We start from the raw sequence: 72089 nt of genomic DNA on the forward strand, positions 1-72089 counted from the left end.
GGAGTTAGCAAAAATTTTGAGTCCCTTTGTAGAGTCAGTAGTGCTAAGAAAGTTTAAGAGGTTCAATAACCTAAGGAATGATTGTTAGCTTAAGAATAAGGCCCTAGCAACATTTGAGGACGAATGTTTTTAAAGAGGGAAGATTGTAACACTCCTCAAATTTACAAAAGTTTCGAGACACGCTAATTAAAGAATTAAATTATTATTATTATTATTATTATTATTATTATTTTATTTTTTTATCTTGCCTATAATGAAAATGTATATATATATATATATATATATATATACACACACACACACACTTACATAATTGGATATACAATTAGGGGAATATTAATAATTTTAATATTATTTATTATTAAAAGTGGGTATCACTAATTATTAGTTAAGTTAAAAAAAAGGGGGAAAGGCCCTAAAGCCCATAAAAAGGGCTATTGGAAAACAAAGGTTTCAACCCTTATATGTTTGTTCTGACATTCACGAAAAGGCAGAAGCCTTAGACGAGAAACAGAACATTGCTCTGTTACGCACAAATCAAAATAAAATTCTAGGGTTCTTTATCAATCACTAATTCTTGAATTCAGGTATGTAAATTTTTCTATTGTCAATTATCCTACAATGGTAATAGGTAAGAATTGAATAGTTAATTCCTTTCTTCCTCTGTATCAACAGTAAATTACATGTTTAGGTGTGAAACTTTAAAATTAATTAAAATGCACTGGTTGTTGTAGACTCAATTGTTTGACGGGTATGAATTGGACTGGGGTCTACGTATTGGCTCGAGAAGTTTTGAGGTGAGTTGATATGACCCTTTATTAAAGTGGTTTAACTCACAAAAGCACGCACATAAGGTATTTGATGAATTGCATAAAAGAGTTAATATATACTTAATTGGAGTAGTAAGTACCTATTAGCTTAGAATTATTTTCTAGCTAAAGTTTAGATGATTATTTTGATATATGTGCATAAATTTCAGATTTTTATGTTATTCTTATATGTCATTTTCATGTTGAAAATTCATGAAGGATCAAGAATATAAATACTTTTGAATGTTTATTTCATTCTTATGACATGCCTTACATTTAAGGATACCAATATGAGTATGTATAAAAGATTTAGACTTGAAAAGTCACAAGAAGAAGTTTTAGAAAGAAAAGATTTTTGGGAGTATCCTTTATTCTGAGAAGGGGTCATCGTCCAGGCCTAGGATCTTGACCAAGGCGTTGACTTCCTGAAACTACTTGTGCCAAAGTAGGGAGCACACGAGCCGAGGGTCTCATTGTTGAGAATTTACTTAGCCATGCTAAGGTATGAGACATGAGCGCTGAGAATCATGAAGCGAGTGGCACCTCGTGGATTGGGCCTATTCGATCAGGCTGGGATCGAACTCGTGCCGATCACACGGTGATTGAGACAGAATTAAGTCAGGATAATTGGAACTCCCAAAGTATAAAGTGAAGTATTTTTTTTATAAGAAAGAAAAAGAAAAGAATTTCTTTTAGAATATTCATAAACTGTTATTATGCAATTATATAGAATTATTCTTATAAGCTTTATGTTTTACATGCATTTAGAACCTTTGCTCGTAATGTATATGTTATTAAAGTGTCGCCCCCTGTGTTGAGACTCAGTGAGTACAATGGATGGTACTGACGTTCTCTTTTGGGAACCTACGTTGGTCTGCAATACAACGTAGGAACCGGATTTGAGGCGAGCAGGCTACGAGTTAGGACTTCCTTCTCTTCTAGTGCTATTGGTGAGCTCCACTTTTGTTTGTGGAGTATTCTTTAGAGTCGTATTTATTTAGTTATTTCTTTGTTACTTAGAGAACTGTCCAGGAAATCTCATGTCCTAAGCAGTGCGTCAGTTTATCAGTAGAAGCTTCATAGACATAGTCGTTGGGTTAAGATTCAGATATTTTTGATAATAACTTAGCAGTGTTTCATTGGTTACTATGAATAAAGTTTTGGAGTTAATTTATTTAAATGTTTAAATTAATCAAAAGTATTTGGTTAGAGTATTGCCTTGTTGCATATAAAGTTTGGAGTTATAATAGATTTGATAAGCAGAGATGGTTCACTCGGTCATGTTTAGTGATCGAGTGCCGGTCCCGACTTGTTCAGAAAATGGGTCGTGACAGTTTCAAACATTAATTCTTTTCTTCATTTCTTAGATAATTCAGCAAAACAATTTCTTTCAAAAATTGGTTTCTAAAGGTTGGGACCTCGGAATTCATTTTCGGGCATACGCCCAAGTCCCATATTTTACTACGGATCTCCCGGGATCGTCGGAACATGGATCCGAGTCAGTTTGCTCAAAATGTTGACCAAAGTCAACCAAAATTACATTTTTAACTCTAGAAATTTCTATTTCTCATCTTTTCACATAGAAGGCTTTCCGGATATAGGTCCGGACCACACACACAAATCAAGGTGAGGTAAAAAGGAGGTCTTTAGGACTCAGAACACTAAATTTGTTTCTAAAACAAGTGATGACCTTTTGGGTCATCAAAATAATCTAGGGTTAAGATGTCTTCATCATCTTCAACAAAGTATGAAGTAGAGAAATTTGGGGGGGGGGGGGTTCTAGTTTCAGTTTATGGAATATATGATGAAATCGTCCCTGGTATTATAAGGGTTATGAAAGGCAATTGATGAGGATTTTCCTGAAGAGATGACAGAGACAAAGAAGGCACACCTGAAGGAGAGGGCTTTGAGTGCGATCTTCATGAGCGTTACAGATAGCGTTCTTCGGGAAATTGCTGAAGAAACTTCTACAGCAATGGCATGGAAAAAGCTGGAAGATCTATATTCTAAGAAATCGCTAAAAAATCGCCTCTACCTAAAAAAGAGGTTATACAATATCTGTATGAACGAAGGTACACCTGTTAAAACTCACCCTATTAAGTTTAATTCAATTATAATGGACCTGAAGAATGCGAATATTAAAATTTAGAGTGAGGATCAGGCCGTGATTGTGTTATGTTCTTTACCATCGTCTTATGATACTTTTGCCGATACACTACTACAGGGGAAAGACATCATTTCACTAGAAGATGTTAGTAATGTACTAAAATCTATAGAGTTGAAAAAGAGCTTTCCTGACAGTAGAATTGAGGGCGAGGTCTTATGATTAGAGGAAGAACACAACAAAAGGACTTTAACATGAAAACGTCAACTGCCAAAACAAAGTCTAGAGCAAGGAAGCAATACTGTTATGAGTGCGGGGAGCAAGGTCACTACAAAGAGAGATTGTCCTGAGCTGAAAGAGAAAAGAGGGAAGCAGAAAATAGATAATTCGGCAAATATTGTTGACACTGGCAATAATTCTGATGATAGTGACTATGTAGGGGAAGTATGTGCTATGAGTTCTAGTCATGGGCAGAATTCTTGGGTTCTTGATTTTGGTGCTACTTTCCACATGTGTCCACACAAGAATTAGTTTGCAACTTACAAGCAAATGAGTGAGACTATCTACATGGGAGATGATAATCCATTACCAGTAGAGGGGATTGGTAACATCAAATTGAGAATGTTTGATGGAATTATTAGAAACATTGAGTGTTGGCATGCTCCTCGAATAAGAGAAATTTGATTTCTCTTTCGACTTTGGATGATCAAGGGTATAAATTTCACTCCAAGAATGGAATACTTAATATGTGTAAAGGATCCATGGTACTCATGAAGGGTAAACTGCATTCTAAATTGTATCATCTTCAGGCCAGTGTAGTTGAAAGGGAAACTGCTATTACTTCTGTGAAAAGTGATCTGAATCAATCTCAGTTGTGGCACTTGCGACTTGGCCATAAGAGTGATAATGGATTATCTTTATTGAGTAAGCAGAATTTGCTGAATGGGTACAAAAAGTTAAGTTTTGAATTTTTGTGAGCATTGTGTGTTTGGTAAACAGACAAGGATAAAGTTCAGCAAGAAGTTCGAGCACAAGACCAGAGACAAGTTAGATTATTTACATTCAGATTTGTGGGGTCCAAATAGAGTTCCCTCTAAGAGTGGTGCCAGGTATTTTATGACTTTGATTGATGATTACTCAAGGATGGTGTGGGTATATTTTCTGAAAATAAAATATGAGGCATTTCCGACATTTGTTAAATGAAAGACGATGGTTGAGAGGCAGACGGAAAGAAAAGTTAAGCATCTTCGAACTGACAATGGGTTGGAATTTTGCAATTTTGAATTCGATAATTTCTGTAGCAGAGAGGGCATAGTGAGACACTGTACTTGTGTCGGAACACCACAATAAAATGGTATTGCAAAACGTATAAACAGAACGCTTTGTGATAGGGCACGAAACATACTTACACATTCATGTGTTAGCAAGGATTTTTGGGTTGAAGCAATCAATACAGCTTGTTATTTGGTCAACAGATCTCCATCCACAACTATAGAGTTCAAAACTCCTTTTGAGGTATGGTCTGGTTCGCCTGCTGATTATTTAAATTTAAGGATATTTGGTTGTCCTGCTTATGCTCATGTGAAGGATGGAAAACTTGAGCCGAGGGCAAAGAAGTGCATCTTTCCAGGGTATACAATTGGAGTGAAAGATTATAAGTTGTGGTTTACAAATCAAAAGACTCCAGAACTAATTATCAGTAAGGATGTAACATTTAATCAATCCACCTCACTGGACAGTCAGAAGGAGAAGGCAATAACAGAAATAGATCGTGGTGTCAGTGACCGCATAGAGCTAGATATTGAATCTCCAATAGCTCAGCCCAGTAGTTATAAAGTAGAGGAGGTGGAGGAGGTGTATAATATTAATTAAGATGATAATGTTGATACACGTGCGCAACAACAACCATATAGCATTGCAACAGGCAGAGAGAAAAGACTGATCAACCAACCGCAAAGGTTTGCAAACGTAGTTGATGGGAATCTTCTTGGATATACAAATCCTGTGGGATTTGCTTTGGTAGTTGCAGAGACTGTTGATGCATTTGAGTGTTATAGCTATCCAGAAGCTATTCTGGGTACAAAACCAAATCGACGGATTAGTGTTATGGCTGAAGAGATTGAGTCTTTTATAAAGTTTAGGCGTTGCCTAGACTTGGTTGATGTGTGCGACAATGAGTAGAGCCTCGCGAGGGCTGAGGGCAAGATAGAGAGACGTTGTTCCTGTTGATGAAGAGAATTCAACCCAAGGGGAAGATTTGTTATTTGCGGCTTGAATTATTTTCTTGTATTATTAGGAAACCCATAATCCCTATAGGTTTGGGAAAACTCATTGTTCTAATAGATTTGGAAAATGAAAACTTATAGTCCTTGTCAAATTCGAAAACCTTTCTCTTATAAGTTTGAGAATATTTGGGACCTATATATAGGGGTTATAGTTGGGGATTCTATAGATTGTACTGTGTTTTTCTTCTCATTCATAGTGGAAAACTCTCTCTGCTTCTACTTCGAGAATGAGGCTTAGCCGAACCTCGTTAAGTCCTTGTGTTGTTTTTTCTTCTCTATTTTCTTTTTGTGTGATTGTGTGCTAGTTAACCCACGATCTTCCGCAACAAAACTAAATATGGGTGCTCATGGATTGGTCTAATTCAATTTTTATTAAAAGGAAACGAAAATGATTAATATTTTGTTATTCGAATAATATTTTCTTGTTTCTTATTTGCACATAAAATATCAATTTAGTCGGTTCCATATATTAGAGTTATGGATAAATTTTTCCTTAAAGCAATAAATGTTTAAATAGCAATTGCATAAAAGAACGAATTTATAATCTATAGAGATATCTTTATGGTAGAATATTTTTCGTGTACATGATGGTTATTCCATTTTATTAATCTAATAAAAAACTATATTCCTTCAGATTTAACCAAATTCAGTAACTTGAATAGAAACAACCTCTTAATAATTCCAGTTGCAAATCATGCGCTCTCTCCTTTTTTTCTTTTTTCTTTTTCTTTTTCTTTTTTTCCTTTTCCCTCCAAATCATGTGGTCTAATAATTGAGCGTTGGCGTTACCTTGGGCGTGGTTACATCTCATTTGAAATTGTAAAGAGACCTCTGATAAGTGGGCCAACAATATAATTCAATTGGGCCACTGCAATTTAAACCAAACACTGTTTTATCTTGATAATGGGCCACGCTTCCATGAATAGGTCCAAATAGCAATATTTAAACGGAGTTAACACAAAACGTTGTCGTATAAACTCCGCCGTCAAGTCGCCAAATTGCAATACAGCGACGCCAAAGCAGATTCTGTTACCACACACCATTCCAACCGAAGATACTAGTGGGTCCCATTCTTTACTCACCTGCACGTTCTCTTCACCCACTAGCTTACCAACAAACAGCTCCTTCATCAAAGCCATTTGGTACCCAATTACATTGCGCCACGTCATGTTCACTATGACTGCTCTGCCACAGCCTTACACCTAGGTATGCAAAGAGAAATTTACGACTACAACAACAACCCAATATAATCCTACTTAATGGAGTTTGGGGAGGGTAGTGTGTACGCAGACCTTACCCCTATCCTAGAGTAAAGAGGCTATTTCCAAATAGATTCCGGCATCTTTCCCTCCAAGAACTTCCCACCTTACTCTTGGAGAGACTCGAACTCAATTTATTTCACCAAAATATAAATGGAAGATATATTTTATTTACATAAACTTTTATGACTACTATGTCATGATTAAATATAATTTGATTCGTTTAAACTTGAATTTTTTATTTGGCGTTTTTACCAATTTGAGGAGAGAGCTACTTCTTTCTGGTCGGTCAAATTTATTCTCTTTTTTTGGTTGATCAAATTTATTCCCCAATCCTAGCCAACTGATAATTTCCTTTTATAAATTATTTTAAAATATATCATTCAAAACATTAATAACTAACGCATGAATTCTAGATAAGTTGGGATCATCTATATTAGTCTTTCCTGTTCATATTTACCTTTTTGAATTTATTTTAGGCTAATATTATAAAAATAAAAATAAAAATAAAAATAAAATCGAGCATTTTTTATGTGGCATTAATTATCACAGTTTAGAGCGTTAAAGAGATTTTTTTAACCAATATCCTTTTCCAAGTGCTTTAGAACATTTAAAAATATTAATTTTTACGACTTTTAGTACTTTTATCTTAGTTTCATTTCTATTTTTTATAAAAAATATGTTCAAATCACAGGAATTAAATAATTTGACATTAATACCTTAAAATATGCCACTTATATTAACGTGAAGAAAAGATAATAAAAAACAAAATTTTAGAAATTCGTACATAAAGGAAGATACCATTTAGTCTTTTTTATCTCTTCTTTTTGTGTCAGTTGCTGCTTATCTTTTGTGCTAGTAGTCACTATTTTCTGTAACAGCGCAGTCATCTTAACAAAATCCGAATATTAAAATCTCTTTCCTCTTCACCCACTCTGCGTATCTTAGCTCAACATCCACCATTTCCTCTACCCTGCGCATTTCACGTTACCCACATCGTTGTCGACCGAGCCAACTCGCCGGCGTTGCATTTCCTCAACGCCTATCTATCCTTTCAACATTCTCCAGAACATTCTCGAAACTCGCATTTCCTAAATAATAACACACACACACACACAGAAAACACGTATACATTCTAGAAGCTTCGTTTTGGGTCAAAACGATGGGACTTGATTACTATAACGTACTGAAAGTATCTCGGAATGCAAGTGAAGAAGATTTAAAGAGATCGTATAAGCGATTAGCGATGAAATGGCATCCAGATAAGAACAGTCAGAACAAAAAGGAAGCTGAAGCGAAATTCAAGCAGATTTCTGAAGCGTATGATGTGCTTAGTGATCCTCAGAAGCGTCAGATCTATGACGTGTACGGTGATGATGCATTGAAATCCGGTCAATTTGCTTCGGCGTCGCCGACTAGTGCTGGTAGTAACGGCAGAGGATTTAGGTTCAACACGCGTGACGCGGAGGCTATTTTCGCTGAGTTTTTCGGTGGATCGGATAGTAATTCCGCTGCCGGAGTAGGTCGGAAGGCGGCACCGGTGGAGAATAAACTGCCGTGTAGCTTGGAGGAGCTTTACAAAGGATCTAGAAGGAAAATGAAGATCTCACGGATTCTTCTTGATGACTCTGGGTAGGTATACCTTAAATTAAACGTATAATTACAAGTATTTTGCGTTTTACGTCATCGTCAATTACGTAATTTGCACGGTTTTGTTTTTATCATATTCATTACTCCCTCCATTTTACTATGCGATATTGTTTGAATGAGCATTGAATTTAAAAAGAAAGTTTTTTTTGACATTTGTGATTTAAAACCAGCTATAGACATTTGTGCAGATCTATCTCATCAGCTTTTTTTACAAGTATATTGTGTTTTTAGGATATATATACTAAAAAAAATCACATAAAATTAGGATAAAGGAAGCAAAATACTATTTTTAAATTTCTTGATGATCTGGGAAAAAGAGAACAATTTTTTAATAGAGCACTGCTTTGTTTATTTTAGTCAATTTCCTTTTCTTGAAGCAAAAAGTTACTTCCTTTTTTCTGACGTGCTGACCTAGATTGTTGAAGTTAGCATTTGCGCTTTGATGTGATTTTTGAGTCAATATTGTACTGTAGCTGGGACAAATCTTCATTGGTTTAGCATTAAATTGCTGAGATTGGATACAAAAACTTGGTAGCATTGAGATCAGGAGTTTTGATATTTTTTGTCTGGAGGATAGAAAATGATTACCTTCAAGCTCTCAATTTGGTAACAGCTGAATTGCTTTCAGCGGAACAGAAGTCTTAAATGCCTCTAAGCTCAGATATCATAGCTGTTAATGGTCAAGATCCGTGCTGCTTAGTATCCAAACTTTATAATTGTATAATACATTTGCTGGTATAGTTTTAACTCTGCTACCTGGATCAACAGTTAAAGTTCTCACTGACTCTGTTTTCCAACCACCTCCTTGGTGGAGTAGGGTAAAAGTTGATAGCTCTTTGACATCGCAATGTGTATTAGCCAGTATCTTGCTTGACATAGCTATTAAGAGTATGCTTTGTACTGACAGCAAGGTTAGAACGCCTTGGTGTTGCACTAAACCTATTAGATAGAAGTTAAGGATGAAGTAGGAACATAATCCTATTTTAGTGTTAAGTTTTTGTTTTGAAAGATGAAACTGACTTAGGTAATTAACTTCATATTTTTGGATTTTAGTGGTTGAGAGACTATTTTCACTAATAGTTGAGGCTGGCTACGTGATCAATACCCATTTCATTCGATTGCACCTGTGTCATTCCATTACTCAGTAATTGGGTTTGCTGATACTAGAGGTTCTCTGCAGTTTCTACTAAAGTACAAATGTATAAACAAGTTCATTATAAATTAATTTGTTTTATATTGGCCGTCAACCTACTACAAAATTGTTTCTATGTCCATCACTCCATCACTTAAACATATCTGTAATAATGCCTTTAATGCATTTTGACCAAATGTGTTTTTAGCTAATTGAGTGTACTGGATATTTATTGACCCTTGTTCTTTCACACATCCTCCCTTGGTAAAATAACAGAATCACATTTGTTTGTTACTGAATAGGTCTAAAAGGTTGAAAAAGACGTGATTGTTCACGGCTATTCTTTCTATTAGGGATCAGAAGCTCCTAAACCCTGCCCAATTTGCAGATCTATGTCAAAGTTACTGCTGCTTGATGCTTATTATGGTCACCTGGGAGGTAGACTGATCTCCTGAATGTTGCAATTCCCTTGTGCAAAACTTAGTTGTCCCATATTAGTTGAGGGAATGGGTTGTTGTCTCCTAATATAGTCTTGGGCAAATTTCAGCTCTTAAGCTAACTTTTGGGGTTAAGTTAGGTCCAAGTTCCATTTTCTTACATGGTGTCAAAGTCAAACCTATCATTATTTTTGCATTGTTGGGTCACAATGTTGTATTGCCTATGATCCAAATGTCTAGTTCTTAATGCACAGGGGTATTGATTGCCCCACATGGTTGAGAGTAATCGGTTGTTGTCTTCTTGTAAGGTCTTCGACAATTTTCATCTTACGAATTAACATTTAGGTTTAAGCTCCGTGTCCATTTTCTTTACAGAAAGCTTATGTATTGATCACACTCATTGTTTCGATTCCCTGGCGCAATGATAAAACTTCTTATAGAAACTACAGTTAATGGATGGCAAAAAATTTAGCTATTGAAAGCAATAGTTCTTTTTCTGGAGGGGCAGGGTGAAGGTGTGGGTAGCAAAGCAATGACAAATATGATAACAGAGTTCTGTGAATATGTGGATTACAAGCCATGAATTTATCAAATTAAGAAGTTTCACTCAATTATTTCGCACTCAGTTGCTCTAACCCTGAGTCCTATTGTAATATATTTGTTCCATGTGCTAATTTCTTTTGCAGTAAGCCTACAACTGTTGAAGAGGTCCTAGCGATACACATCAAACCAGGTTGGAAGAAAGGCACAAAAATCACTTTCCCAGAGAAAGGGAACTATGAACCTGGAGCTACTCCTGGTGATCTTATTTTTGTGATAGATGAAAAGCCACATGCTGTCTTCAAGAGGGATGGAAATGATCTAGTGATCAATCAGAAAATATCTTTACTAGATGCTCTTACTGGGAAAACTATAAGCTTGATCACTTTGGATGGACGGGAACTCACAATACCAATCACAGATGTTGTTAAACCAGGACATGAGCATATAATCCCAAATGAAGGAATGCCAATATCAAAGGAACGTGGCAAGAAAGGAAATTTGAAGATCAAGTTTGACATTAAATTCCCATCTAGGCTAAGTGCAGATCAGAAATCTGATATCAGGAGGGTACTGTGCAGGAACTCTGACTAATCATGGGTTTAAGTTAAGGTGTCACTAACACTATCATGCATGTGCAGTGAAATGTAAATAATTAACAAGTTTTCTGCAGAAAGGAAATTGTGCATAGTAGGATATAGTTTAAGGATGCCTCAATATTTACAAACATGTGAGCACTAAAACCGGAGCTAATGTAGCTGCTACTTAGCTGCCTGCATTTTTAAAAGAAAATGTTGGATGTAAAAGGGGAGTGAGTAGTAAGTAGTTTAATAGCTGTTTGATTTGGAGTTGGATGCTACATATCAAGTATTGTGGTTGAGATTAGTGGCACTGTGTTCTAGTTGTGTATTCATCTGTGGCAGACCTTTGATGAATTTAATGTGTTGGTATTTTTGCCTTTGTTATGGACGAATTCTCTCCTTCCCATCTTTGGTTTGAGTGTATTTGCTTTGGATCCAGATCTACATTTTCCTTTTGCTCCTCATCAGCAAGCTCCATCAGGATGACAAGATTTCTCCCAATTCGGTTGTTCTTGTTAATCAGAATCTGGTAAATTTGTTATGGAAGTTATAGTTTCATGTGATGCATTATGAGACAAAGATGCCCGAATCTTGAACCAGAGGTGAAGTTAGGATTTGAAGTTTATGGGTTCTGAATTTAATTTGTCTTAGTTACTGCATCCGCAATTAAATATTTATACATATTTTATGAGTATTCTAATACAAATAGAAGGTTAAAGCAAAAGCTACTGGCATACCCCCTCTCCCTCCCTATTGAATCATCGTCCCCTCTCTCTTATGTGTGTGTATAGTTTTCCACGTGTTTAGTTTAAAGGAAAAATTCCTCAAGTTGCAGTGTGATTCCATTACGTATTGATGACTTAATAACCTTAAAATAAGCGTAATAGTCAAACCGCAAAGGTGCACTGACTACATGCATTTTATTTACATTCTTTTATCTTACTATCATTATATAGATTCGCGTCGAAAACGACACTGCACGGCAATATTAAAGCTACTTTTGTATTTTATAGGAGTATTTTATAAATTCTTAAAGGGGCGTGGGGATACTCATACTTTGTTGAATATGGAAAAGACATTCCATGAACAAAAATAAAAACCAGAAACACATTTATTTATTCAAACCAATATACCAACATGCTTATATTTGCCTCTTTAGTTTGAAGTTTACAATCAGAAGTGACCAAAAATTTGAGGATACATAGCTACTTTTTTCAATTAAAAGTTGATAAAGATCTGAATTTTATTCTACTTACACAGAGGCTATGATTCCAGTAAACTCTGCTCAAAATATGTGTCTTTTGTTTGCTTAGATAAACATAGCTCTGTGTTTCTCAATTTTCTTCTTTAGTCCATCCTTATCTGCTCCCACAACTTTGTCAACAACCTTTCCCTTTTTAATCAGCACAAATGTTGGCATTGCTTGAACCCCATATTCCTCAGCTACTTTCTGTTTTCAATTCATCCAACATTTTAGATGTTAGTATTTCATTTAGATATTTAAAGAGTTGGGAAAAAAGAAAAGGATTGTAAAGGTAAGAACATATATAAGATCTTACATCCAATTCATCAACATCAATCTTGACAAATTCAACATCTGTATACTTCGCAGCAAAGTCATTCATAATTGGTTCCATATATTTGCAAGGACCGCACCATGTTGCTGTGAAGTCAATAACAACCTAATAGAGCAAAAGGTCCCAATGATTAGTATCACCAAATACATAATGATCATGAGTTTAACTTTTATACACAAGTAGTGCAAAGTTTAATTTTTATACCATCGGATCACTTAAAAAATAATTAGAGGTTAAAGTCAACAAAAGATGAGACAAGAAATCTAGAAAATAAGACAGATTACCTACTACAACAGGTTAAAATACAGAGTATGTATATTTAAGTTAAATCCACACTTATGCAATATTTCTAAAATGGTTACCAGTTTGTTTGTATCTTTCAAAGAATCAAAATGGAGCTTCCATTTTGATGACGAGTGGAAAGCAATGACTTGGGACCTCTTGACTTGTGGTATTGTGGTTGACATATAGTTAGCTTCATGCAAAGTAGATGAGTAGTTACCGCCCATTTTCTTCTAGTTTTCTTGATTTAAGAATTTTTCTCTTCAAATTTTGGTCTCTAAAATTTTCTTTGGTTTAACGTTGGAGCTTAGAGATTTGCAAGGACCCTTTTTATATTGGTTGCTGATGTACAAACTTTTCTCGTTTAAAATGAAAAAACAACTTAAAATAGTACAGAATATGTTCTTCATTATGTCGACTATTCAATTATACTAAGAAAAGATTTGATGCTAGATATCTTTTGTTTCTGTCTGTTCTTTTTTCAATATTTCTGAAGAAGGATCATGTCCACTTTATTCTCATACTCTGAATTTTCACCTTGCAACAAAGTCGTTTAATTTATTACTTTATTATTCTTTGGAAGCTTTTAAAAAGTCAATATTTGAAGTTTCTTAGATACAAGTAACTCCATTAACAACAGTAACAACTCCATTTATTACTGTATATTTATGATGCAATGTTGTACTAGCAGAAAGTAATTCCAGTGATCATAGTTTGATACCAAATTCTCATGTTGAGAGGAACATCTGGCTCGTTAACTACCTCAAATAATTAGCTCAAATGGTATAACGTGATGTCTCTACAATAAGTAAAAACCTCCCACTACATGATTCAATGCTTAAATCACCACCTGGAATGGCTAAAAGATCTGGAAAATGAGATGGGCCTAGTTCATATTGGTGGTTCCCCATCTTTTCACTAAAATTCATGAAATTATTGTAAATCTATAATATATCTATATCTATATCCATCTATATTATTATAAAAGCACGAACAATTTTTGCTAAATGTTGAACGACTTAATTATCCTCGAAATATTGATCGACTTTTATGCCCTTAAATATTTATATAATTTAAGTATCTAATTGTAAATTACCTAATGATAAAATTCTTTTTCGATTTAAACTATACATACACCGGCCTTACAAAATTAATCCTACTTGGATTAAAGGACGTCCATAATTCCATTCCTTTTTTGTACGCAATATGCTTATGCATATTTTCTGATTTGTTTTATTTAAGGGAATGAGATTCAGTTACAAAGAGAATATAAAGGGAAAAAAAGTTTGTGTGCATGCTTGAGAGGAGATGTGAATTAAAAAAAAAAAAAAGACAGAGGTGAAGTGAACAAAGGGTAAAATAACTCTTTTACTTCAAGTTATAACCTTTATCTCAAACTCCATAATTCGTATTTTGTGATTTGTTTTATTTTCTTGTATGGTTTTACTGGTATCCGACAAAAATTGAGTCATTATGTGCTGAAATACAAAAGGAAAAACCTAAATAAAAAGCTTAAAGTTTTGACTAAACCAAAACCATAATTAAACGATTCATCTTCAAAGCCTAAAAACTTACATATGACAATTATTCAGAATTCAAAGGTTCTTAAATGCAGTAAAGTTTTGTTATACCTTCGTCATTGATGAAGTTTTATACCTTCAAAAAGTTATTCCCTCGAGTATTTCATGTATAAGAGACTTTTTATATGTACAAGTCTTTCCGAAATTCATAGTAAAAATAACTAAAGAGACATACTCCTATCTTTATATATATTTCTAAAACCAGTCATATTTGACTAAGAACAAAGATAGAGAGGATACAAGCATGGCGAACTATACCAAGCAAGGGAGCAAGCACATGCCTCCTGATATTAATTTGATGAATGAAAGCAAATTAAAGTTTATGCAGTTAGATTTCTACTCCTTTAATTTCTATTTTATAGTTCAACTAAATGTGTTCTGATATTAATGCGGTTAAAAATATTACTATTTTTTACACAAAGTTTCTACTAAATGAAAATAATTCTATAGACGACGTGGCAACGCACGTCTATAGAGACTAGTGACCAGAACATGAATATTATAAAAGCACGAATATTTTATGCTAAATATTGAACGACTAAAATATTCATGAAACTTTGATCGACTTTTATGCCCTTAAATATTTGTATAATTTAAGGATGTAATTATAATTATCTAATGTTAGAATTCTTTTCGGATTTAAGTAGCATACGCATACCCTACAAAGTTTATAGTGGCTATTTCCATTAGGATTCATATTAATTAGATAGAATTTATATTATTCAGTCAAAGTTAAACTTTTATTAGGACTCTTATAATTTATACACGTAGGATTCTTGTCAAGGGAAATCCGAGTGTTTAAAAAGGGTGGGCTGAATTCTAGGATGAAATTGAACGCTCCAAGGGCGCTCTTTGTTTCACCTTCAGCAATACTGCTTTCTTTTTCTGAACGAAGACTGCGTTTGATTGGGTTGGTTTCTCATGGGAAGAAAATACATATGAAGAATGGTACTATAAGAAGTGATTTTAATTCACTTTTTTGTTTGTTTTTAGCTGCTTTCTTTTCTTTCTCACTTTTCAATGCCTATTCTTTCTTCTCCCGTGAAGATGATCTGTCTGGTTAAACTATATATAAAACATGACTCTTGACCAATAATACTTTTTAATAGTAATTATTACTACTATTTTAATTTTATTTTCACATATTTACATCTTCTTCTTTTCTTTTTTCCAAAATTGGAATATGATGAAGATCTTCGTCCACAAAATTGTGAGACATAAAAGAATGAGAAGTTTTTATTTCTGAAGGAGGACGAATTGCCAAGATTTGTTGTTTTCCTCTCTTCTATTAGTTTAAAACATGACACACACACATACTATGATGCTCCTGCAATTTTTATTTTTAGCTTAATTTTTCCTCTAAAATTAAATGCACTATTTAATTAGCTTAATTATGTTCTCATACACAATATTATAATGAATATTGCACTTAATTTATGCCCAACTATTTGATGTGTAGGAAATTAGTCATGCCATGAATGTTCTTTGTTGTTTATTACACATTACGATTCCCTTTAACATAGTGCCAAAAACATGCAACTCCGTGTAGGTAACAAATGATAGGAGCAAACCTATTGTTGTATGTGAAAGTAGACAAAACAAAAGAAAGAAAAATAAAAAAGAGATGAAAATATGATGTAAGCGCTTACATCGACATTCTTGCGATGTAAGCGCTTACATCGACATTCTTATGATGTAAGCGCTTACCTCGGTAGGGCAGTCAAATGCCTATAAATAGGGGTCTACATTTTCATTTGTAGATCATACCAAAATTTCTTCTTTCTCTCGTCAATTAATAAAGAGTTATTCTTTGTGTGACTGTGGAGTAGACAAAAATTGCCGAACCACATAAATCTTGTCTTGTCTTGTGCAATTTATTGCTTCTCTCTCTTAAATATTCTTTTCCTTCTATTAGCTTGACACGCTTCCTAACAATTGGTATCAGAGCATAGACAGTGTATTTCTGATAGAAATGTACAGTATTGGTGCAGGTACTATTCACAAGAATAGTGCAACACTATTGATCATCGTTACTATTCACAAGCACTATTCACATAAATTGTTTTTGTGAAAAATGGCATCGGGAGAAGGAAAGGTTAAGATTGACAAGTTCAATGGCAAAGATTTTGGATTCTGAAAAATGCAAATAGAGGATTATTTGTACCAGAAAAAATTACACTTACCTCTGACCGAGGTGAAACTAGAGACTATGGCCAAAGCGGATTGGGATATATTAGATCGCCAAGCTCTTGGTGTGATTCGGTTGACGCTAACACGAAATGTGGCGTTTAACATCATTAACGAGAAGACCACTGCAAGCCTGATGAAGGCGTTATCAAATATGTACGAGAAGCCATCTACTTCAAATAAAGTCTATTTGATGCGTCGATTGTTCAACTTAAAGATGACAGAAGGTGGATCAGTTACGGAACATATCAATGAGTTTAATATAATATTAACTCAATTGAGTTCTGTTAATATAACAATTGATGACAAAATCAGGGCGTTGATTCTACTATCATCTCTACTGGAGAGTTGGTCCGCAACAGTAACTGCAGTTAGCAGTTCATCAGGAAGTACCAAACTCAAATTGAATAATATTAGAGACTTGATTCTAAGAAAAGATATTCGCCGAAGAGAATCAAGTGATTCCCCAGAGTCTGCTTTTAATACCGAAAGCAGGGGGAGAAGCAACCAAAGAGGACTAAGTTATGGTCGTGGCAGATCAAAGTCAAGGAGAAGAGGACAATCCAAAAATCGCAAGGACATTACTTGTTGGAATTGCGATAAAAAGGGTCACTACAGTAGTCAATGTAGAGAACCAAAGAAGAAGAAGGAAGAAAATTCAGCAAATGTAATTGCTGAACAAGTTGGTGATGCACTAATTTGTTGTGCAGACAGTCCTATCGAATCTTGGATTCTGGAACCAGGTGCATCCTTTCACTCTACATTATGTAAAGAAGTATTCTATACTTATTGCTGGAAAATTTGGGAAAGTTTATCTAGCAGACGGCGAACCTCTCGACATTGCCGGGAAAGGTGAAGTTCGTATAAAGACTTCACAAGGAACGCTATGGAAATTGCAAAATATACGACATGTTCCTGGCCTCAAGAAAAATCTGATATCTATGGATCAAATTGACAGTGAAGGATATATAACAACATTCGACAACGGATTGTGGAAGATATCTAAAGGAAATTTGGTTGTGGCACGAGGCTTCAAAAGGGGAACATTGTATGCAACTGCAATATAGAGAGATACTATAGCAATAGTTGATCATGATCGTGATACAACATTGTGGCAGCGGAGGTTCGGGCATATGAGTAAGAAGGGAATGAAGCTGTTGGCATCCAAAGAAAATTTGCCAAACCTAAAACATGTTGAATTAGGTTTGTGCGAAGATTGCATTTACGAGAAACAAAAGAGAGTTAGTTTCTCAAAGGTGGGAAGGACACCAAAGAAAGAGAAGCTGAAACTAGTGCATACAGATGTGTGGGGACCAACTCCTGTAACTTCTCTAGGAGGCTCACGCTATTATGTCACCTTTATTGATGATTCCACAAGAAAGGTATGGATTTATTTTTTGAAAAATAAATCTGATGTGTTTGTTACATTTAAAAGATGGACAGCTGAAGTTGAAAATCAAACAAGTCTAAAGCTAAAATGTCTGAAGTCTGACAATGGAGGAGAGTATGATAGCCAAGAGTTCAAAGCATTTTGCTCGGAGAATGGGATCAGAATGATCAAGACAGTTCCTGGAACACCGAAACAAAATGGCGTTGCTGAGAGGATGAACAGAACCATGAATGAACGAGCCAGAAGTATGAGAATACATTCTGGATTGCCAAAGTATTTTTGGGCCAAGTCTGTTAACACGGCAGCTTATCTCATAAATAGGGGACCTTCTGTACCGCCGAATTTTGAAATTCCTAAGGAGGTATGGACAAGAAAGGAGGTAACTCTCTCACATCTGAAAATATTTGGTTGTGTTGCTTATGTGCATGTAAACTCTAATGATAGAGATAAGCTTGATCCTAAAGCCAAGAAATGTTTCTTTATTGGCTATGGTGATGATAATTTTGGTTATCGGTTTTGGGATGATCAGAATAGAAAGATCCTAAGACACAGGAATGTCACATTTAATGAAAATGTGATGTACAAGGACAAGCTTGAAGTAGAACCAACCAACACCAGCAAACAGACATCCTAAACAATTGAGTTAGAAAAAATCTCAGAAAATGAAGTGGCTAGAGGGATTACAACTGATTATGAAATTGAAGATGAAGAACCAGAAGCCAAATTTGAAGAAGAACTAGAAGCCGAACCTAGATCAGAACCAGAGATAGAATCAAATGCAGAACCAAATCTGGAATCAGAACCTGAATCAAATTCGGGTTCAGTTACTCATGAACCTACATTGAGGAGATCTAAATGAGTCACGAATGCTCCAGATAGGATAACTCTCTCTCTTCACTATTTACTTCTAAATGATGCTGGAGAACCAGAGGATTTTGTTGAAGCAATGCAAGTAATAGACTCTGATAAGTGGAAGCTAGCCATAAAAGAAGAGATGAATTCTCTTCAAAAGAATAAAACATGGATACTTACGGAGTTACCAAAAGGAAAGAAGGCATTGCAGAACAAATGGGTGTATAGAGTCAAGGAAGAGCAAGATGGTAAGAAGAGATACAAATCACGATTAGTAGTAAAAGGCTTTCAGTAGAAGGAAGGAATTGACTACACCGAGATCTTCTCTCATGTAGTCAAATTAACTACTATTAGGTTGGTGCTAAGTATCGTAGCTGCAGAAAATTTGCATTTGGAGCAGCTAGATGTTAAAACTGGTTTCTTGCATGGTGACCTTGAAGAAGACATCTACATGAAGCAACCTGAAGGTTTTCAAGTTTCTAGTAAAGAAAACCTTGTGTGTAAGTTGAAGAAGAGTTCGTATTGTTTGAAACAAACTCCCCGACAATGGTACAAGAAATTTGATGGATTCATGCATAAAAATGGTTTCACGCGATGTGAGATGGACCATTACTGTTATATCAAAAATCTTGATGAATCTTATATCACTTTACTGTTGTACGTTGATGATATGCTAATTGCAGGATCTAGCATAAATGAGATCAATTTGGTTAAGCAACAACTAGCGGAGGAGTTTGAAATGAAAGACTTAGGACCAGCTAAGCAAATGCTTGGGATGAGGATTAGCAGAAACAGGTCGGAAGGAACCTTAAAGTTGTCTCAAGAAAAGTACATACAGAAGGTACTAAGCAGGTTCAGTCTTCATGATGCAAAAACCATAAGCACTCCACTCGGAAGCCATCTAAATTTGTCAAAGGACCAATTACCTAAGACACATGAAGAAAGGAAGTACATGTCCAAAGTTCCGTATGCTTCACCAATAGGAAGTTTGATGTATGCTATGGTTTGCACTAGACCTGACATAGCCCATGCAGTTGGTGTCAGTAGATACATGTCAGATCCAGGAAAGGAGCATTGGGAAGGTGTAAAATGGATATTGCAATATCTCAAAGGCACCTCAGGTATGACACTTTGTTTTAAAAAGAGCAATATTATCTTACAAGGTTTTGCTGATGCAAATTTAGGTGGCGATCTGGATAGTCAAAAAAGTACCACGAGTTACGTGTTCACCTTGTTTGGTACTGCTGTTAGTTGGATGTCCATACTTCAGAAAAGTGTTGTTTTATCTACCACTGAAGCAGAGTACATGGCAATCGCAGAAGCTGGAAAAAAGATGATTTGGCTTAAGAATTTTCTTAAAGAGCAGGACAATTGTGAGCTTTTCAGCGATAGCCAGAGTGCAATTCATCTTGCCAAGAATCCAGTGTTTCATGCAAGATCGAAGCATATCCAGTTGAGGTATCATCATATCCGAGAGTTGATAAATGAAGGAACTCTTTCGCTACAGAAGATACCAGGATCAAAGAACCCGTCAGACATGTTGACCAAAGTTTTCGGTGTTGACAAACTGAGGTTGTGCGCTGCCTCAGTTAGCCTTCAAGACTGATAGCGTGAAGGCACCACCAGAGAATAGCAAATTATTTTTCTTTCTTGAAGTAACATAGGTTTGAGGGGGAGATTGATAGGAGCAAACCTATTGTTATATGTGAAAATAGACAAAACAAAAGAAAGAAAAATCAAAGTAGAGATAAAAATATGATGTAAGCGCTTACATCGGCATTCTTGCGATGTAAGCGCTTACCTCGGCATTCTTATAATGTAAGTGCTTACATCGGCATTCTTATGATGTAAGCGCTTACCTCGGCAGGGCATTCAAAGGCCTATAAATAGGGGTCTATATTTTCATTTGTAGATCATCCCAAAACTTCTTCTTTCTCTCTTTAATTAATAAAGAATTATTCTTTGTGTGGCCGTGGAGCAGACAAAAATTGCCGAACCATGTAAATCTTATCTTGTCTTGTCTTGTACAATTTATTGTTTTTCTCTCTTAAATATTCTTTTCCTTCTATTAGCTTGATACGCTTCGTAACAACAAATTCACCAGAGTTTGACAAGTTCTATAATTTCTCTTTTCATTATTCCTTTATTTGTGCATGTAATATTCTCGCATTGTGGTTTGGAATTTTGGGGGAGAGGTGGTAGGGGTTAGCCGGAAGTTCAGTCTTTTCGGGTGTGTGTTTTTATTTTATATTAGGTTTTGATTTATTTCATTTATAATTTTCTAACAGAACAGAAAATGAGCAAATAATAACTGAAATGATAGCATAATCAAAAAAGGATCCAATATCATCAGAAATTACGGTGAAATTATAATTTTTTCTGACTCACAAGTTTTACTTATTTTGGAAAACAATCAAACAAAATTAAAACCTATTTAATAGATATTTGTCGCTCTAACAGGCCTGGCATGTCTCGCTAGATCTATTATGGCTCAAACTTTTGAGAAGGTAAATATAAGTAGTTTATAGTTTAATATCATCAATTTCTATCTTTTTTTACTGTGAGGATTTTGATGATTATTAATTTTTGTTTCTGTATGTTTATTTTGAAACATCAATAGGGATTGCTATGAAGACAAATAGAGCGAGGGAGTTGCACCATATTGGATGCAGTTTAAGCTTGAATTTAATTCAGTCCCTTTCTCTAAATATATGACGAAGTAACTTCTCCTACGAAATAATGCTTGTCGGTTTAATATATTTTTAATTAATAGCAGCAGTTGGAACTCCAACAATACATGTAAGTTAGTTCTGTTGCTAAACAAAGAAGTGAATTTTTCAATAATTAAGGAAGTGTTATAAATAGAATTATATTTATGGTGAATGTCTATATTTAGAGAGATTTTAGGGTTCATTACTTGGTGGCTAAGTCGCCCTCTCCCTATAAATAGAGAGTTTTATTCCATTGTAATTCATCCCAAAGTCAATAAGAATTCTCTCTCCCTACTTTTCTCTGCAATACTCTTCTTCTTCTTTTATTGTTTCATAACACGTTATCAGCAGGAGACTCTAACCAATTGAGTAGAAGTTTTGGGATTGAGCATAATGATTGTCAATTGTTCTATGAACTTCCTTCATGATTAAATTCTGAATTTAAGGCAAGTATTTTACTTTTCTCTTTCAAATTCTTGACATTTTATAATTTGATTTTAAATACAAACAAAGACGATAAATTTTGATTGCAACTCTAATGGAGTTTGAAAGAAATTATAACCACCCAAAGTGGTAAAATTTCTATGCCTGGCCATGATCAAATTCATGTATGATTGTGGGCAAAGAATTGAAAACTCGTCCCATTGAATTTGCTCCATTCTCATTCCCTTAAGAGAATGTGATAGCAATATGTGATAAGTCTGAAAGAAGACAAAATTACTACTATGAATGTATCAATGGATGTGGACGTGGCAATAGACGAATAAATTATAATCGTCATCATTGAGTAATGAGAATAATAAGGATTCTCAAAATAATCCTTCACTCTGTGAAAGTAATGTTTGTCATCGATTTGACATGAGATTTTATAAAGCACATATAGATGATTATGGTACATTCATGATATGAATGTGACAACATCTTATTTATGAATACATATTCATTCTTGGAAGAATATGAACGTGCTGGTGGTAGTGAATATACCATACTCCCCTCTAGAAGGAGGTTTGAGATGATATAAGAAAATAATGTCATTATTATGGCATGAATGGTCATTGGTCACGTACCTACTGTACGCCAAAATATTTTGGCAATGTGATTATTTAAAGACAACGGTAATGCAAGAAACAGATCTTGCATATAATTTTGACCATAACCATAATGGTATAACTTTCTCTTTAAAAGAGATATTCACCATATGAATGTTGATGAATATGTGGTAGCACCAAATTAATTGAGAGCTTTGGAAGAGCCAATTATTATTATTTTGAAGGAATACAATTGATTGTCATGTTAATTTATTGTGTTGTAGTAAGTCTCAAAGAAACTTATTCAGTTTCTAAAGTATACGCGAAAGCGATCGATTATATTGAGATTATAAATAAAGGAAAGATTTAATATCTTCTATTACTACAACTTGTAGCGAGGTAATATATATGTGAGGAGCTACCCGTTTTATTCTCCAATTTGTACTACATAAATAAAAGAATGCAACAATAAAGTAGAAGTTTATTGATATAAAAACCTATATCATAATAAACTTGAAGTTTATTGATAATTGCACGTGTCATGGTGTAAACCTGAAGTTTATCAATTTTGATAATTTATCTAGTTGGCATAACTGATTTAGCCATGATGTGCAAAAATAAAAGAGAATTCACATGGGGAAATATTAAAGAACTAGAAAGTTCTTTACGAATTCTCTTATATTGCATGTTCTCATTAATTAAATTGACCAACTAAAATTGGGATTGAATCCCATGAATGCTGGAAATATCAAAGGTGAATATGGGCCCATTCACCTGCCATGTATACCACATAAGATGTATCTATGAGATGGTTACATGTGCGATTATTATTAACCTGTAACTTAGTGTTTGCGAGGTAATTTGCTCAATAATTTAATTTAGAGCATAATTTCCAGATTTTCTATCCAAGATAGTTTATCTTGATAAGTTGGGTTACATCACAGTTGGTTTAGCAAAATGATTTATTGAGTGCCTCCACTTAATAGCTAAACTATTGCTTATGAGAACAAAGTTATCTATATCAGTTTGATATAGGTTATATACGAAAGTATATTACATTCTCCCATCACAAGTGCTTCAGGGTCAGAAACCAAATAATTCCATCATATTATTATTAATTTGCAATGTGTATTTTGATTAGCACCATAACGCACAAAGATAAACTTTCAAAGTTGAGGAAAACAAGTTAGCTTTTCCAACATGAGGGGGGGAGAGACGATAAACAGTTGAGAAAAAGTTATGCGGAATGAATTATCATTTGTATATCTAGATCCTCAAATACGATAATATGAACTTGAAGTTCATAAAAAGATAATTCATCTGCAATATATTGCAAAGTATGCTAGACGCATTTGCTGACCCAAAGAAAGTAACTATATTCTCATTGCAACTGCTCCTATTAAGTCCTAGAAGGACAAAGTTTATGGTACGCTTAAACCATATAGACAAATCGGTTTCAAATAAACTTCTTGATTAAGAAGATGAACAAATGATCATAATAAAGGAGGCAAGTGATCTTCTAGATCACATGACATAACACTTCATAAAGTCTCATGAGAGATTCAGGTACCTGAATATATGAATGAAGAGATCTCTATGTTATGTCTTTATGAAAAAATATTGGAACCGATTTAAAATGTTTGTCGACGACATCTATCATAGCGCTAAGTATAGATGAGGATCTTAAGTCTATCGAATATAGACACAAGAGTATTGACCAAATGGAAGAGACATAATTCAAGTAGAATTGATTCCATATGAAAGACATATAATTTTGTCTATGTTGTTCAAATACTTGAAAGTATAAAGTCAATGGTATGTGCAATCAGTTTTCGATATCTTATATGTCTAGCATGACACAAAACTTGATATGCATCTAAAGTCTATTATATGGCTTATATGACTTAACTTATATGACAATCCTTGAAGGATTTAAATCGCTTGAAGCATATACAATTCTTGGTCCCGAAGTACCGTATGATAAGTGTAATTTGTGCACATATGTATTTTGCTATAACTATAAGCATGATAATGTGATAGCGAGAATACCTCTATGGAGATATTAAAAAGGCCATTCTACGGAAGTTTATGAAGACATTACATCTCTATCAAGAATGATGATTTCAAGATGCAATATATTCATTCAAGTTAATATGGCTGATTTGTTTATCAAGTCTCTACCAAAGATCGTTTGAAGATGGTGTACAAGATTGGAATGCAAATGCTTAAAGATGTGAATTAATGCTCTCATCAGGGGGAGTTAATACGCGTTGTACTCTTTTTCCCTTACAAAGTTTTGTCCCACTGGATTTTCCTTGCAAGGTTTTTAACGAGACAACTAAAAGGCGTATTGTTAGATATATGTACTCTTTTTCCGTCTTTAGAATTTTTTTCCCATTGGGTTTTATTTTAGTTAAGGTGTTAACGAGGTACATTATCTGTTGAATAGACATTCAAGGGGGAGTGTTATAACTAGAATTATATTTATGGTGAATGTCTATATTTAGAGAGATTCCAGGGTTCATTACTTGGTGGCTAAGTCACCCACTCCCTATAAATAAAGAATTTTATTCCATTGTAATTCATCCCAAAGTGAATAAGAATTTTCTCTCCCTACTTTTCTCTACAATACTCTTCTTTTTCTTTTATTGTTTCATAACAGAAAGACTATTGTCATCATATGATCCGTAAACTAATATGAGTAGATAGAGATGGAAATGAAATTAAACGAAGAACTTGGAGCAATTAGGAGAGACCAAGATAAATCTCACTAAAATAGTAGTAATTTGAAAATATGTCTAATCAATACAAACAATTATCAAAAGCTGGAACTTGCACATTTTGTATGATTTGGTTTTTTACATGTATAAATTAGATAAATGTTTTAAATTATTTTTTGTGCTAAAGTTTATTATCTTTAGATGTAATTTTAAAAATAGTTAAAGGGATTACACGTGCGAGGCACGTGACATAGAGACTAGAAACCAAAAAAATACTAACTTACAATTCCAACTCATTACAATTAAATCAACACATTACTATATTTGGAAAGATAGGTTATATACTAAAAACCGTAAAAGTTGAACTCATATATAGAAGCGTAAAGGCTGAACTCATATATAGAATTAAAATTCTGGATCCGCCTTTTATAATATGACTATGATTATTGGGGAGATAAGTATCATATCAATGTACGAACAAGAGAAATTAAAATGAAAGAAGTTTAGGTGAGAAAAAAAAATACGTATTTAATTAAGTTGTGAGAAGGCATAAATTTTTAGTTTGCACCTAATTTTTCAATTTAATTGTTGAGTCTACGAATGATCAGTTACACCGCATGACAAAACTACTATGTTTTTGTTTCAAATATGAAATTCCAATTGATGAATTTCCTTTTGAAGTCAGTATCGCGTATGTTCTTTCTATTTTCACTTTCTTCAAAAATATTTTCTGGTGAAGGTTATTTTTGCCGTATTATTTAGAAAAACCTTACGGCTATTTATCATCCACTATCTTTTTGCGAGTCATCTTTGGAGAAATTTTTTTATTAAGAAATTATTCTATGATAGTCTATAAGATTATTAAATGAGTTTCACTTTAATCCCTTGAGTAGTTATTATTGTATTTTGGCAATAGAATTTTATCTTTTTACCATTTGCACCATGTGAAAAAAATGTATTTTTCTAAAAGCATCTTGCCTACATTTATTTTCTATTTTTTTGTTAAAATTCTCTTGCATAATTTTACGCCATTGAATTACTTTTAATATTTTACAAGAATTTTCGGATATTAATTTTCGCATGATTGTTCGACTACATAATGAGGATTCATATATTTTACTGGGAAGATTATGAGAAAATGCCACAAGCAGACACATGAAAATCTAATAATGAATAAAAAATGTCCAGGTTTGTCCAAATATGTTTTGCTTGAGTCGTTAGTGTTGATGAGCAATCTAATCTTAGCAAAGACTAGTAATAGAAGTCAATTTTACATAACTAGTGCAATGCAAGTGAGGAGAAACTAGTTATATTAAAAGTGAGAAGCCCAAAGCTTAAAAGCCAAATTACATAACTACCCTTCTAAATAATAATTTAAATATTCTAAAAAAAAAAAAAATTAAAACTAAAATAAACTTAAGTGATGTGTCCGTAACTATTGAAATGAACCGGCACCACTTCAGTTTTTGCTTCCACTTAACATAACCCTAATTCCGATTGATTGATTCTCCATAATTCAAATATCCTTCGTATCCTTTATTAACAATCACAATCCTTAGAGAAAAAAACTAACACCTACACTGTTGAACACATGGACACCTTTGTTAGTGACTTGGCGTAATTTAGACTTTAACAAGTTGCATTTACTTGCACATATAGGAGAATGGTTGCAAAGTGTTTGGAAGGTTTTGGAAGTAACGAACACCCGACAAAGAGATTCGTCAATATTTGGCCGCTTTCTCTGTTTAACCAAAAAAGGGATTTCGGCCAAAGCTTATTTTAGAAGAACTCGGGCTACTGATAACCAAATAAAAATAGGAATAATCGATAAATAATAGCTGAATATAAAACAAAGTGAATTAATATATTCCAATGATATTTTGTACCCTTACAAATGATCAGTCTTCTCCTTTTATAGCTATCTCTAGGTAATACGTTTTGTTTCTACCATAATAGAGCCATTATTGACAATTAATGGCATTTAATGTAACGTTATAATTGGTAATCATATTTGATTCAATACAGATTCCCTAACGTTTTCCGTATTTAATGCCTGGCAATACATATCTATACCTTTTTTGCTATCAGATTCATTCTCTTCAATCATAAAGAGGTTCGAACATCTATCTTTCTTGTTTTTCCTGAATATCTGCCCGTGCCTGTTGAAACTCGTGACTCTTTGATTATTCTTTGCCAACCATCATCCTTTGACCAATCCACATGTCATGACGTGTCATCTTACAATCAATTCCATATATGAACTTAATTTTTCCCAATACAGATAGTCCCCCCACTTGTCATTTATTCATCAATAAAATATTTGGGAAGTGGATCTCATTAAAGCGGGAATTTTTGCCGCTATTAATTCTTCTCTGAAACTGACGCTTCATTTGTCACTTCCATTTAATGTCCGTGACACATGGCATCTCCTGGTTGGTTCTGCAATTTTTCAGCATCTTTTAAGGCTTTTTTACGGCTTCACCAATTACGAAATGATAGTTCTCATCATGACGTTTCCATCATTGCACTTTTTCCTTTGACGGTTGCTTCTGACTATAAATATAACTTTTCACCTTTGTCTTTTTCACAAAAGGTTTAGAATATTCAATTCTCGTTTTCTTCTTCCTCGTACTACTATGTCTTCTTCAAACCCTAACCCTCGGAGAGTCCCCATCGTTGATAACCTTCCTTTTGCTCCTATTAGAAGTAGGAGAGGAGGAAGACTTCGTAGTTTAGGATATTCATCTTCATGAGGTCCTTCTATTCCTTCAACGAGTTCTACTCCACCTTCTAGAACCAGAGGTTCTCTTTTTCAAAGATCTTCATCTAGAAATAAAGAACCTACTGAACCTCTACGTGAACCTTTAGTAGATGAAATTGTTCCTGATGAACTATCTTTTTACAATGATAGAGAGTCCATCAGAAACCAAGTTTCTTCTATGTCTTCATTAGACCGTGCTGATATTTACTCGACTCAGATCACTGAATGTTTGATTTCAGTGGTTCGTAGAGATTGCCTTTGGAGTCATGATTTCCCCATTATAATTCCCAATGCAAACCAAAGAATTACTTCTTATTTGACTGGGTTTTCGTTCGTATATACATACCCATTCACGTTGAATTTCAAACTTGCTATTGACCCTGTTATCATCGAATTCTGTCGCTTTTTCGATGTTTGCTTAAGACAAATTGGCCCTATCGTGTGGAGGGCTGTTGCTTGTTTGAGGCATTTGGCCAACATGGCTGGCATACCTTTTACTTTCTTCCATTTAATCCATCTTTATTCTCCCAAACTCTTTCGTCAAGGAATCTTTACTTTAGTAGCGAGAAGCAAAAGAGTTCTGGTCAGCCCAGAGGATGATAAGGACCGTGACTGGTATGCCAAGTTTGTTGCTGCCCCGCCTGTTAGTTTAGTGGGTCAAGAGAATGTTCCCTTTCCTGAGAAGTGGAATTTTGCACGTGAGTTTTCTTTTTTTTATAACTTTCTCATACCTTTTTCTCAATTTTGATGGTTGTCATTTTAATTTCCTCTTCTTTTTCAGCTACCATGGGAATTGTTGATGAGATTCCCAATTTTTGTGGTTGGGTAGAAAAGCTGTTAAGTGTTGCTCCAATGGATGGCAGATCCTGGAAAAACCTTTCTCATCGGTTTGGTTGGAAAGTGAGAACTCACGGTAAGTGTTTTTCTTTTTACACCTTTTGCATTTCTGTTTACTTCTTTCCTTAGAAATTACTTTGACCCTTCTTTTTGTCAGGGTTTCCCATTCGAGGCATAAGTGCTGAGGCCGTCGTAGCTTCCAGAATTTCTTTGGAAAGAGCCCAAGAAATAATTTTGGGTTCTTCATCGAAAAGGAAAGCTTCTGTCGACCAAGATTCTGAAGAAGAAGAAGAGGAACAAGACGGGGTGTTCTTTGATAAAAAGGCCATAAGCTAGAAGACACATTATTTCAGATGATGAAACATCTCCCCCATTCTGTTTCTTTAACCGAGCCTGTTGAAGCCACCTTGGTGATCTCTTATGATGACACTCCTGCGGCTGCTCGTGTTTCTGTTGATCAGCTATTTGCTCGTGGGTTTGATGACGAAAATTTGGGCCTAGTTTCCGAGGGAGTGCCCCTTGCCTCATTTTCCATTCCTACTCCTGTGGTATCTTCTTTACCAGTTGTGACTGCTGCTGTTGCTACTCCGCCCCAAGCTGTTTTGACTGCTTCCCCAGTTCCTCTTACAACTGTTCATTACACTGAAGCTGGTTCCTCAAGTGGAGGTGGAACTTTGAAGCAAGTTATCATCAAGGTTCCTACCGATGGTAACCTTTTGAGAAAATCAAGTTGGACTGATGTGTGGTTGAAACCTCTGATTGGACCAGTTGAGAGATCCAAGCTTGAGAGACACAACTCTTTGACTTTGATAAATGACATAGTGCATTCATCTTTAAAGGTATCCCTTTTTATACTTTATTACACTCTTCTTCTATTAGGGTTCTTACCTCTCTTTTTCTTTTTTAGATCAATCTAATTGGCACAGAAATGATGAAGAGGGTTTCTCACACGGACCAGTTAATGCATGATTATCAAACTGAAGCAGACAACTAGAGGGAACAATATGAAAGACTTCAAATTTATATGGAAGTGTTAGAAGAGAACAAGTGCACCTTAGAGCAGCAATTGAGGGTTTTGACTTCAGAATTGACAGTTAAGAAGGCTTCCTCGAATCAAGCTGATAAGGATAAGAATATTTTTGAAACATTTTTTTCTGAACAACTTTCCAAGGCCAGTGAAGAAAACAGAGCGTTGGAAGGCTTTGCTGAGTGAGAAATAAGCTTATGCTGGTGAACTTGTACAAACGCTTACTCAGACCCAAGAATATCTCCGTAAGTCTTCTTATAAGATCAGTTTATTAGAAAGTTCTTCGCTCCTTTGCAAGCTTCTCATGATTCTTCCTTGGTTGAGAATGAAAAACTTAAAAACGAGATTGATCAATGGGAAAAAGATTACGAAATTCTTGAGGACAAGACTGCAATTGAAGTGAGTTGGGCATTATTGAACACTCGCCATGATACCCTTGTGGAAGCTAGCCAAGAGGGCTTTAACTTGGAGGCTGAATTAGCTAAGATAAAAGAAACTATTGAAAAGACTCAGCAAGGCCAAGATTTTTCCTCTCCCATGGCTGATACGCCTGAGCATATTGAAGATGATATGGGTATGGTCAATGCTCCAACTCCTTCAAGCCAACGCGAACCTTCTGCTGCTGGTGACCCTACTCTAGATCCTTCTTCAGCTCCTCAGTGACAAGTTTATGATATGTGACTCCTTTTTTTTCTTTTGGTGGAATGTGGTTTTAACCCTCGGTCCCATTTGGGGGTTTAGTTTTGGAAACAACAAGTCCCCAGATTTTTTTGGGGCGTTTTGTATAAATGACCAATAGTTAATGACTAAGTTCATACTTAGTCTAGACTTTTCAACATTAAGAAGTTTTCCATTTTGACTTAGTTATTCTGAGCTTCTGTTTTACTAATTTTTGCCTTTATATTCAAGGACTTGTTAAATAATTTGCACTTTTATTTCATAAAATGCTTTCTTAATTTCATGAATGTTTGAATCAAACATAAATTTTATAAAAGAGGACCCTTTTATATTCTACACTTAATGAAGAAGACGTCTCAACTTCATAATGGTGCAAATGTACGACAAGAGAAATAGGAACACATATGTTTCTTGAAATAACTTTGATAAAGTTTTTATTTGAACTTTGTCAATAACATCTTACATGCATTTAAATAACTTCTATAACTTTTTCGTAACTGTTTTTTGTACAACAGATTTCAAAAAAGAAAATAAAATACGAGGTTTTTATTTATAACCCATTTCTATACATTGCCTTTAACCTAACTATGATAAGGTTTTCTTTGGCTTTATGTTATTGGCTCGTATCTTTGCTCTGCACTGACTCATTCAATGAGTGGACTTTTCGGACCTTGACTTGAACTTTGATTATATCTCAATCTTCTTTGCCTTCTTTACATATATGTCTATGTATTTATATAGTCCCCCAAATGTTTGAGCTTTGAAGTATGAAGTCTCGAGCACTTGATTGCTCCTCTCATTTGGTCCATTTCTTGAAAAGGAAAAAACATACGGGACTCGGAGGTGCGATTATAGATGAAGACTGCTTAACCCGTCTGAATTTCTATCAGAGTAGTTGTAACCCTAGACGGGGAATTTATATTCTTCCACGTGCCTTGCAGGTCGTGATTCATCATTTATTACGGGTTAGCTTTTTGCCTATCATCTAAAATCGTTAGTAAAATTTTAACAATTCAAAAATAAAATTTTAAAATGAGGATATATGACCGTGGGTACTCCTTAGAAATAGTATCTCTTCAGGTAAACGACATTCCAATATGAAGGTAATATCTTGCCATCCATTGCTTCCAGCTCATATGCTCCTTTTCCTGCGATACCGTGAATCTTGTAAGGTCCTTCCCAAGTTGGACTTAATTTCCCTCCGTTAGCGGCTCTCGTGGATTGAAAAACTTTCTTGAGTACGAAGTCTCCAATCTTGAAGTATTTTAAGCGAGCTTTCCGATTATAATATCGTTCCATGACTTGTTTTTGTGCTGCCATTCTTATTAATGCAGCTTCCCTTTTTCCTTCAAGTAGATCAAGGTTTATTCACATTTCTTCTTCATTGGATTCCTCAGTCGATTGCGTATACCAATGAGAATGGTATACGCAATTGGTATACCAATGAGGCTTCAACTCCCCTATCTCCCCTATCTCAACTGGAATTAAGGCTTCAACTCTGTATACCAATGAGAACGGTGTTTCACCCGTACTTGTTTTTACTGTTGTGCGATACGCCCATAAAACACCAGGCATCAACTTTGGCCAATTGCCTTTGGATTCTTCCAATCGTTTCTTCAAATTGTTGACAATGATTTTATTTGTTGATTCAACTTGTCCATTACCCACAAGATGGTAAGGCGTTGAGGTAATCCTTTTAATCTGCCAACTTTGAAAAAATTCTGTGATTTGTGCGCCTATAAATTGCGGGCCATTATCATACACGATTTCCTTTGGTACACCGAATCGACATATAATATTTCGCCAAATGAAATCTCTGACTTCCTTTCCTTGTACCTATTTAAAAGCATGTGCTTCCACCCATTTGGTACAGTAATTAGTGAGTACTAGCAGAAAGTTTACCTTGCCTTTTGCTTGTGGTAGCGGACCCACAATGTCCATCCCCCATTTCATAAAAGGCCATGGTGCAATGATCGGATGTAGCAACTCTGCAGGTCTATGCATATTGTTACCGTGTCTTTGACACTTATCACATTTAGCCACAAAATTTTCTGCTTCTTCTTCCATTTTGGGCCAATAATAGCCTACTCTAATCATGGTTTTTACTAATGATCTTCCTCCTACGTGATTTCCACAATGCCCCTCATGTATTTCTTTCATTACATATTCTGTTTGAGAAGGCCCGAGGCATCTTGCTAAGGGACCTTCTGTCACGACCCGGATTTCCCACCATCGGGTGTCGTGATGGCGCCTACTATCGGAGCTAGGCAAGCCAAATATTTAAAACACCTTTCTTGCTTTCTTTCAAACAATATAATAAACGAGACAAAATTTAAGCGGAAGACTTTAAATCTAAAGCAACTGAAAACCAAAAGTGCGGAAGATTAATACACATCACTACCCAAAGTCTGATGTCACTAGCTCACGGACTACTACAGAATACTACAAACAATGTCTGAAAGGAAATACATCATGTTTGTCTGATACAAGATGAACAAACGAAAAACATGGAAAGGGACTTCGGCCTGCGAACGCCAGCTAGGCTACCTCGAGAGTCCCTGGACTGAAGATAGCTCCCAGAAGTCCTACTGCTGTGGTCCGTAAGCTGCTCCCTGATCTGTGCACAAAAATGCACAGAGTGTAGCATCAGCACAACCGACCCCATGTGCTGGTAAGTGCCTGGCCTAACCCCGGCGAAGTAGTGACGAGGCTAAATAGGACCTACCACAATTAACCTGTACAGATATATATACAAGTGCAAGAAAAAAAACAATAACAAGGTAATACAAAGTAAAGCTAGGAGGGGACATGCTATCGGGGAGTAACAGGTAAAAATGAAATATCGAAAATAAGCAGAAGAGACTCCGGTTCCCATGATATATATATGTATATATATAAGTGGACGGCGTGCCACACGATCCCATAATATCATATATAAGTGGACGGCGTGCCACACGATCCCATAATATCATATATAAGTGGTCGGCGTGCCACACGATCCCATAATATCATATATAAGTGGACGGCGTGCCACACGATTCCATAATATCATATATAAGTGGACGGCGTGCCACACGATCCCATAATATCATATATAAGTGGACGGCGTGCCACACGATCCCATAATATCATATATAAGTGGACGGCATGCCACACGATCCCATAATATAGTTCATAATATCTGACTTCATATAGTAGACCCCTTCAGGGGAGAATAACAACTCAATACCTTTAACCCGGCAAGGGTACAGCTAACAACCCAAAATATTCCGACAAGGAAGAATATATATATCAATCTACACATCCCGACAAGGGAGTATTCACAACACATTCTCCTTTTTAAATCCATTCTTCCTCAACTAACACATTCATGTTCGAGCTAACGCTCCAAAAGTACACCAATCACAATTTTACCTCAACCGTTCACATTATATGAAACTCATCAAATAAACAAGGAGCTTGTGTCACATTATTCGAATTAAAAGCAATCAAGACTCACGGTCATGCTAGACTCCGGTGCATAGATAACCGTCACCATGCCTATACACCGTACTCCACATTAGCAAGTAGCAAATATCATCCTAATCCTATTCCCTCAAGCCAAAGTTAGAACAAACACTTACCTCGAATGCTCCAAACTCAACTCACGCTTCTAGTATAGCTTTACCTCTTGATTCCACCACCAATCCGCTCGAATCTAGTCATAAGTTACTTAATCACATTAATAATTACTAAATGAATCATCCCCAATGCATGAAAATAGATTTTTCAAGGTTTTTCCCAAAAAGGTCAAAAATACCCCCGGACCCACGTGGTCGAAACTCGAGGTTCGGACCAAAACCCGGTTACCCATTCCCCCATGAATCCAAATATATGATTTGTTTTTAAATCGGACCCCAAATTGAGGTCCAACTTCTCAATTTGTAGAAAACCTAGGTTCTACCCAAAACACCCAATTTTCCCCATGAAAATCTTTGATTTGAAGTTGAAATTATGTTAAAAGATGTTAAGGAATAAAGAAATTAAGTTAGAAATCACTTACCAATCGTTTTGGGGAAGAAAAGTTGTTGGGAAAATCGCCTCTTAGGTTTTGGGTTTTTGAAAAGTGAAAAATGACTGAGATTTTCTTAACTTGTATACCTTTCTGAGGACATGGCGCGGACCGCACAAAAATGTGTTACGGCCGCGCCGAGTGGGAGAAAAATTGGGGCTTCTCTGAACCCTTCCAGCACGGACCGCACTGTTTTGGTGCGCGGCCGCGCTGGTTAACCTGAAACCCTAGCCCTCAGACTCAGCCACGCGAACCGCACAAAAATGCATCGCGGACGCGCGGCTCCAGCGCGGACTGCACGGAAATGACCGCGGCCGCGCTGGTGTCTGCAACACCTGAACCTGCATTTTCTTAAGTCCAAGACCTCCCGGGCCCCATTCAAAACTCACCCGAGCCCTCGGGGCTCCAAACCAAACATGCACACAACCTTAAAAACATCTTACGGACTTACTCGTGCGATCAAATCGCCAAAATAACATCATATACATAGGATCAAGCCTCAAACACATGATTTTCTTTCTTCAACTTTCATAACTCAAATTCTCCATTTTTAGTCCGAAACACGTCATATGACGTCCGTTTTTAGCCAAACTTTACAGATAGTGCTTAACACATATTTAAGACTTGTACCGGGCGTCGGAACCAAAATACGAGCCCGATACCTATATTTTCTAACTCCTTTTCATTTCAAATTTTCATATCAAATTTCAGAAAAACAATTTCTTTCAAAAATTCATTTCTCGGGCTTGGGACCTCAGAATTTGATTCCGGGCACACGCCCAAGTCCCATATTTTTCTACGGACCCTCCGGGACCGTCGAATCACAGGTCCGGGTCCGTTTACCCAAAATATTGACCGAAGTCAACATTATGCATATTAATACCAAAATTCATCAAATTTTTCACAAAATCCGCATATTCTAACATAAAAACTTTCCGGCTACGCGCCCGAACTGCGCATGCAAATCGAGGCGACTAAAAGCGAGACTTTCAAGGCCTCGGGAGCACAGAACAAGGAAGAATTACGGTGATGACCCCTTGGGTCGTCACATTCTCCACCTCTAAAACAACCGTTCGTCCTCGAACGGACAAAAGAAAGAAGTACCTGAGTCGGGAAATAAATGAGGATAACGGCTCCGCATATCGGACTCGGACTGCCAGGTCGATGCCTCAGGAGGCTGACCTCTCCACTGAACACGCACCGAAGGAAAACTCTTCGACCTCAACTGTCGAACCTGCCGGTCTAGAATAGCCACCAGCTCCTCCTCATATGACAGATCCTTGTCCAATTGGACAGTGCTGAAATCTAACACGTGCGATGGATCTCCGCGATACTTCCGGAGCATAGATACATGAAACACAGGATGCACAACTGACAAGCTAGGTGGCAAGGCAAGTCTATAAGCCACCTCTCCCACACGATCAAGAATCTCAAATGGACCGATGAACCTAGGGCTGAGCTTGCCCTTCTTCCCAAATCTCATCACGCCCTTCATAGGCGATACACGGAGCAATACCCGCTCACCAACCATGAAAGCAACATCTCTGACCTTGCGGTCTACATAACTCTTCTGTCTGGACTGAGCTGTACGAAGTCTATCCTGAATAATCCTGACCTTGTCTAAGGCTTCCTGAACCAGATCCGTACCCAATAATCGAGCCTCTCCCGGCTCAAACTATCCAACTGGAGACCGACATCACCTACCATACAACGCCTCATACGGAGCCATCTGAATGCTGGACTGGTAGCTGTTGTTGTAGGCGAACTCTGCTAAAGGCAGAAACTGGTCCCACGAGCCTCCAAAATCAATGACACAGGCTCGGAGCATGTCCTCAAAAATCTGAATAGTCCTCTCGGACTGACCGTCCGTTTGGGGATGAAATGCTATACTCAACTCAACCTAGGTGCCCAACTCTTGCTGAACCGCTCTCCAAAAATGCGAGGTAAACTGCGTACCCCGATCCGAAATGATAGATAGCGGCACCCCATGAAGGCGAACAATCTCCCTGATATAAATCTCGGCTAACCTTTCGGACGAATAGGTGGCTGCAACAGGAACAAAATGCGCTGACTTGGTCAGCCTATCAACAATGACCCAAACTGCATCAAACTTTTTCCGAGTCATCGGAAGTCCAGTAACGAAATCCATCGTAATCCTCTCCCACTTCCACTCGGGAAGTGCAATCCTCTGAAATAGACCACCAGGTCTTTGATGCTCGTACTTAACCTGCTGACAATTCAAAAACTGAGCCACATGCACAACGATGTCTTTCTTCATCTTACGCTACCAATAGTGCTACCTCAGATCCTGATACATCTTCGCGGCGCCCGGGTGAATAGAATACCGAGAATTGTGGGCCTCCGCTAAGATCAATTCTTGAATCCCATCAACATTGGGCACACAAACTCGCCCCTGCATCTCAATACACCATCATCATCTAAGGTTACTTTCTTGGCACCTCCACGCTGCACCGTATCTCTCAAGACACACAAATGGGGATCCTCAAACTGCCGCTCACGGATACGCTCTAATAGTGAGGAACGAGCATCCGTGCAAGCTAACACTCTGCTAGGCTCAGAAATATCCAACCTCACAAGATGATTGGCCAAGGCCTGAACATCCAAAGCAAGCGATCTCTGGCTGACTGGAATATAAGCAAGACTACCCATGCTGGCGGACTTCCTGCTCAATGCATCGGCCACCATATTGGCCTTCCCCGGGTGGTATAAGATAGTAACATCATAATCTTTTAGCAACTCTAACCACCTCCTCTGCCTCAAATTCAACTCTTTCTGCTTGAACAGATACTGAAGACTCTTGTGATCAGTGTAAACCTCACACGTCACGCCATATAAGTAATGCCTCCAGATCTTCAAGGCATGAACAATGGCTGCCAACTCGAGATCATGAACCGGATAATTCTTCTCGTGGATCTTCAACTGCCTCGAAGCATAAGCAATGACTTTGCCTTCCTGCATCAACACTGCACCAAGCCCAATACGAGACGCATCACAATAGATCGTATATGGCCCTGAACCTGTGGGCAAAACCAATACGGGTGCCGTAGTCAGAGCCATCTTGAGCTTCTGAAAGCTCGCCTCACACTCGTCCGACCACCTGAACTGGACACCCTTCTGGGTCAATCTAGGGGCTGCAATGGATGAAAACCCCTCCACAAACCGACGGTAGTAACCTGCTAACCCCAGGAAACTCCGAATATCCGTAGCTGAAGCTGGTCGAGGCCAGTTCTTGACTACCTCTATCTTCTTCGGGTCTACCTGAATACCTGCTGCTGATACGACATGACCCAGGAATGCGACCGAACTCAACCAAAACTCGCACTTTGAGAACTTAGCATACAACTGACTATCCTTTAGGGTCTGAAGGACCACTCTGAGGTGCTGCTCATGCTCCTCCTGACTGCGGGAGTATATAAGAATATCGTCAATGAAGACTATCACGAACAAGTCCAAATAAGGTCTGAACACTCGGTTCATCAACTCCATGAACGCTGCTGGGGCATTAGTCAATCCAAATGACATGACCAAAAACTCATAGTGCCCATACCGAGTGCGAAATGCTGTCTTAGGGACATCAGACGCCCTAATCCTCAGCTGGTGGTAGCCAGATCTCAAATCTATCTTTGAAAACACCCTCGCACCCTGAAGCTGGTCGAATAAATCGTCGATCCTCGGCAGTGGATACTTATTCTTAATTGTAACCTTGTTCAATTGCCGGTAATCGATGCACATTCTCATCGAACCATCCTTTTTCTTAACAAACAACACCGGCGCACCCCAAGGCGAAACACTGGGTCTAATGAAACCTTTCTCAAGCAAATCCTGTAGTTGTTCCTTTAACTCTTTCAACTCCGGCGGGGCCATACGATATGGAGGGATAGAAATGGGCTGAGTGCCCGGGGCCAAATCAATACAAAAGTCGATATCCCTGTCAGGCGGCATACCCGGCAAGTCTGAAGGGAAAACCTCAGGAAACTCCTGAACAACGGGCACAGAATCAATAGAAGGGGCCTCCGCGCTAGAATCACGAACATACGCCAAGTAGTCCAAACATCCCTTCTCGACCATACGCCGAGCTTTCACATACGAGATAACACTGCGGGTACAATGACCAGAAGTCCCTCTCCACTCTAAACGGGGTAAATTCGGTAAGGCTAATGTCACGGTCTTGGCATGGCAATCCAAGATAGCATGGTACGGGGATAACCAATCCATCCCCAATATAACATCAAAGTCGACCATGTCCAAAAGCAACAAATCAACACGGGTGTCAAGACCCCCAAACACTACGATACAAGAACGATGAACTTGGTCGACCACAATAGAATCACCCACCGGTGTTGACATATAAACAGGAATACTCAAAGAGTCACTAGGCATAACCAAATAGGGTGCAAAATAGGACGACACATATGAATACGTAGATCCGGGATCAAATAGCACAAAAGCATCCCTATCACAGACCAGAATAATACCTGTAATCACACCATCTGATGACTCAGCTTCTGGCTTGGCTGGCAAAGCATAACAATGGGGCTGGGCCCCACCTTCCTGAATCATATCCCTGGGACGATCTGCTACTGGTTGACCCCTACCTCTAGCGGTCTGAGCTCCACCTCTAAGACCTCTACCTCCACCTCTATGTCCTCTACCCCCGCCTCTAGCTGGCTGGGCAGGCTGTGGGGCAACTGGTGCCTGGATCATCGGGCGAGGACCCTGCTGCTACGAGCTACTGGAAGCTCGAGGGCAATATCTGGCAATGTGACTCACATCGCCGCAAGTATAACAAGCCCTCGGCTGCTGAGAATAACGAAGTGGTGGTGCACTGATAGGTGCTGATGGTGAACTGAAGAGCTGCTGGTCAGAATACTGCGGCTGAGAACCACGACCACCTGGTGTACCATGAGAAGCCTGGAGAGCTGACTGAAAGGGCCTCGAAGGATGGCCTCTACCATAAGAATCCCTACCTCTAGACGAGGTACCACTGAATCTACCCGAATGACGGGGCCTCTTATCAGACCCATGACCACCTCCCTGAGCAAGTGCCATCTCTATCCGGCGGGCACCATCTGCCGCCTCCTGAAATGAAATCTCACTACCGGCACTCATGGCCATCTGAACACGGATCGGCTGGGCCAACCCATCAATAAACCTCCGCACCCTCTCTCTATCGGTGGGGAGTATCACAATGGCATGACGAGCAAGATCAATGAACCGGGTCTCATACTGGGTGACCGTCATAGGACCCTACTGGAGACGCTCAAACTGCCTGCGAAGAGCATCTCGCTGAGTAACTGGAAGAAACTTCTCCAGAAATAACTCTGAAAACTGATCCCAGGTCAATGATGGCGACCCTGCTGGCCTGGCTAAACAGAAATCCCTCCACCAAGTCTTGGCGGATCCTGCCAGGCGAAAAGTGGCGAAGTCGACCCCATTGGTCTCTACAATGCCCATAGTCCGTAGAACCTCATGACAGCTGAATATGAAATCCTGAGCATCCTCTGAGGGGGTGCCACTATATGTGGTTGTGAAGAGCTTTGTGAAACGATCAAGCCTCCACAAAGCATCCGCGGACATAGACACACCATCGCTGGACTGAGCCGCAATACCTGGCTGGGCTGCCACAGCTGGCTGAACTGCTGGAACCTGAGCCTGAGGAGCTACCGGCTCTAGAGTACGAGTATCGGGAGTCTGAATTCCTCCCCTAGCCTGAGATATGGCTGGAGCTACGGGAAGCAAACCCGCTCTAGAAATGCCCTCCATAAAGCCTACCAGTCGGACCAAAGCGTCCTGAAGCACTGGAGTGGCTATAAAACCCTCTGGGACCTGAGCTGGGCCCACTGGAACAGTTGGGGCCGGAACCTCCTACTCAAAATCGACCTGAGGCTCCGTCGCTGGAAATGCTGCTCGGGGCTGAGCTCTGCCCCGGCCAAGGCCTCGCCCTCTGCCGCTAATAGGGGCTGCTGCTGGGGGCTCAGGCTGTTGCGCGGTAGAAGAGGAAGCACGTGTCCTCGCCATCTGCGAAAGAACAGAGTGGAAAGACAATCAGTACTTGAGAAACAGAATCGCACGACAAGAATGAACAAAGTGAAGTTTTCCTAACTCAGTAGCCTCTGCGGGATAAATACAGACGTCTCCGTACCGATCCCTCAGACTCTACTGAGCTTTTCCGTGAGTTGTGAGACCTAAGTAACCTAGTGCTCTGATACCAACTTGTCACGACCCAAATTTCCCACCATCGGGTGTCGTGATGGTGCCTACTATCGGAGCTAGGCAAGCCAAATATTTAAAACACCTTTCCTGCTTTCTTTCAAACAATATAATAAACGAGACAAAATTTAAGCGGAGGACTTTAAATCTAAAGCAACTGAAAACCAAAAGTGCGGAAGTTTAATACACATCACTACCCAAGGTCTGCTGTCACTAGCTCACGGACTACTACAAAATACTACAAACAATGTCTGAAAGGAAATACATCATGTTTGTCTGATACAAGATGAACAAACGAAAAACATGGAAAGGGACTTCGGCTAGCGAGCGCTAGCTAGGCTACCTCAAGAGTCCCTGGACTGAAGATAGCTCCCAGAAGTCCTACTACTGTGGTCTGTAAGCTGCTCCCTGATCTGTGCACAAAAATGCACAGAGTGTAGCATCAGCACAACCGACTCCATGTGCTAGTAAGTGCCTGACCTAACCCCGATGAAGTAGTGACCAGGCTAAACATGACCTACCATAATTAACCTGCACAGATATATATACAAGTGCAAGAAAAAAAACAATAAGAAGATAATACAAAGTAAATCTAGGAGGGGACATGCTATCGGGGAGTAATAGGTAAAAATGAAATATCGGAAATAAGCAGAAGAGACTCCGGTTCCCATGATATATATATATATATATATATATAAGTGGACGGCGTATATATATATATATATATATATATATATATAAGTGGACGACGTGCCACACGATCCCATAATATCATATATAAGTGGACGGCGTGCCACACGATCCCATAATATCATATATAAGTGGACGACGTGCCACACGATCCCATAATATCATATATAAGTGGACGGCGTGCCACACAATCCCATAATATCATATATAAGTGGACGGCGTGCCACACGATCCCATAAATATATAAGTGGACGACGTGCCACACGATCCCATAATATCATATATAAGTGGACGACGTGCCACACAATCCCATAATATCATATATAAGTGGACGGCGTGCCACACGATCCCATAAATATATAAGTGGACGACGTGCCACACGATCCCATAATATCATATATAAGTGGACGACGTGCCACACGATCCCATAATATCATATATAAGTGGACGGCGTGCCACACTATCCCATAATATAGTTCATAATATCTGACTTCATATAGTAGACCCATTCAGGGGAGAATAACAACTCAATACCTTTAACCCGGCAAGGGTACAACTAACAACCCAAAATATCCCGACAAGGGAGAATATATATATCAGTCTACACATCCCGGCAAGGGAGTATTCACAACACATTCTCCTTTTTAAATCCATTCTTCCTCAACTAACACATTCATGTTCGAGCTAACGCTCCAAAAGTACACCAATCACAATTTTACCTCAACCGTTCAACATTATATGAAACTCATCAAATAAACAAGGAGCTTGTGTCACATTATTCGAATTAAAAGCAATCAAGACTCACGGTCATGCTAGACTCCGGTGCATAGATAACCGTCATCATGCCTATACACCGTACTCCACATTAGCAAGTAGCAAATATCATCCTAATCCTATTCCCTCAAGTCAAAGTTAGAACAAACACTTACCTCGAATGCTCCAAGCTCAACTCACGCTTCTAGTATAGCTTTACCTCTTGATTCCACCACCAATCCGCTCGAATCTAGTCATAAGTTACTTAATCATATTAATAATTACTAAATGAATCATCCCCAATGCATGAAAATAGATTTTTTCAAGGTTTTTCCCAAAAAGGTCAAAAAAACCCCTGGACCCACGTGGTCGAAACTCGAGGTTCGGATCAAAACCCGGTTACTCATTCCCCCATGAATCCAAATATATGATTTGTTTTTAAATCGGACCCCAAATTGAGGTCCAACTTCTCAATTTGTAGAAAACCTAGGTTCTACCCAAAACACCCAATTTTCCCCATGAAAATCTTTGATTTGAAGTTGAAATTATGTTAAAAGATGTTAAGGAATAAATAAATTAAGTTAGAAATCACTTACCAATCGTTTTGGGGAAGAAAAGTTGTTGGGAAAATCGCCTCTTAGGTTTTGGGTTTTTGAAAAGTGAAAAATGACTGAGGTTTTCCGAACTTGTATACCTTTCTGAGGACATGGCGCGGACCACACAAAAATGTGTTGCGGCCGCACCGAGTGGGAGAAAAATTGGGGCTTCTTTGAACCCTTCCAGCGCGGACCGCACTGTTTTGGTGCGCGGCCGCGCTGGTTAACCTAAAACCCTAGCCCTCAGAATCAGCCACGCGGACCGCACAAAAATGCATCCCGGCCGCGTGGCTCCAGCGCGGACCGCGCGGAAATGACCGCGGCCACGCTGGTGTCTGCAACACCTGAACCTGCATTTTCTTAAGTCCAAGACCTCCCGGGCCCCATTCAAAACTCACCCGAGCCCTCGGGGCTCCAAACCAAACATGCACACAACCTTAAAAATATCTTACGGACTTACTCGTGCGATCAAATCGCCAAAATAACATCATATACATAGGATCAAGCCTCAAACACATGATTTTCTTTCTTCAACTTTCATAACTCAAATTCTCCATTTTTAGTCCGAAACACGTCATATGACGTCCGTTTTTAGCCAAACTTTACAGATAGTGCTTAACACATATTTAAGACTTGTACCGGGCGTCGGAACCAAAATACGAGCCCGATACCTATATTTTCTAACTCCTTTTCATTTCAAATTTTCATATCAAATTTCAGAAAATAATTTCTTTCAAAAATTCATTTCTCGGGCTTGGGACCTCGGAATTTGATTCCGGGCACACGCCCAAGTCCCATATTTTCCTACGGACCCTCCGGGACCGTCGAATCACAGGTCCGAGTCCGTTTACCCAAAATGTTGACCGAAGTCAACATTATGCATATTAATACCAAAATTCGTCAATTGTTTTACAAAATCCGCATATTCTAACATAAAAACTTTCCGGCTACGCGCCCAAATTGCGCATGCAAATCAAGGCAAATAAAAGCGAGGTTTTCAAGGCCTCGTGAGCACGGAACAAGGAAGAATTACGGTGATGCCCCTTGGGTCGTCACACCTTCGAACATTTTTAGATAATGATTGCCTTGCTTTAAACATTACCGAGTAGCCTTTTTACGAAGCGCGTGAGCCTTTTTCTTGTCTTCAGGCACGGTCCCATACTGCAAAAAAGTGAGAATATCGTTCCTCCAATCCCAGGTTAAGTTCTTGAAATTTACCTCATTTTTTTCTGGATCGAGTACTGAATAAAACAAATGAATTACAGAAGCATTTTCATTACTCGTCACGTCTGCCACAGATGCGAGATTGGATAGGGCATCTGCCTCGACATTTTCCTCTCTTGGTATCTGCGCAACTTTCCAGGTTTGGAATTGCCTAATCAAATCACGTGCCTTCTCTAAGTACTACTGCATTTGTGCTTCCCTGGCTGTATAAGTCCCCAGCATTTTATTAACTACGAGTTGCGAATCACTTTTGATTACGATCTGATTAGTGCCAAGTTCACGTGCTAGTTCTAAACCTGCAATCACAGCTTCATACTCTGCCTCATTGTTAGTTATAGGATGACATTTTATGGCTTGTCGAATGGTTTCACCCGTAGGTGGTACCAAAACAATTCCTAAACCAGCCCCCTTCACATTTGATGAGCCATCAGTAAATAAGGTCCAAGTTCCTGGATTAGACCCGTTGAACACTTGTAGTTCTTTTTCAGCTTCTAGTCGTATCCCTTGGCTAAAATTAGCCAAAAAATCTGCTAACACCTGAAATTTTATTGCGGTTCTAGGTTGATATATGATGTCGTATTCACTCAATTCTATGGCACACTTAGCTAACCTACCTGATAACTCATGTTTATGTAATATACTACGCAATGGATAAACAGTTACTATAGAAATAGGATGGCCTTGAAAATAAGGCCATAGCTTTCTAGATGCCATGATTAATGCAAGTGCAAGTTTTTCTAGATGAGGATACCATGTCTCCGCATCTAATAATGATTTGCTAACATAATAGATTGGAGACTGTTTACCTTGGTTTTCACGAACTAAAACAACACTCACCGTTACTTCTGAAATAGCTAGATAGATAAAAAACCTTACCCTATCCTTTGGTTTTGCAAGCAACGGTGGATTTGACAAGTATGCCTTCAGGTTTTTGAGTGCTTGTTGACATTCCTCGGACCATTCGAACTGATCTTGCTTTTTAAGAACTAAAAAGAATTTAAAACTTTTTTCTGATGACTTGGAAATAAATCTTCCCAAGGCTGCAATTCTTCCCGTTAATCTCTGCACCTCTTTCTTACTTGTAAGCATGTCAGGAATTTCTTCAATGGCTTTAATCTGTGCGGGATTTACTTCAATACCACGATTAGAAATAAGAAAACCCAAAATCTTACCAGATAAAACGCCAAATGCACATTTCTCGGGATTTAGCTTCATATTGAATTTTCGTAAGATCTGAAATGTATCAGACAAGTGCGATATATGATCCCCTGATTGTTGAGATTTGACAAGCATATCATCTATGTAGACTTCCATAGTTTTTCCTAAATATTCCTGGAATATTTTGGTCACTAACCTTTGATACATGGCACCAACATTTTTTGAGGCCAAAGGGCATTACTTTATAAAAGTAAGTCCCCCTGTCTGTTATAAATGAAGTTTTTTCTTCATCTTTGGGATCCATTTTGACCTGATTATACCCTGAATACACATCTAAAAAGCTTAACAATTCATGTCCTGCAGTAGCATCAATTAGTTGAACTTATATGTAGTAACGGAAAAGAATCTTTAGGACAAACTTTGTTAAGGTCAGTGTAGTCTACACAAACTCGCCATTTGCCATTATTTTTTGGTACTACTATAGTATTGGCTAACCAATTAGGATACTTTACCTCACGGATAGACCCAATTTTTAATAGTTTTTGAACCTCATCTTGAATCACCTGATTTTTGAAAGACCCCTTCTTTCTCTTCTTTTGTTTGATAGGTGGATACGATGGATCTTCATTTAACTTGTAAGTCATTACTTCCGGGGGTATTCCTGTCATATCTGAATGGGACCAAGCAAAGCAATCCATGTTAGTTTTCAAAAATTCAATCAACTTACCTTTCATGTCGTGTCTTAAGTTGGCCCCAATGTAGACTTTCCTTTCAGGACATTGTGTAAATAATTCTACAGCCTCCAGTTCTTCAACCGTTGTTTTGATATTTTTATTTTCTTCGAGTTCTTGAATGGAATCGGGCCTTGAGTCCACACCTGCTCGCCCTTATTCAGTTGAGGCTTGTGTCGTGGTATCCTCAACTGGATTCTATAATTGCTACTTTTCTTCATTTTTCGTAGTTGAATCTGTTATAGAGTTGATGCTCCTGGATGTCTGTTGATCCCCACAGATTTGACGTATTCCCCATGGTGATGGAAATTTAATAACTTGATGTAAGGTAGACAGAACAACATCCATTTCGTGGATCCACGGTCTCCCAAGAATCATATTGTAAGCCATTTCCATCTCTACCACCTGAAATTTCGTATCTTTGACAACCCCTTATGCGAATGTTGTAAGTATTACCTCCCCTTTTGTCACAACGCTTGAATTGTCAAAGCCAGACAAAGTATGTGCCTTAGGTACTAGCTTATCTTCACCTTGCATCTCATTTAATACTCTTAGCAAAATTATGTTCACGGAACTGCCTGAATCAATCAAAACTCGTTTCACCTTAGCATCATGTACAAGTAGAGAGATTACCAGTGCATCATTGTGTGGAGTTAACACGCCATCCGCATCTGCATCATTAAATGTAATACTTTCTTCCTCCAAAACATGTCGGACCCGCTTCCCATGTGTAACTGTAACTTTAGAAATTTTATTGGCCACCGTATATGTCACGCCATTAATTTCTTTGCCCCCGCTTATAACATTAACGGTCCTTTTCGGAGAAGGAGGTTTAGGGGGCTCCTGCCTGTTCTTCATGTATGATTGCTTACCTCTTTCACTAAATAGTTCGGTAAAATACCCTTGCTTTAATAGTTGGTCAACTTCTCCGTGTAGCAATCTACAATCAGCCGTTTTATGACAATGATCGTTGTGAAACTCGCACCAGTGATCAAGATTACACTTATTTGGATTTGATCTCATTTTCTTTGGCCATCGCACCTTATCACCCATGCTTCTTAATATTTCCACTAACTCTGAAGTGCTGACATTAAAATTGTAACCGCCAAATCTTGCCTTCAAGCTTCTATGATCATCTCGTGTCTCTCGTGTGTTTTGACCGTTCCCAAGCCTCGATGATGAACCCGACTCTCTATTTCTCGATCTATGATCATGCCTTGAATTGTCCTACTTTGATCGTGAGTCTTTTCTGTTGGGTCCATGTATGGTTCGTATCTATTTTTACCGGACCTTTTGTCGGTTTCTGCACGTCTCAAACTCACATTCTCCTCTTTTTGAGATCGGGAGATGGTATCTTCTTCTATCCTTAGCTTCGTGATGTATCTGTTGTAAACATCATTCCGGGTTGTTGCTGGAAATTCACGCAGACTTTCCTTGAGTCGTCTCGTGGCTTCTAATCTTTTCTCATTCAAATTACTAGCAAAATCCATAGCTGCCCAGTTATCAGGTACGCGTGGTAATGTCATCCTTTCACGCTGAAACCTATCCATGAACTCTCTAAGCAGTTCGGAATCTCCTTGCTTTATTTTGAAAATATTTTCCATTATTTTTTCGACCTTTTGAGCTCCCAAATGCGCTTTGATGAATGAATCTGCAAGCTCAGCAAAAGAATTTATAGAATTTTCGGGTAAGAGAGAATACCATGTTAATGCTCCCTTGGCGAGTGTTTCACCGAATTTCTTGACCAAAAATGATTCAATTTCTTGTATGGTTAAATCGTTGCCTTTCACACCAGTTGTGAGTGCAGACACGTGGATCAGTTGTGCCATCATATTTTGGAATATCGGGCATTTTGAACTTCTTCGGAATCGGCATAGGAGCAACACTGGGCTTCCATGGTTGTTGTGAATATTTATCTATGTCTATTCCTTTGATTACAGATGGTACTCGTGGTATTTGCTCTATGCGATCGCTTTGCTCCTTGAGCTGCTTCTGCAAGGTTAGAACTAAGTTTTGTAAATCAGAATTAACTATGTTACCTGGTTCGCCATCACGAGACTCGCTGAGAGTTCCACCAGTGCCTGAATTAACGAGCCCAGAACGTGGGTTTTTGAAAGTATTGTGATTCGGAGTTGGTGTTGGTGGCGCAACTGACAACTAGCTAGTAAAAGCCCGGAGAGCATTACTGACTTGTTGAGCAATTAGATTCTTCAGAGCATCATCGAGTGCTTGTTCGTTCGCAACTCTGCCATTTTGAATTGCCTCAGATCTGTGTTGGTTCGCAACCCCGTTATTTGCTTCAGAGCCATCTGGAGTTCTCTCTCGTGACTGTCGTTGCGAATCACGCGGTGAGGGAGTGGGGTCCTGTCATCCGCATCATTCACTTGATGTTGAGGATCTTGGAGTGGTAAATTGTGTTGGTTATTGTCGTTGACATTCGACATGGTAAGTTTTTTGATGAAAGAATTGACTTAGAAAGCAAACAATTATGAGATTCCCGATAACAGAACTAATTTGTTTAACCAAAAATCGGGATTTCGGCCAAAACTTATTTTAGAAGAACTCGGGCTATTGATAACCAAATAGAAATAGGAATAATCGATAAATAATAGCTGAATATAAAGCAAAGTGAATCAATATATTCCAATGATATTTCGTTCCCTTATAAATGATCAGTCTTCTCCTTTTATAGCTATCTCTAGGTAATACGTTTTGTTTCTACCATAATAGAACCATTATTGACAATTAATGACATTTAATATAACGTTATAATTGGTAATCATATTTGATTCAATACAGATTCCCTAACGTTTTCCGTATTTTATGCCTGACAATACATAGCTATACCTTTTTTGCTATCAGATTCATTCTCTTCAATCATAAAGAGGTTCGAGCATCTATCTTTCTTGTTTTTCCTGAATATCTGCCCATGCCTCTTTGATTATTCTTTGCCAACCATCATCCTTTGACCAGTCCACATGTCATGACGTGGCATCTTACAATCAATTCCATATATGAACTTAATTTTTCCCAATACATTCTTGCTCTTTTTTTTGTGACTTTTTCTGGGCAGAGATATTAATTGGAACCAAAACTTCAAACTAAACTTTAGGTAAGAGATTACATTTTCTTTGATGTTTAGTTTTTTTAAAGAAAGATTATGCCATCTTCATTCTTCTAATCCAATTTTAGATCATTGGGTAACTTAATTAACAGAACAAATGAAAAAGTGAAATTGACAAAACCGTAAATATATTTAAAAGTCGTGAAACATGTTCAAACAACATCTAGAACTCTACGGAAGAAAATTTAAAGGAAAGGAAACGAGGGAAAATGTAAAGATTCTAAATAATTAATGCATTATGATAAATTCTTTGAAAATATCGAGGGAATTGGTGAAAATCCAATAGAAAAGTCAGCGTATACTTTAACATGAAAGTTGTATCGAAAATTATCTAATCAAATTTAACCTGATAAAAGAATTATCAAAATTTAAAAGTAATTAAAGTTTGAGATGATAAAAATAAGAAGATAAAATATATCCTGATATTTTATAAAGTTAAGTATGAAAGATGTACATATACCAGAAGTAAATACGTTGTCTTTGGAAATATAAAAATACCACACTCCAACATAACACATTTATAGCTACGAAATCTCAGCTACAAATCTAAATTTCGTGGCTAGTACCTAACAATAGCCATAAAAATTAGAGTTTGTGACGACCCGGCCAGTCGTCTCATGAGTTACCGCTCTGTTTTCCCCTATTTTAGCTTCTTTACGCTTCGTTATTCGTGTTTTTTTGTGATCGGGTTGATTAGTTTGAGTTCGGAGAGGATTTGGTCAGAAATGAGACACTTAGTCTCTTTTAAGAAGGCTTAAGTTGGAAAAGTCAACCGGATGTTGACTTATGTGTTAGAAGGCTTGGAAGTGAGTTCCGATGGTTCAGATAGCTTCGGGAGGTGATTTGTGACTTAGGAGCGCGATCAGAATGGGTTTTGGAGTTGTAGAGAAGATTTAGGCTTAAATTGACGAAGTTGATATTTTGGCGGTTCCGGTTGATAGGCGAGATTTTGATATAGGAGTCGGAATGGAATTCCGAGAGTGACAGTAGCTTCGTTGTGTCATTTGAGATGTGTGTGCAAAATTTTAAGTCATTCAGACGAGATTTGATAGACTTTTCGATCGAAAGCATAATTTAAGAGTTCTTGGAGTTCTTAGGCTTGAATCCCCTGTTAAATTGGTGATTTGATGTTGTTGTGAGCGTCCCGAGGTTTTGAACAAGTTTGAACCATGTCATGGGATGTGTTGATAAAATTGGTTTGAAGTTCCGGGAGTTCCGGGTAGGTTCCGAGATGTTTTAGGCCAAAAATCATAGCTGTAGCAGGTCTAGAAGGGTTGCAGGCCTCGGAACTCACCCTCGCGGATTGCACAAAAAGGAGTGCGGCCGCGGTATGTGCGGCGCGGACCGCACAAAATGAAGTGCGGCCGCGGTAGCTTTGTGCGGGCCGCGGTGGTTTTGTGCGGACCACGGTGCTTTTGCGCGGACCGCGGTGGTTCTGTGCGGACCGCGGAGGCTGAGATCTGAGGGGTACTCTATAAATATGAGGTTTTTGATTTTGTTTAATATTTTGACCTAGAGAGCTCGTATTTTGGCGAAGTTTCGAAGGCTTTTCAAGAAATTCATCGGGGTAAGTGATTCTAACTCAGATTTGGCTAGAGTACATGAATCTATCATTGAATTCATGATTTGGGATGGAATTTGGAAGAAAATTGGGAAACCTTTCAAAAATATAAAATGATGATTTGAGCGACCAAATGGTATCAGAATTGGATAATTTTGGTATAGGTAGACTCGTGAGGGTATGAGGATTCCGAAAATGTAAATTTTACCCGATTTCGAGACGTGGGCCCGGGGCTCGGGTTTTGCTAATTCCGGGATTTTTGATATTTTTCGAATGTTTTCGCTTGGGCTTTGTTCCCTTTGCATATTGTGACGTATTTGTTCTGATTTTGGATAGATTCGACGCGCGTGGAGGCCAATTCGAGGGCAAAGGCGTCGCGAGCTAGAGAATTAGCCGGTTCGAGGTGAGTAATGGTTGTAAATGATGTCCTGAGGGTTTGAAACCCCGGATTGCACATCATAGTGCTATATTGAGGTGAGACACGTGCTGGATGATGAGCGTGGGGTCTTTTACTACTGGGGATTGTGACTTGGTCCGTCCCGATTGATGATTTCATCGCGTATTTGACCGAAATTTATTTGTTACCATCACGATTTGAGCTGATTGCCATATTTGGGCTTCGTGCCAACTATTTGAACCCTTCGGGAATTTTTATCACTATTTCCTCACTTCTTTGACTTATTATTTGAACTCAGTCCTGTTGATGTCTACTGTTTTACAAACTCAGCCACTTTTACTCAAATTTGAAAACTTATATGATATTTCTAGATGATACTTTGGGCTGAGAACTACTGTTTTACTAATGTCCGAGGGGCTTGTGATGATTTTCGGACTGAGTGAGGCCGAGGGCCATATATAAGGATATGTTGAGTGATGTGAGGCCAAGTTCCGAGTGATGTGAGGCCGAGTGTCGAGTGATGATGCCACGAGGTGGCTTGACATAGCGTTTGGGCCGTAAGGGCCCCCTTCGGAGTCTGCATACCCACAGTGAGCGCGCCCATTATGATCTGAGAGTGAGCCCGAGGGGCTGATACTGTTCTGAGTGATTGATACTGAGCCCGAGGGGCTGATACTGTAATGAGAGTGAGCCCGAGGGGCTGATACTGTTCTGAGCGATTGATACTGTGCCCGAGGGGCGGATTTCTACTTGTTATTTACCTATTAAATTGCCTGTTTTACTTGTTTTAAAAAGGGATATCATTTGATTTCTTCACTGATTTACTGCTTTAAGTGATTTTATTACTTGATATGGAATTGCTTTGTGCCTTTACGTGTTTTCATACTTTCAGCCATTTTTTATAATTATTACTCATTGAGTCGGAGTACTCACATTACTCCCTGCACCATGTGTGCAGATTCAGGCATCGCAGAGTCTGCTCCTGAGCGCTGATTCTCCCAGTCTAGGCAGTGATTCGGAGACTACAAGGTAGCTATTGGCGTTCGCAGCCCCGTGCCTCCCTTATCTTATCATTTTCATGTTCTTAGAACTATTGTATCTGATTTAGTGTTCAGTAAACTTGTATCCGTATTTCTTAATTGCTCATGACTTGTGACACCCCGGTTTGGGTTGCGTCGGGATGGTTTCTGCTGTTATTATCGTTAAATTTTGCAATTTATGGATATCAATTATGTTTTTATTACCGTTTATGATAATTAATTGTTTAAAAGAGGTGTTACGTTTTAATCTGGTTGGACTTGTCTTCACGAGAGGCGCCATCACGACCGGGTTCGGGAATTGGGTCATAACAAGTTGGTATGAGAGCCTAGGTTACATAGGTCTCACGAGTCATGAGCGGGATTAGTAGAGTCTCATGGATCGGTACGGAGACGTCTGTATTTATCCTCGAGAGGCTGCAAAACCTTTTTAGGAAAAACTTCATATTCTTGAAACTCTTGTCGTGCGAACCTGTTGGTTCGAGTACTAAATTTCTGTTATTCCATTCTCTCACAGATGGTGAGGTTGCGAGCTACCGGACGAGGTGGATGACCATCAGTGCCACCCACTGAGGCCACCAGAGGCCGTGGACGCGGTCGTGGTCGTGGAAGAGGCAGAGCAGCGAGGGCAGCACCTGTAGATCCACCAGCTACCCTAGCTCCGGATCAGGCTCCAGCTATGGATGCTCTAGCAGCACCAGTTGTCACACCTCCTTTTTCACCTGCGCCCGCAGGGGCGTAGGGGGAGTTTTTCCAATTAAAGGATAATCAAAATGGGATTTATTATTTAATTCAGAGTCGCCACTTGGGAGATTTATGGTGTCGCAGTCACCGGTTGAATCCTGAATCGAGGAAAATATTGACTCTGTTTAACAGTCCGCGAACCAGAAATCCGAATAAGGAATTCTGTTAACCCAGGAGAAGGTGTTAGGCATTCCCGAGTTCCGTGGTTCTAGCACGGTCGCTCAACTGTCATATTCGGCTTAATTATCTGATTTTTATACAATTATGAACCTATGTGCAAATTTTAACTTTTAACTGCTTTTATTATTATCATTATTATTTTAACAGAGAATTGCAACATTGTGAAAACGTATATCGAACCACGTCACATCAATGCACCCGTGGTTATTGACACATTTCAACTCTATTGAGATTTGGATTTGGGTCACATAAGTGTGCACCTGAGTTTAAGAAAGTAAATTATTAAAGGCGCGCCTAAAGCGACTAGCGTATCATTATTTTGGGTAAGGCCGTGAAATTTTGCTATACGGCCCATCCCGAAGTCTATGTAATTTTACCAACACATATAGAGGGCCCCGCAGCTTGTGCATTTTTGTTTGTCGAGGCTCGTCTCACTCATTATTAGGTCCATCCTAAAGTGAACTAAGATTTTCTAATTAATTTGTCTCTAAAAATAAGGAAAAATCCTAATCGATTTTGTCAAGGGCCTAAAACAATAATTGTAAACCAAATATGTCTCAGGGCTCAAGGATAAGCCTGAAAAATGTGAATTGGCACAACAAAAAGCCGACCCAACGTAGTCTTTGGCCCAGGCCCATGCGAGTATACAAATAAGGTAAAACCTGGGCCATTCGTTAAAGCGCTAAAGCTCAGATGGCCTGGAATTAGGCTGACCACTAGACCGACGCAGCTTCAGTTGAATCAAATCAAGTACCCATCGAAATTACTGCGTCCTTTTACTCAAATGAACAGAACATGGTTTGAAGATTAGATTATTTTAACTACTGGTCCGTTTTTACTAAAGGTGAAAGAGCAAATTAAGAGGTAGCTTTGAGTTCGACAACAAGATTGCATATCAAGCCTTCAAGGATTAGACTATTGGTCATACACTTCTACCAACGCTAGTTAACACCTATATATTAAGAACTAATCTGCATGATATGAGCTACTGCAATACAATACATGCTCAACTGGACATCAAACTCTATTTCAAATCCAACTGTTTCCGACTTTTTAAACATAAATGAACACTAAACTACACATACACCCATTGTACTGAATTGCAGTTAGATAGTCACGAATTTGAATTGGTTCGAAGCAGTTCAAAGGCGGTTTTTTACAAGCTATAGATTCAGCCATTCCAAATTACTTAAACAAACAGTCCTAATTACAATTCAAACCATTACATTCAATTATAAGGAAGATATAGTAGCTACTGAAGTTTTCTAATGAAGTTAGGTTTCCATTTCATTTTATTTCAGCCAAACTCTACATGATGTGGAGATTCAACAAGTACCTGGATTAGAAAACAGGACAAGAAGAAGGAGAAGTCAGCAACAGGTAAGCAGCAGACAATACAACAGCAATGGGATTCAGAACAGCTCCAAAAACCAGTTTTAAAACCAGAATAACACTTAACCACAACCCAGAATGAGTTTGTCAACCAACAGCAATACAGATACCCAAAACAGAGCAAACTGAGCTCGGATAAGTACAGAAACAGAATCAATAGACTGCCAAATAGATTTAACAATCAAAAGGGGCAAGAACCATGTGCTTGGAATCTAAATTCTGCCTAGAACTCAATGAAACAGTATCCTTTCTCTTAAAACTCTCTCTTAGAACTGATTCAAGACTCAAAAATGTTCTCTCAGATTGACTTTTCCTCTCTCCAGGTCTCTCTTCAAATTTTTTAGGATAATGCCCTAAATATGTCTTAAATGACTCTATTTATAACCAAACACTGACCCTGCCAGCTCTTAGGAGCACTCAAGCTAATTAAGAGAGTATTTTTGCCCATGATATTCCCTGACAGCCACTACTAAGTCTTGTTCTTTTGTTTTAATCAAAGGTTATGGGTGACTTAACTTATTTAATAAACTTCCCATGCCATTAAGCCTTGTTCCCTACTATTACTAAACAATTTATTAGTTTATTGGCACTTTAGTACCCTGTTGTCAGATCATTCAACTTAAACCTTTTTTAAACCTTTTAATTCCCAAAATACCCCCTAGAGTCCCTGAAATTGCAGCTATAACCAATTCTCCTAAGTTCTGAATGCAACCTTATGACTCACTACTATCTAGTTGACATTATCATACCAACACTGAATTCAAACCTATGTCAGATTCATTTCAGACCCTAAACAGTAGGATTCGATTCATCAATTGCTTAAGCTTGAATCAAATAGCAACAAAATAAAGGCCAAGGCTTTTAATGACTCAGAACACCCTTACAGAGCATGACACAGCAGGTTCAGGTGACAACCAAAATAACAGTTGTAACGAAGCAGTTCGACTGACCAAGTAATTCAAAACATTTCAAATGACCAAGCAATTCAAAACAATGTGACGAACTGAATATACCCACAGACTCAGTTCTAAGTTCAACTATACCAACAGGCTCATTTTAACACAACATTTAAGACAGAAACGAAGCAGGAGGGGAAACAGACTAGAATGAACAATGAAATCAAAACCAAAATTAAACTACTATCATGTTAAATTAACACTCAAACCTACCGGACTAATCGGCGACGCTTATTCAATTTATTACACAGGCTATAACATTTAGCAGTTAACAACAAAAAATCAAAATAAACAGACCAACGAGTGATTCGAGTGGTATTGACAAATACATGGAACTTATAAACTAACAAATTACATGGCTTATAACATATACTCGACCAAATAAAAAGGTCTGATCGGAGAAGAAGAAGAAGCAGTGAACAAAAATTGGATTATAATTAAACTAAAACACAATTATCCGTAACAAAAATAGAACAAGAAAGAAAGGAGAAAAAATACCTTAACAAAACAGAAACTAGACGAACCCAGGTCGAACTCTTAACTCGAGCTTTTTTGAGGTCGAAAGGACCTTAATCGAGTGTTCTCAACGGAAAACACTACGACTAAGGTCGATTAGACGCCCAAATTCCTTTAATTTCGGATAAAACCCAGGTTTGGTCTTTATAGGGTTCTTGGTTCGATTTTGGGGTTCGAATGGTTCTAGCAAGATTCGTACGGAGCCAAATGTGTTTTGGGAATGAGGGAGGTCAGAGGGTGTCAGGGTGTGAGTTCAGGGCGGATTGAGGTAGGTCCAGGTTTTGCTCGAATCTTCAAATGAAGATTCGAGAAGTTTGAGGACGATTCAAAGCAAACGGGTACTGGATTTGGATTGGGGGTGGTTAGATGTTCTAGGGGTGTTAATTTGGGGGTCATTGGACGAACTAGGGTTCTAAACTGATTCTTCGATATGATATTCGAAGCAAACAGTGATGATTCGAGGACAATGGATGGTGGATTTGGAAAGAGGAGGGTGTGGTGGTTCAGGGGTGTGAAGATGGGGGTCATTGGACCACTGGAACTGCCGTGAGGCGATTTTCGGTGGGAGGAGCACGGTGGGGGAAGGTTGTTAGAGACGAGCTCGTCTCTGAGCTGTTAGAGACGAGGGAGGGTGGGGTTTGGTTTGGGGGGGGGAGCTGGGTAGGATTTAGGAATATATACGATGTGAGGGATTTAATCCAGGCCGTTAGATCAATTAAGATCAACGGCTAGGATCAAGGAGCTAATCAAATACGGTGTCGTTTGGTTTAGTGTTGGGATCGGGTTAAAACGGGTATAGAGAATGGGACAAAAACGGGTTATGGAAGGGGTGATCTGGTCCGTTCGATCAAAACCAATCAATGGCTTGGATCTATTAGCTATATACCACGTCGTTTGGATATATCTGGAGACGGACTGGACCGCTCGATCGAGTGAGATCAACGGCCCAGATTCTTCATGCCTGAATGGCGTCGTTCCACCCGTCTCCAAGGCTGGTTGGATTGGACCAGGTAAAAGGGTATTTGGACTGGGCTGTAAGGGGTTATTTTGGTTGGGCCTGGTCGATTTAATTCAAAACTGGCCCAGTCCGACTTTCTCTTTATTTTCCATTTGTTTCTTCTTCTTCTTCTCTTTTTTTTCTTTTCCGTTTTATTTTCTAATTGTTAAAACTAAAATTCTAAGTTAAATTATAAACCAAATTAACTTATTAAAATACTAATTAGCTCTTAATAATAATTATCAAACATGATTAAGTACCAATTAAAAATAAAATCACACAACTAGACCTTAAATGCTAAAAAATGCAAAGTACATTATTTTTTGTGATTTTTCATTTTTGACAAAACAACAATTTTCTTGATTAACTAAACAAAATGTAAAATCAAATCCTAAATGCAAATGCCATATTTTTTGGTATTTTATTCTTAATTTAACAAATAAACAGGCACGAACGAATGCAAACAATACAAAAAATAACACAAAATTCACAACAATTGCAAACAACACAAAAATCACGTGCTCACAGCTTCCCCTCTTTGTCCGAAAACACGAAGGGTTTTCGTGCAAAGATAAAGTGAGCGGATACGAGCGATTTTTGCCCGTTGGACTACTCCGTGTGAAGCATTTTTTGAAAGACTTAACCGAACCTTTGCTTCGAAGGTTTCCTACATATCCCTGGCTAAAAGGGAATCAGGTTAATGTAGTTCAGGAAGTTTTGGTAGCTGAGACTACCATGGGACTGCAATTTTGTTGTTACTACTTCTGCATGCTATTACTACTGCTTTCCGACCTCCTTATTACACCGTGCTAAAAGAAAACAAGAAGCTAGACTAAACTAGGGATTACAACATCTTATCTATCTTCAAACTTGCTCTTGTAGTCTTCCTTCTGATTTCTGCAGCGGAATTTATGCTGGGGATATTTTGTTGTAACCCTCTGCTTTACTGACTTCTGACTTGAAATTGAGTGTAGTCCTTTGTTCTACAGGCGGGCTCCTGACTTCAAACTTGAAATTTATTCCTCTGTTCTGCAGGCGGGCTCCTGACTTCGTTTTGAAATGTACTCCTCTGTTCTACAGGCGGGCTCCTGACTCCAACTTGATTTTAAAAGATAATACAACCTCCATTCTCCAGGCGGGCTCCTAACTTCAACAACACTTTAAAGATAATGCAGCCTCCATTCTCCAAGCGGGCTACTGACTTCAACAACAATTTACAAATAATGCAGCCTCCATTCTCCAGGCGGGCTCCTGACTTCAACTACTTCTTCAAAATATAACACCTCCATTCTCCAGGCGGGCTCCTGACTCCAACAACTTCTTAAAAATATAACACCTCCATTCTCCAGGAGGGCTCCTGACTTCAACAACTTCTTAAAAATATAACACCTCCATTCTCTAGGCGGGCTCCTGACTTCAACTACTTCTTAGAAATATAACACCTCCATTCTCTAGGCGGGCTCCTGACTTCAACAACTTCTTAAAAATATAACACCTCCATTCTCCAAGCGGGCTCTTGACTTCAACTTCAATTTGAAACAACCTCCATTCTCCAGACGGGCTCCTGACTTCAGCTACAACTCAAAATGTAATACCTCCATTTTTCAGGCGGGCTCCTGACTTCGACTTGTTTAGAACTGCTTCCCTCTAAACTGGTGTTTCATTCCTCTGAAAACTGCTGGGGATAACACCGATGTTTTATTCAAAAATATGTTATTTTCCTTCTTCAAAGACTACTTCCTTTAAAGCTGGCGCTTTTCTTCCACTGGAACTACTTCCCTCAAACTGGTGTTTTCACTTCTCTGAAACCTGCCGGGGATAACACTGTTGGGGAATTATCTTCCTTCTTTAAGACTAGTTACTTCCCTCCTTTTAACAATGGTGGGTATGACACTGATTCAGAGACCACTACCCTTAAAACTCGGGTTATCTTGCTTTTCCAAGATTGCTTTCTTTAAAACTTGTATTGCCTTCTCCCGTAAACTGCTGGGGATTCCACTTCCTTCAAAACTTGTGTTATCTTCCATCTTCCCCACGTGGCTATCTGATTTCAAGAAAATTTTCGCAATGAGAGAAATTTTTTTGCCCCAGTTTGATAATCTTCTTTGTGGCCATGTCTTCCCGCTGTCAATAACATTTCCTTTCCCTACTTCAAATCAAAGAAAAAATTTTGTTAGTTTAAAACATGGTGAGTGGTCGTGCCACTCCTGCTGAGGATGGTTTTTCCATTTTTCCTTTCCCTACTTTGCGTTTTGTTACAAAACTTGCTGGGGATGATATTATTTGCTGGGGATGATATTCCTGCTGGGGATGGTTTTTCTTTTCTCTTCCTTCCCCGCTCTGTGTTGTCCGACCATCGCGAAACTTGGTCGATAATCTGTCGGAGTTGTTCCTGCATCTCGCAAATCTGTTGGGGATCCTCTTGGAGTTTGATCCATAACTTTTCCACTGTTATTTTTTCTGTTTTTCTCCAACTTCCCCTGGAATCCTAGACCAATCCATCATTTGGTCTTGCAATGAACGTTTTTTAGCTTTGTCGCCTTATCTTTGGCCCGTCCTATCCACATTGTGTTTTTGCACCATCTTGGCAACTGGTAATAAGCTCTGAAAATCCTTTTCGAAAACGAACTACTGGGGAGATAAAGTCTTTAGACCAAGAAATGAAAAAGTGATGATTTCCAAAGATAGAAAAAGAAGAAATCTTTCTGAACAAATGCTGGGGAAAAGGAAAGAAAAGAACTTATCTGAATGATATAACCGATCCCAACGAGCATGTCGTGCATTCCGGATTAATCAACCCAGTCTATTTATATCAATCAATCTTTCGGACGACCTCATCTTGCTGGGGATAAACAGGCACTCAACTCTTTGCCAAATGCGGATCCTTTCCGCCAATCTTGTCTTGTCGTCTCACAGCGCCCTTCGAGGGGTTTTCACTGATAAGACTCTCTCATTTCTCTCCTCCCGTCGCCTTATGGTGCCTGTGAAGGTTTTCACCGATAAGACTCTCTCATTTTATTTCTCTCAACTTACGTCGCCTTATGGTGCCTATGGAGGTTTTCACCGATAAGACTCTCTCATTTCATTTTATTTTTTTCCAGCTGGGGATTGGAGTGTTACCGATATGACTCTCTCTGCTGGGGATTCTTTCGGCTACCAATTCATTTCCATCTTATGATCCTCTTCTCTGCTAGGGATCAGAGTGTTATTCCTGACTTCCGTTTTCATGACTTGACACTTTCGGATACTGATCGGGAGGTCTTTTTTGGACATCAATATGGGTTTTTGTGTATGGCTAAAAGAAAAAGGGTAAAAGGTTCAAAATAATCTTGATGGGTAAAACATTACAACTCTTGGAATCAACTTTCTTTCCCAAAATTATAAATACAACTTCTGCCCCAGTTTTTCTTGCTTGGGGATTTTTTTTGTTTTTTTGTTACACGATGACCGAGCCGTGAGGCGCCTACGTATCCTTCTTTGAGGAATCAGGTCATCCCAACTCCTTTGTTTTTCTTGTGACTTTTCTTTTGTTTTTATTATCATTGTTTTTCTCTTCTCTTTTGCTTTCATTTTCATTACTGATTCCAAAAGAGGGGTATGGAAGAATAAATAAGGCTCAAAGGGGGAAGCAAAGGTTAAAGTGTTTGGATAGAATAAAGAATTGCCTCCGTCATTAAATTCTCCGATAAATGCCAAGTACAAACAAACCATAATTACAATCAAAAGAAATCATACATAATATCTCTTAACTGCATCCGAATTGATAGCCATGTCGACGCATTTCCCTTCGATATCTGTTAAACATAAAGCGCCATTGGACAACAATCTGGTTACAATGAATGACCCTTGCCAATTCGGGGTGAACTTGCCCTTTGCCTCAGCCTGATGTGGGAGGATGTGTTTCAGCACCTGCTGTCCTACTTCAATTTCCTGGGACGCACCTTTTTATTGTATGCTCTTGCCATCCTCTTTTGATACAACTGGCCATGACATACTGCTGCCAATCTCTTTTCATCAATCCGGTTCAACTGCTCCAATTTGGCTTTGACCCATTCATCATCATCAATCCCATCCTCAGCGACAATCCGAAGGGATGAAATTTCAACTTCTGCCGGTATCACTGCTTCAGTTCCGTATACCAACAAATAAGGAGTTGCACCTACTAAAGTGCGGACAGTAGTGCGATATCCCAACAATGCAAATGGCAACTTTTCGTGCCATTGCCTGGACCCTTCTACCATCTTCCTCAATATCTTCTTTATGTTCTTGTTGGTTGCCTCAACCACTCCATTCGCCTTGGGACGATATGGGGTGGAATTGCGGTGTGTAATCTTGAACAGTTGACATACTTCTTTCATCAAACCGTTGTTAAGATTAGCACCATTGTCCGTGATGATCACTTTTAGGATCCCAAATCTACAGATGATATGTGAATGAACAAAATCTACCACTGCCTTCTTGGTCACCGACTTGAAAGTTTTAGCTTCAACCTACTTAGTAAAATAATCGATGGTTACCAGAATGAACCTATGAACGTTGGTAGCTGCCGGCTCAATTGGCCCAATGATATCCATGCCCCAGGCAACAAATGGCTATGGTGCTGACATTGTATGCAATTCTGTCGGCGAAGAATGAATCAGATCTCCGTGTATCTGACACTGATGGCACTTCCGCATGAAACTGATACAATCACGCTCCATAGTGAGCCAATAGTACCCTGCTCGAAGAATCTTCTTTGCCAATACATATCCGCTCATATGTGGCCCACAAACTCCAGCATGTACCTCTGTCATAACTGTCATGGCTTGACTAGCATCTATACATCTCAGCAATCCCAAATCTGGTGTTCTTTTGTACAACACTCCCCCACTGAGGAAAAATCCATTTGTCAATCGCCAAATGGCTCTCTTTTGATCTCCTGTGGCCTGTTCCGGGTATATCCCAATCCTGAGGTATTCCTTGACATCATAAAACCATGGCTCACCATATATTTCTTCCTCTATCATGTTGCAATAAGCGTGCTGATCACGAACCTGGATATGCAATGGGTCAACATGAATTTTATCTGGGTGGTGCAACATTAATGCTAAGGTGGCCAAAGCATCGGCAACCTCATTATGAACTCTTAGGATGTGTCTGAACTCCACTGATCGAAATCGCTTGCTCAGATCGTGCAAACATTGTCGATATGGTATGAGCTTCAAATCCCTTGTTTCCCATTCACCCTGAATCTGATGCACCAGGAGGTCCGAGTCTCCCAAGACCAAAACGTCCTGGACATCCAAGTTTGCAGCTAGTCGTAGACCCAAAATGCATGCCTCATACTCAACCATGTTGTTGGTACAATAGAAACGCAACTGATCCATAACAGGATAATGATGCCCTGTTTCAAAAATAAGTACCGCTCCTATTCCAACTCCCTTCGCATTTGCGGCTCCATAAAAAAAAAGCTTCCATCCTGGTTCCTTGGTTATTTCCAAATCATCTATATGCATCACTTTTTCATCAGGAAAATACGTCCTCAAGGGCTCGTATTCTTCATCAACAGGATTCTCAACCAAGTGATCAGCCAATGCTTGGGCCTTCATGGCCGTCCTTGTCACATAGACGATATCGAATTCTGTGAGTAATATCTGCCATTTCGCCAATCTCCCTGTGTGCATAGGCTTCTGGAAAATATACTTCAGTGGATCCAAGCGTGAAATGAGATAAGTAGTATATGATGACAGATAATGCTTCAATTTCTGGGCCACCCAAGTTAGGGCGCAACATGTCTTCTCGAGTTGAGTGTACTTAACCTCATAGCCTGTAAACTTCTTGCTGAGATAATAGATGGCTTGCTCCTTCCTTCCTGTAATGTCGTATTGCCCCAGTACTCAGCCAAACGAATTCTCCAGGACCGTTAGATAAAGAATTAACGGTCTTCCCGGCTCAGGTGGAACCAACACAGGTGGATTTGACAAATATCCTTTGATTTGGTCAAATACTTCCTGACATTCTGCCGTCCATTCTACCGCAGCATCTTTCTTCAGTAGCCGAAAAATGGGTTCACAAGTTGCTGTGAGTTGAGCAATAAACCTGCTGATATAATTCAACCTCCCTAACAGACTCATTACTTCTGTCTTGTTCTTCGGCGGTGGCAAATCTTGGATGGATTTGATCTTTGACGGGTCCAACTCAATGCCTCGCCGACTGACGATGAATCCCAACAGCTTTCCGGATGGAACACCAAATGCACATTTGGTCGGGTTGAGCTTAATATCGTACCTCGAAGTCTTTGAAAAAACTTCCTTAGGTCGGCTACGTGGTCTTCCTGATGCTTGGATTTTATGATTACATCGTCCACGTATACCTCAATCTCTTTGTGTATCAGGTCATGAAACACAGTAGTCATTGCTCTCATGTACGTTGCCCCAGCATTCTTCAAACCAAATGGCATTACCCGGTAGCAATAAGTCCCCCACGGCGTAATGAAAGCCGTCTTTTCCGCATCTTCTTCATCCATCAGAAATTGATGATACCTCGCATAACAATCCACAAAAGACCCGATCTCACGTCTGGCACAATTATCGATCAAGATATGGATGTTGGGTAATAGAAAGTTATCCTTTGGGCTTGCCCTGTTCAGATTGCGGTAATCGACACACACCCTGATCTTCCCATCTTTCTTCGGCACTGGCACCACATTAGCCAACCAATCAGGATATCGAGTGACCCGAATAACCTTTGCTTGCAGCTGCTTGGTTACTTCCTCTTTAATCTTCACACTCATGTCTGTTTTGAACTTCCTCAATTTCTGCTTGACGGGAGGGCATGCCGGGTTAATGGGCAATTTGTGAACCACTAAATCCGTGCTTAACCCCGGCATGTCATCATACGACCATGCAAAAACATCTTTGAACTCAATAAGTGCTTTGATTAGTTCTTCCCTGATATTCGGTGCAATGTGGATGCTTATTTTAGTTTCCCTGATATCAACTGCATCCCCTAAGTTGATGGCTTCTGTGTCATTTAAGTTGGGTTTGGATTTCTCTTCAAACTGGCTTAACTCTCTGTTTATCTCTTCGAAGGCTTCATCCTCATCGTATTCCGATTCATCATCATAATCGACCTCTTGTACAATTAGTTCAGAGTCAGATTAATTTTTTAGACTAGGTTGAAGATCCGTTGTGCATGCCATGTCATTAGAACCAATATAAAGAGAACTGTTTAGAAAGAGAAAAGAAGAAAACAAAGTTAAAACAAAATAAGAAGAAAAATCTTTCACTTTATTAAAATACAGGATAACAGAGTTTCACACTTTGCCGAATACAAAACAAAACTGGATTACAACCATGGAATAATCCAAAAGACAAGAAAGAAAAATCAGAGCCCACTACCAAGACTCCCTCCGGGTAGGAAGGGGAGTAGCCATCCAATTGTTGATATTTGCCCTAGGCCCCACAAACTGTACATCTAACTTACTGGACCCTTCTCCAGCTTCTACCATGTTGATATCGACGAACATCCTTTCAAAGCCCTCATTCAAATCTCCATCTGGCCCAATCAGTGGTCCGAGAACTTTCGGGACCGACAACTTTCTGATACCTGCTCTGACAAATGATCTGGATAGGCACATGATTGGCTTGGGAAGGACCCAGACTCTTTTCTTCAACTTGCGATCCCGTCTCACATCCTCCGCTGTAGGCTTGAACCCCAACCCAAAGGTATCCAGATTTTTGGGCAAAGAAACCGGCTGAACAATACCCTGAAGATCAGCCCCTAAACCTTTGCCTGGCACAAACCCGTTCTTCAACATCTCCGAAGCTACCATGACAGTTGCAGCCGGTATTTTGGGAAGTGGGATGCTTTCACCTTCGGGAACTTTGTCCACTGAAACCGTATCGAAAACCTGGTAAACCCACAACCCCTTATCATCATCAGCCTCTATGAAGGGTGCGATGGCATTACTTACGGCGCTTGCATTGTCTTCCCCATGTACTACGATCACTTGCCTATCTCACTCGAATTTGACCATCTGATGTAGTGTAGAAGGCACTGCTTTGGCGGCGTGGATCCAGGGTCGGCCCAACAGAAGATTATATGACACTGCCATGTCTAACACTTGAAACTCCATGGTGAACACGACTGGACCAATGGTCAATCCCAGTATGATATCACCCACCGTGTCTGTACCACCACCGTCAAACCCTCGAACATAGATGCTGTTCTTGTGAATCCTGTCACCATCGGCCTTCAGTTTGTTCAATGTGGCTAAAGGACAGATATTGGCACTGGACCCATTATCAATCAGTACGCGAGTGACTACCGAGTCTTCACACTTCACAGTCACATAAAGGGCTCTATTATGTTCTGTACCCTCCACGAGCAACTCATCATCTGAAAAAGTGACCCCGTTGACCTCGAAAATCTTGTCTGCTATTTTCTCCAGATGGTTCACAGAGATCTTATCCGGAACATGGGCTTCATTTAGAATTTTCATCAATACCTGGCGATGCTCATCTGAATGGATCAACAACGACAACAATGAGATCTGTGCCGGGGTCTTCCTCAACTGCTCCACAATGGAGTAATCTTGTGCCTTCATTTTCTTTAAAAATTCTTCCGCTTCTTCCTCGGTAACTGGATTCTTTGTCGCTACGGGATTGGCCCTTCTTAACTCTGCGGGAGCAAAACACCTTCCCGAACGAGTTAACCCCTGTGCCTCACATATTTCTTCCATAACTTCCTTCCCCTTATGCATTACCATTACCTGACTGTAGCTCCATGGCATAGATTTCTCGCTGATTATCAGCAACTGCATTACTGGCCTGATAACAACTGGTCCTATGCATGCCCCCTTCACGGCTACTGGCTTGCTTGATATCCCTTGCACCGTTACTTTGACCGGCTCTGGATTCTTGGCAATATCAAACGAACTCTTCCCTATCACCACCACTTGCTTGCCTTCTACCCTTTCCGACTGTACTACCACTTTTTCACTGATCAAATTTTCTTTCGGACTGGCACGGATCATCATTACCGTTTGTGAGGGCTTCTTGAGCTTCCCTCCTTCGTGCACTAGTTCGATCATGTGGGCTTCATGGTGTGCCGGCAACGGGTTCTGATTGATGTTAGGTGCCTCTAGCTCCTGGACCTCGATCCTATTTGTGTCAATGAGATCTTGTACGGTAGTCTTCAACTTCCAACACTTCTCAGTATCATGCCCGGGAGCCCCCGAACAATATTCACAGCTTACCAAGTGGTCTAGATTTTTGGGAAGGGGATTTGGCAATTTGGGCTCCACAGGACTCAATAGGCCTAACTGCCTCAATTTCTGGAACAGAGTAGTATAGGTTTCTCCCAGCGGAGTGAATGTTCTCGGCCTCTGCACCCTTTCGTTCCTGAAAGTCTGGTTCCCACGGAAATATGGTCCCGAAGGATTCCTGTAGGCCCTTGGTGGTGGATATGTGTTTTGTGGAGGTGGATATGTGTTTTGTGGAGGTGGATATGTATTTTGTGGAGGTGGATATGTATTCTTAGGAACCAACGCATGCTATTGCGGGCGAGCCGGAGGCTAGGTGTAAGTTTGGGCGTGATGGACAGAGAAATGTGGCTATTGTGGTGGGTAGTAGGGCGGTGGAGGGCCGTATGGAATGTGTGGGTAATTTGAGTGATGGGGTCTAGGTTGGTAGTGAGGGGGGGACCTCTGGATCTGGACCAAGTACCTGCCTCGACTGTTGCGACATCTTCCCTTTTCTTCTTTCCGAGCGCACCTCCTGTGCCGCTCTAGATGGCCTGAGTGGTTGCTTTAATCGCCGAATAGCTTAGGATTTTGTTGGACTTAAGTCCCTCTTCAATCATACCGCCCATTTTCACTACTTCGTTGAAAGATTTGCCAACTGAAGTCACCAGGTGACCGAAGTAAGTTGGCTCCAGAGTCTGCAGAAAGTAGTCCACCATCTCCCCCTCTCTCATCGGAGGATCAACTCTTGCCGCCTGCTCTCTCCAGCGGAACCCAAATTCTCGGAAGCTTTCCCCAGGCTTCTTCTCAAGTTTCAGCAATGTGAGACGGTCAGGGACGATCTCAAGATTGTACTGAAAGTGACCTGCAAATGCTTGTGCTAAATCATCCCAGGTGTACCACCTGCTCGGATCCTGTCTTGTGTACCATTCCAGTGCAGAACCGCTCAGACTATGACCAAAGTAAGCTATCAGCAGCTCGTCTTTTCCCCCGCCCCTCTTATCTTACTACAAAACCCTCACAGATGTGCCATTGGATCACCGTGCCCCTCGTATAGATCAAACTTTGGCATCTTGAACCCTGTCGGCAATTGAATGTCTGGGAATGGGCACAGATCTTTGCAGGCCACACTGACTTGGTTGCCTAACCCATGGATATTCCTGAAGGACTGCTCCAGGCTTTTATACTTTCGAAGCACTTCGTCTTGCTCTGGGCTCTTAGCCGGCTTTTCAGTCTCTACCGGGATCTCGAAGTGAGTATTATAAGTATGATGCTCGGGTGCTTTGAAGGTTGGTTCAGGAGGTAATATTGGTTATCGTGAGCCTGAAATAACGGCTCGCTGGATGATCTTTGCAGCGTGGCTGGTGGGGGTGCCACGAAAATAGGAACATTTGGTGGAGGAGGGTTCTGATTGGGTTGTGAAGCTTGGGGATCATAGGCATTTCTTCCCTGATAGTATTGGTGACTGGGGAAGCTTGTCGAAGGGCCGGAGGGAGGGTATTCCGGCGTGTGTCCTGGTGGGAGAGTGGGAATAACGGGAGGGTTAGGCATCTTTTGTACCCTAGCTAAGGCCAGTTGCATTTCTTTCATCTCCAGTCTCATCTTATCCATTTCCTCCTTCAGCATTTGATTCTCCGTCCTTTCATCCTCGACACTTTGGTATAAACTAGTCATGCTTTTTAGTATGGGCCCTTTGGATTAACACATATTGGTTCGAAACTAACTGGTTCGAAATCTCTGGAAGGACAGAAAACTTGTTAGCATTAGAGTTTAACACATATTGCAATTTCACGTTGGGGGATGCAATGTTCCTAGGCAGTTTAACCATTTCTAACATGTCTTTGCTTCGACCGCATGTGTCATTCCGGCTTACTTTGTTTGTGCCTCGTTTAAGTGTTTCTGAAACTTTCTTTATCTCTTTTTATTTCTTTCTTTTCCTTTTTTTATTCACTTTGCCTTTCTCTTTTTCTTTTAGTGGTGGTCGAATCTTATGTGGATTGCCTACGTATCATGTCCCCACATGAATTAGACCGGGCGTAGTTCTGCCCTATAAGTGCAGAAAATAAAAAGATAATTTTGGAAATTTTCGATTTTCACTAATAAACATTCTATTACAAACCAGACGCTTTTTTTTGGAAAGGAAAATAACAGACTCGAAACCAAACCAAGTACGAACTCAATAACAACTGACATACTCTGATGCGAAATAAAGACAGACTCTAAGAAAAAGAAAATGCAGATTCAAACTATGAACACACTAAAGTTTTAAATTTGGGTGTCCGCGGGGCGTCATTCGGCCTCGCCGCGAGTTTAGGTGTAAGGTTCCTATCTAGATGTTCCAATTCATACATGATGTGCTTCACAAATATCATCACCGACGAGAAGAAGGTAGTACGGGTCATGTTTTCACACTCCCGACATTTCTTGGTAATAGCACGAGCAATAGTCAGAATCTTGTTCCTGGTTCGGTCTTTCCCTAGGAGTAGGCGTTCTAACTGATCCCCTCTAGCCTTCAAAACCCGAGAATCATGCCGATGTTGTTTCCGTAACTGCTATATTTCATCTTCCATTGAGGCCATCAGATTATAGCAGTGTTTACTCTCGGTTTCAAAAGCCTTGGCTTGTTTAGCCGTCTCGCTCTCTAGGGTGGTCACTTCCCTTTTTAGATTGGCAATGGTCTTTCCATAATCTTTCCTCACCTGCTGTAAGTACAGTGTGCGCTCTTTCGTTCTTTTTGCCCATTGTGCCTGGAGTTGTGCTATGGTATCCTCGGATTTCTTCAAATCATCCCGGCACTCCCCGATTTCCTTTTCCAATCCTTTTATTAACCGCTCATCCGACCGATTCCTTTGTTGTTTGTCAGCATCTCTCCGCATTTGTCGGATTTGGGCTTTCAGCGCCTCATTTTCTTGGGCCAATTTGCTCTTTTATCCCCGGTCGGCATCAGCTTGCAGACTATTATCAAATTCCAAGTCTTTAATCTGTTGCCTCAGCTTGCCTATTTCTGCCCTGCAACTCTCTTCTTTAGCCAACCAATCCCACTGTTCTTGCGACGCCTGGACGAACTCTTGGAGATGGGGCCTTTTGGCCAGTCTCCCAAACTCGATTTCTTTCCTAAATAAAGCAAGGTATCCCGGCGAAACTTCACCCTTGGACCGATCGCGTACACATGTATTGGCTGTTAAATATTGACACTCGCTCCAAATTTGTCGGACCGCTGCTTCAGGAAACTGTCCGTTGGGCCCAATCTCAACTACTTTGCCACTAAGATCTTCATCTTTCGGAACTATTTGGCATCTCCCCAACTGTCTCAAGACTCGATACGGGGCATAGGGCTGAATACTGTGGTGTCCCATCAAAAGGAAATGGGGTCCAGTGGCTGGCATATATATGATTTCATCCACATGCAACCATCCTAGTGTCCACTGTATTTGGCTGGCGGTAAGGGTCCGAAAGAATGATGTCCACGCCGTAACTCCCTCGGGTAGACTGACCCCCTTGATTCTTGTGTAGAACTCTTCTATGCAAGTTTTCTTCGAGGAACCATAACTCAAGAGCTGGGAACGGTGGCAGAGATGCTCAGTCATCCATATTTGTAGCAACAAGTTACACCCCTCGAAAAAGTTCCCTCTGGCTTTGCAGGCTGTGAGAGCAAAGAAGATATCAGATACTATCATAGGTGCAAGAGTGCTTTTATCTTGAGTTAGCAAGGTACTGACGACCCCGACTATTTTCAGATCAATGTTTCCGTCTTTCCTTGGAAATACCAAAAGGCCCAAAAAGGTTATCATAAAATCCACTCGTCTATGCTCGTCCCATTTCTGATAGTTACTTTTGCTGCATAACTTGTTACCCGAGTTGTTGAATCCTCCGACATGACCGTATCTGTCGTATATGAAGCGCAGATTACAAAAACCTGCGGCCAAATCTGGGTTATGGACCGTCCTAGGTATCTTTAACGAATCTAAAAACCGATGCACAATGACAGCTCTTGGAGCGACCAAGTATTTTTGCCTCAACGGAACTTCAGCATTTCCGATGTACCCGGCTCTTTCCTCCAAAGTCGGAGTGATTTCAAAATCGGAGAAGTGGAAGACATTGTGTGCCGGGTCCCAGCAGGTGACCAAAGCTCTTATGATATCCCCCGAGGCTGGATTTCCAATAAACCCGTAAGACCCTTTAGATATTTCTTGACCTCATCTTGCCCTTCACCACCTAAATCATCCCACCATAGCCGCAACTTGAAAGAGATTTTAGTCATTATTGAAAAAGGTTCATTTTGCATCGTGCTCATCCTGCACATTTATTAAGGTGATTAAGAAATAAAATTTATTTGACTCAACAAATTGACTATTTTTAATTTTTCACAGATTAAAAGAAAGATCCGGCTCCGCACACGACTTTTCAGCACTTCGGGAACGAAGATTTTAAAACTGGGTGAGTCAATCGGTCAAAAATCCAAAAATGACTAAAAGTGGCCGTTTATGCAAAGTCAGCCTTCCGGCGTCCCTTTCGGGAACATTCGGCTATTCTTGCCAAAAACCACACCACCAAACTTATTTATGTTGACAATTAAAATTTGACATTTTTGGCTATTTTTGTAAAAGGGGAGGTTGGACCCGATGAGGGTTGCCTACGTATCCCGTACCCAGTGAGAATCAAACCGGCGTAGTTCGGGTAGATAAAACAAACTTCTTTTGAAATCAAGACTCTTTTCAATGGCAAATAAGACCATTTTTCATAAACAAAACCCCATTTTTTTTTTCATTTTCTCAAAAATTCGACAGAGTTTCGACGCTATTTGGACATTGATGATTTTTCAAAACATGCGATTAGCTACCTCTATCTCTCTTTCCTCAAAGTATTTGAGAGCCGGTCAACATGCAAGTCCGAAACAACAAATGCACAGGTAGCAAGTTGGATGCATCAGGATGGTCTTTTGTTGCTTTGGTATACCTGTCCTAGACAGACCCAACCCCTGTGTTGAGCCTCCAAAGTTAAATGCACATGATGCAAACAAATGTTCCTACTAGGGATCTGGCATGAAGCTGAGTTATTCTAGGTTCATAACCTGGGTATTTGTTCTAGACTATGTACCCGAGCGGACAACTCGAGTCGAGGAGGGGGCTACGTACCGGGAACCAAAAGGCCATCCGACTTAGTAACTTGTCCGGCCGCTTTCTTATTTCAGGTATTGACACTAACAGAATAGGGAGTCTCGACCAGCAAACTCATCCCCGGAGGTAAAAAGAGAAGGGTTTTGGCACAGTTTATATACAGTTCAGATAATATCAAAGCGGTAAAAGCAGCATTTAGCACATTAGGCCCAAACATGTAACAAAATCAGATAAAGCCAAATATAACAATTTATCTAAGCTCGAATTCTGAACCCTGAACCAGAGATTCTGGGTTCCCCAGCAGAGTCGCCAGAGCTGTCACACCTCCTTATTCACCTGCGTCCGTAGGGGCGTATGGGGAGTTTTTCCAATTAAAGGACAATCGAAACGGGATTTATTATTTAATTCAGAGTCGCCACTTGGGAGATTTATGGTGTCCCAAGTCACCGGTTGAATCCCGAATCGAGAAAAATATTGACTCTATTTAACAGTCCGCGAACCAGAAATCCGGATAAGGAATTCTGTTAACCCAGGAGAAGGTGTTAAGCATTCCCGAGTTCCGCGGTTCTAGCACGGTCGCTCAACTGTCATATTCGGCTTAATTATCTGATTTTTATACAATTATGAACCTATGTGCAAATTTTAACTTTTAACTGCTTTTATTATTATCATTATTATTTTAACAGAGAATTGCAACATTGTGAAAACGTATATCGAACCACGTCACATCAATGCACCCGTGGTTATTGACACATTTCAACTCTATTGAGATTTGGATTTGGGTCACATAAGTGTGCACCTGAGTTTAAGAAAGTAAATTATTAAAGGCGCGCCTAAAGCGACTAGCGTATCATTATTTTGGGTAAGGCCGTGAAATTTTGCTATACGGCCCATCCCGAAGTCTATGTAATTTTACCAACACATATAGAGGGCCCCGCAGCTTGTGCATTTTTGTTTGTCGAGGCTCGTCTCACTCATTATTAG

General features: G+C 39.2%; 3 protein-coding genes and 1 long non-coding RNA gene across 4 annotated transcripts; 2 read left to right on the forward strand and 2 right to left on the reverse strand.

Moving 5' to 3' along the window:
* The first annotated feature begins 7302 nt into the window (after window positions 1-7302).
* Window positions 7303-11181, forward strand: LOC104248583 (uncharacterized). The gene is made up of 2 exons (XM_009804867.2): window positions 7303-8089; window positions 10363-11181. Exons 1-2 carry the CDS (start codon window positions 7620-7622, stop codon window positions 10808-10810), a joined length of 918 nt encoding a protein of 305 aa, XP_009803169.1. The 5' UTR covers window positions 7303-7619; the 3' UTR covers window positions 10811-11181.
* Window positions 11182-11890: 709 nt separating this feature from the next.
* LOC104248584 (thioredoxin H2-like) lies at window positions 11891-12962 on the reverse strand. Its single transcript, XM_009804868.2, has 3 exons — window positions 12737-12962; window positions 12357-12479; window positions 11891-12247 (listed from the first exon to the last, which is right to left on the reverse strand). Exons 1-3 carry the CDS (start codon window positions 12881-12883, stop codon window positions 12107-12109), a joined length of 411 nt encoding a protein of 136 aa, XP_009803170.1. The 5' UTR covers window positions 12884-12962; the 3' UTR covers window positions 11891-12106.
* A 7618-nt stretch (window positions 12963-20580) lies between these two features.
* LOC104248585 (uncharacterized) lies at window positions 20581-21677 on the forward strand. The gene is made up of 3 exons (XR_716494.2): window positions 20581-20665; window positions 21126-21172; window positions 21286-21677. It is a non-coding gene; the product is annotated as an uncharacterized lncRNA (long non-coding RNA).
* Window positions 21678-46068: 24391 nt separating this feature from the next.
* LOC138880030 (uncharacterized) lies at window positions 46069-47690 on the reverse strand. Its single transcript, XM_070159682.1, has 3 exons — window positions 47152-47690; window positions 46318-46801; window positions 46069-46266 (listed from the first exon to the last, which is right to left on the reverse strand). Exons 1-3 carry the CDS (start codon window positions 47688-47690, stop codon window positions 46069-46071), a joined length of 1221 nt encoding a protein of 406 aa, XP_070015783.1.
* Window positions 47691-72089: the final 24399 nt, after the last annotated feature.

Source organism: Nicotiana sylvestris, chromosome 10, assembly GCF_000393655.2.
Source record: "Nicotiana sylvestris chromosome 10, ASM39365v2, whole genome shotgun sequence".
NCBI lineage: Eukaryota > Viridiplantae > Streptophyta > Magnoliopsida > Solanales > Solanaceae > Nicotiana > Nicotiana sylvestris.

Excerpts from the sequence above, each read along its gene's own strand:
- LOC104248583 (XM_009804867.2), top strand. The coding sequence starts at position 7,620 with ATGGGACTTGATTACTATAACGTACTGAAAGTATCTCGGAATGCAAGT. Across the intron at positions 8,090-10,362 it reads ATTCTTCTTGATGACTCTGG|TAAGCCTACAACTGTTGAAG; the intron begins GTAGGTATACCT and ends TTTCTTTTGCAG.
- LOC138880030 (XM_070159682.1), bottom strand. The coding sequence starts at position 47,690 with ATGGCACAACTGATCCACGTGTCTGCACTCACAACTGGTGTGAAAGGC. Across the intron at positions 46,802-47,151 it reads CGTGCAGAAACCGACAAAAG|ATTGCTACACGGAGAAGTTG; the intron begins GTCCGGTAAAAA and ends GGCTGATTGTAG. Across the intron at positions 46,267-46,317 it reads GCGTTGTGACAAAAGGGGAG|GTGGTAGAGATGGAAATGGC; the intron begins GTAATACTTACA and ends ACGAAATTTCAG.
- LOC104248584 (XM_009804868.2), bottom strand. The coding sequence starts at position 12,883 with ATGGGCGGTAACTACTCATCTACTTTGCATGAAGCTAACTATATGTCA. Across the intron at positions 12,480-12,736 it reads TGAAAGATACAAACAAACTG|GTTGTTATTGACTTCACAGC; the intron begins GTAACCATTTTA and ends TTGCTCTATTAG. Across the intron at positions 12,248-12,356 it reads TTGATGTTGATGAATTGGAT|AAAGTAGCTGAGGAATATGG; the intron begins GTAAGATCTTAT and ends AATTGAAAACAG.